We start from the raw sequence: 72,089 nt of genomic DNA on the forward strand, positions 1-72,089 counted from the left end.
TCCCCGTCATTGATTTTTCATTGCTCACGTCCCCTGATCCTACCCTACGGTGTCAAGTGATCCAAGACCTTGATAAAGCCTGCACTGAATGGGGATTTTTTCAGGTTCTTGCTATCTATCTTGAATTCAGTCGCTTAAAATATGGCTGCAGATTAATTGTTCTTAAGCTCTTTTTGATGGTTTTAAATTGTTTAGGTGATTAATCATGGCGTTCCCGAGACTTTGATGAACATGGTTATAAAAAAATCGAGTGAATTTTTTGATCTGACAGATGAAGAAAAGAAAGATTTTGAGGAAAAGGATGTTCGTGATCCAATCAGATATGGAACAAGCTTCAATACTAAGAAGGAAAAGTTTTTTTGCTGGAGAGATTTTCTGAAGCTTATTGTACACCCGGAGTTTCACTCGCCTAACAAGCCCCTGGGGTTCAGGTAACCAGTTTCATTCTTTTAAGTTCCATTGATATCCGTTCATGCTAAAACTACATATTTGTTTCTTTTCAAAAGGTTTCAGTATTCTATTGTTATTGAAGGGTGTTAATCAAATTCGCTTCCTACTCATCTTATCATGAGTGTACATGTTTGGTCAACAAAATACAATCGTGAAGATTAATCAAATTCCATTCACACGGTTCATTCAGAATAAAAAGGAGCTAGATACATATCATGTTTTAGACGGGCATCATTTATTTAAAATTTTGACTCAGTCTATTCTTTCCATTCATTTTTTCAATTGTGTCGTCATCTTCTTAAATCATTTTTGTAAATCATTTGTACAGAAAAGATTTTATCCTAACACGGGAAAAAGAAACATGGTTTTGTCATTACGCCATTACCTTTTGAGGTTAAATCATGTAATAACTTTGATATGATTCTTGTTTTGCAGTGATGTTCTATTCGAGTACACAAAAAGAACTAGAGAAGTAGCAAGGGGGTTACTTAGTGGGATATCAACGAGCCTAGGACTTGATCACACTTGCATAGAAAAAGCTTTAAAACTGGAATCGAGTTTACAGATATGTATTGTCAATCTTTACCCCCCTTGCCCACAACCCGATCTCGCAATAGGGTTGCCACCTCATTCGGATCACGGCCTCCTTACATTCCTCATAGAAAATGGCATAGGCGGACTTCAAGTTAAGCACAATGGTCAATGGGTCGATGTGAACAATACTCTTCCCGGCTCGTTTCTAGTCAATACTGCAGACCACCTTGAGGTACCTAAGTATTTTTTATTACATGTGACAAGACTGGACTCGACATAAAACCTATTTATGTCATGTCTTTTGTAACAAACGTGCCTAAGTATCTGTTGATAATGTTTTTTGGGTGTGTAGATTTTTAGTAATGGGAGGTACAAAAGTGTGGAGCATCGTGCGGTTGTAAATAATGCTTTCACAAGGATATCAGTGGCTGTAGCAAATGGGCCGTCGCCAGATACAGCAGTGAGGCCGGCTTACGAGTTGGTGGATGAAGAAAGGTGTCCGGCGACATTTGTTCCGATGAAGTACAAGGAGTATGTGGAAATGCAACAAAGCAACAAACTGTACAGGAAAACTTGTTTGGACCAGGTTCGTGTATGAAGAATTAATAAGTGTATGTGTGTCCCATGTGATGTCAACGTTAGTGAGTGGTTGATTTTTTCACGACACCCTGATTTGTATTTATGCTATTGTTTTTGTTGCATAAATTTTGTATTTTGTTTTTTGGTATGCATACGTACTAATGGCGTTTGGTTGGGGGAAAGAATTGGACGGGACTAGATTGACTTTCTATGGTTGTTCTTGATTGTAAGATCAACTATCAAGGAGATCAGTATTCACATCTTTTTATAAAGATGAAAGATCGTTAGGCTATCAGGAGTGGCACTCGGAAGACGCGTGGGAGCTGACGTGTCAGCTCCCTTCACGCGTGAACACCGCCCCACCTTCTGGTGGGGGTCTTGTTCCGTGGACGCGAAGACGGGTTGAGACGCTTGATTTGATTGGTGGCTCATTTTCGACCGTTTCTTTCTTACCGTTTGGACAAAAAAAAAAATTAATTAATTAATTAATTAATTCTTTAATTTACTTTCTCTATCTATATATACATCCACATACACAATTTTTTTTAAAACATTCATACAAATTCTTTCAAAACAAACATACAAACTCAACCAAAAAATGGATAGCGATTCTGATGATAATTTGGTTTTGCACACACTATTGTCTGCGGCACAAGACGCGATTAGTCAGAGAGGCGAAACTTCACATCGCGAGAAGAAACATAGAAAATATATCAATCGGGATCGAGAGGCGGCACATGAACTTTTGGTACGTGATTATTTTGCCCCTGATAGTCTTTATGACCTTTCGAAATTCGAAGACCATTTTCGTATTAGTAGAAACTTATTTTTACGTATAGCTTCAGATTTGGAACGTAATTATGAGTTTTTCCAATTACGTTGGGATGCTAGAGGTAAACGTGGTTTTACCACAGTACAAAAATGTACGGCCGCTCTTAGACAATTGGGATATGGTATAACCGCAGACGCATCAGATGAGTATCTGAAAATGTCGGAGAGGACGGGTCGAGATTGTACATACCTTTTCTGTGAGTATGTGATAGAGCTTTACCGTGACATATACCTGCGACATCCGACTAAAAGTGATGTCGAACAGTTATATGCCGCGCATGAAGCTAAACATGGTTTTCCAGGGATGCTTGGTAGTATTGATTGTACACATTGGGAGTGGGCAAATTGTCCCAATGCGTGGCGTGGTCAGTTCACACGAGGAGATCATGGGGTCCCGACTGTTATACTGGAGGCGGTTGTTTCAAACGACCTATGGTTTTGGCATGCATTCTTTGGCATGGCGGGGTCAAACAATGACCTGAATGTGCTCCATGCGTCTCCGATATTTAACGATATTTTGCAGGGTAAAGCACCACATATGTCATACGTTGTGAATGGAAATGAATACAAGTATGGATATTACCTAGGTGATGGGATATACCCAGAGTATGCTACATTTGTTAAGTCTTTTTCGTTTCCAGCAGATGAGAAACGAAAATTGTTCAAGTTAGCACAGGAATCTGCACGGAAGGACGTTGAAAAAGCATTTGGAGTCCTATAACAAAGATGACACATAATCAAGCATCCAGCAAGAACATGGGATAGGGCAAAACTAACGACAGTGTTGACTGCCTGTGTGATTTTACATAACATGATAATAGAAGAAGAGGGCAGAGCTATTTGTTCATATACCGACAACGATGCACTTAACCCACCTGCAGTAATACAAGTTGGCAGCCCGGCATACTTCTCTAGGGTTTTGGAAATACAAAATCGTGAAACACATCACAATCTACGACACGATTTGACCGAGCACATATGGGAGAGACAACACCAAGGGGGAAATGACGATGAAGACGAAGAGGACGAGGGCGATGATTACGACGAGAATGCAGACGGTGACGACGAGGCGGATGAGGATGAGGATGATGATGATGATGACAATGAGTAGTACTATTCTACGGTTTTTGTGTTTTACTTTTTTTTTTTTTACTTTTTTTTTTTAGTTAAGTAGTGTAGTAGTTGATTTGTTAGGTTTTATGTGTGTTTTAGTAATTTTAGGTTTTAAATTTCTATGTTTTTAATTAATGAATTTCTATGTTTTTAATTAATGAAAGTTTTTTTTTTTTTTTTTTGTATTTTCATAAAATTTATTTATCTTATAAATTATGTTTTTTATTTCATATAGTGTTACGAAAAATAAAAAAAAAATTACCTATTTTAAAAATTATGTTATTTACTTAACAAAATGTTAAAATAATAATAATAATAAAAAAGTAAATATTGTTAGTGGTGACCATTTCCATAGTGGAGTGGGTTGGTGGTGAAGATGATGTGGCGCATAGGTGGCACCACTTTTTCGGTGAGTTTGTAGTGACCACTCCATATAGCCTTAGCAAAACCCTTTATGATGGCTATACAGTTCAGTTTTTATGTGGGATAAAAATTATAACTATCGTTTTATTAGAACGTGGGGCCTACTTCGATGCCCACAAAACACCGACAAAGATTTGTACACATTTTGGATTTTAAAGAACATATTTTGGATTTTAAAGATAAGAAGGATATTCATATATAAGAGATCAAGAACAAACAAATTTCTAATCTTGTTGAACTTTTTTGTGAGAAAAAATGATAGTCGTATTGACAGTACGCCAATCCTAATCCACTTAAAAAATGGGATCTATAACCCTAAGCAATTCTTGTTCTTATGGTTTGGTTATAAAAACAAATATCAGTTGCATTTCTTGGTTAAAAAACCCAATTAGCTCTTTGTTTTTGTAATTGTTTTTTTTCCTTCTCCCTAGCTTCTTGCTAGTGTGAGTTTTCTATATATAAAAATTAATTAAGTCGTTCAAAAAATAAGATAACTTTATAACAAAGAACATGTATTTTCATTGTTAGTGACCTTTAGATGTATACGAACGCATGTGAATGAAAGTTCTATTGTTAAAAATACTGTTACAAGTGTTCAGTAAATAATAAAAATATGATTAGAGAACTCAATTAAATTTTTAATGAATTAATAAACTTAATTAGTTGAAAATAATCAATAGCCGAGATTGGACAGTTACAGTTGTTTAAAAAATAATTGTCTCCAGCAAATTGCGTTTGTTAGATAAATTTGAGCCAAAGACTATGATTAAGTTTTCTGGTTCCCTCTAAATTTGAGTTTTTTCACATTTCTTTGCTACGAAGCTTATATTATTATTCAAAGATTTCACGACGTTATCAAGTTACATTTTTTGTATTTGAATAAATTTTGCTATTTAAGTTTTTTATTAATTTTGTAGCAGTTAATTGTGGTTTTCACTTTTCAGCATCTCATATGTATAAGGTAAAGTATATTTGAATATGTATCAGCTAAACAAACAAAAACGTCAGGATGGCCGAGTGGTCTAAGGCGCCAGACTCAAGTTCTGGTCTTCGAAAGAGGGCGTGGGTTCAAATCCCACTTCTGACAATCTTTTTTTTCCAATTGTGTTGTCAAAGTCAACATTTACTTCAATACAAAAGTCAAACCGTTTTCTCCAATTGTGCCGGTGGAAATATATTTGCAGCTCTTTCCCGGTTCAAACTCGTAATCGGAAACCTATTTTACCCCTATATTTTTACTAAGATACGCATGTTTGTATGAAGTTCACTCTTTGATTTATAAGTGAAGTAATATAAGTTTAGTTTTTCATTTGCTTATTTTGGATTTTTTTTATTACGAGTTTAGTTTTCATTTAGTAGGATCCAAATCCAATATTTATGTCATCTTTTGACAATCAATCATGGCATCCGGAAGTATATCCCACCCTATAATATAATAACTAGATCAGTCATCACACTTGTACATACGAATTATAAATAAAACTGATACTTTTTTTTAATTTATCAGTCCTGAAAAAACTTGATTTGTACATCGTTATATCAACATACTATTTAACCAAAAGAATGCCTTAGAAATAATACCACGACAACACCCACTCTATGAAGTCGTTTTAAAATGAAGTTACCCCAAATCCGAATCTGATAAATTTTAAACCTAGAGTGACATGATGTTCAAAAGAAATATCACTCAAACACTCAAACAACGTACTAAGTTGAACGTAGTAGGGTTGGGTAGCACGACTTTCTCAACTATTGAATGTTCATTACAAACTCGTCACTATCAAATATAGTGAGTAGTGTTAAACTATATATATATTTGTATTATTATGTTGTATTAGTTTTAGTCATTTACTGTAGTCCATATTCTTTAGCATAGCCCATCCTGTATTTGGCCATGTAGTCGTCCGTTATTACACTTGTGTATTATTTATACTTGAGTGAATGAAAGTATTAGGTTTGGTCACGATCAAAATCTCAAACCTCCTAATGGAAAAGCTTTAGCTTCTTCTGAATCGACTCACCATGACTCCATTTTTCAAGTCATGGATTTATAGCACCCTCTCCACATCTCTTCTACGAATGGTATTAGAGAAAAAGGTGACAGACTATGGTCTTTGAAATAGCCTGGAAACATTGTTTCCTAACAACAAAGAATCCCGAGCACATCAATTGGAGACTGAACATCGCAACATCATCAAGGGGGATTCTTGGGTTTCCACGTAATGTGCTCATATCAAGAAGATTGATGATTAACCTGAGAACCTTGGAGCCTCGGTTACTGATCGAAACTTGCTATCTCATCTACTCAGTGGCTTGTCCTCCAAGTTCTCGTACATCGCCATCACCTTACTATCTCATCTACTCAGTGGCTTGTCCTCCAAGTTCTCGTACATCGCCATCACCACCTGTTACACACTGAGTCGTTTCCCTCATTCATGAAGGCTCGCTTTATGCTTGTTGTGGAAGAACAAGAACTCCAACATGATCACAACAAGAACTCTATGACTTCTCACATTGATCATTCTTCTTCTCCTCACGTTTTAGCGATAGATGGCATGGTTCAATATTCCTCGTAAGGGAAATTCATCATGTGACAACAATAGAGGTGGCCGGAATCAGAGCAGAGGATGCCGTTTCGACGATGTTCGCTTCGACAGTGGACAACCAACTTACCGGTCCCTTGCAAAACTCACATGGCCAAGCATACGGGTGGTACCGGTGTCAAAAGTGCTACCAATCAAGCCCATTATTTTTTTGGGCCACCTAATGTGACAACTCCAACCCAACAGGAGTTTCTCACTCCACAAGCAACCCAACAACAACAATTTGGGTCTGATCAACCCAATACTTTCCCCTAAATGTTCAATATAATGTCGTTTTCGGATCCGGGCAACACGGGATGGTATATGGATACTGGGGCCACCTCACACCTTCATTCAAATGTAGGTATAATTTCTACTATTTATGATATTAACATGTTTCCTAATTCTCTTGTAGTTGGAGATGACTCTTCAATTCCTGTAAATAAAGTGAGGCACACTACTGTTCTGCACACTAATTCATATCGTACCCTCACTCTAAAAAACGTCCTTATTACTCCTCAAATTATTAAAAAATTCATTTGTATTCGTCGTTTTACTTGTGAAAATTTAGTTTCTATTGAATTTGATTCTTTTGGTTTTTCTGTGAAGGAACTCAAAACCAAACAAATTCTTATGCGATGTGACAGTACTGGGGATCTCTATCCTCTCACTACACCCCACCATTCAAGTATTTGCTTCCATTACTCCCCAAGTTTGGCATCAACGTCTTGGTTAACTTAGCCACCAAGTTTTTAAGTAATTAGTTGATAGTCATTTTATTTCATGTTTCAATAATAAGTTGTCAAACTTGTGCGAATGTTGTCAAATGGGCAAACATGTCAAATTACCTTTTAGTTTATCTAATTCCATTACTTTGTCTCCTTTTGAGCTTGTCCATTCTGATGTTTGGACTTCCCCGGTCACTAGTATTAGTGGGATAAAATATTATGTCATATTTTTGGATGATTATTCACATTACCTATGGGTGTACCCTTTACGGGTCAAAGCTGAGGTCTTCTCTAAATTTGTCCATTTTCGTGCCATTGTTCTTAATCAATTTCACTTCGACATTAAAACCATACAATGCGACAATGGTGGTGAATATCGTAGCAAACAATTCCAACAACTTTGTGATACAAATGGCATTCACATGCGTTTTTCTTGTCCTCACATATACCAACAAAACGGTAATTAAATCTGAACGCATCTTACGCACCATCAACAATATTGTTCGTACCCTTCTTCTTCAAGCTCGTCTTCCTCCCAAATACCGGGTTGAAGACCTTCTAATGGTTGTACATCTCCTAAATATCCTTCCAACCACCAATATAAAAAATGACACTCCATTTTAAAAGTTATACACCAAAACTCCCACTTATCATAATTTGTGTGTTTTCGGTTGCCTTTATTTTCCTCACACTGTTGTTCCCCACTAACTTTTCCCACATTCTATTCCTTGTATTTTTCTTGGATATACCTCAAACCATAAAGGATATCGATATATAAACCTTCATACAAAACAAACTATCATTTATAGACACATGATTTTTGATGAGACTGTGTTTCCTTTTGGGACCATGGCCCCCAACAACTCTCCTTCCCACTCGTTTCTCGAGCATGTACTTCTTCCATCTCCCAACCTCCACAAAACCTCCTCCATTTCAGATACTTTTATACCCGAAAACCCTCTTGATGACTCGACTCTCGTACAGCAGACTCCTCACGAGTCACTCTCTTTCGATCCCTTTGCCTCATCGGTCAATCCCAGTACGCCCGATATCTCACCCTCTCGGTCCTCATCTGCTCTTTTAACACCTGCAGATTCGGTCTAGTTAATTTGAATATTACAAGTGTTAAAATTGACATTTTGATTGAAGATTATTTAGGATAAATAATCTTAACCAAAGTTATAGTATATGTGACAAGGACTCCGTCCATATAAAAAATGCCTAAATCTGACTTCGTGAGATGAAGTTATGCTTTTTCTAACATTTCAGCGTAGCACTATACAACTCAGAAACTGAAACTGAAATTTGTCGATTGTTAGGAAAAACAATCTAAAAGAGAGTTGAAGATCTCGTCATTACTTATTCGTTGATATAAAGACAGTCATGAATGGAGTTAAGCCTGTTAATAATAAAACAATAAAAATAAAGTCAAAGTTAGCAGACAGAGTCTAAATAAAAGTTGTAAATCACGTCGATAACTATGCGTGGATATAAAACCCTTAGAAAATGGAGTTCGCATGAAGAAGATATCAATTTTCTAAAAAACATAAATTCTTCGCATGCACCCACACGCAGAAACATCTTGCAAAATCGCACTGACACTCCACCCAGAATGCGACACATGGCACCACATAGAGAACGACACGTGTTCACGTCTGACCGTATGCATGATGTGTACTCAGATTTTAACTATATATATATATATATATATATATATATATATATATATATATATATATATATATATATATATATATATATATATATATATATATTCCTTCGATTTCAGCCTCATTTTTCACGTCCTCACCCGTAAACCTCTGGATTTCCTCTCGTATCTTTACACCCTTTTACTCTAGAAGTTTTCGACCCCTTTAGCAAAGCCTTGCGGTGTTGATAGTTGGCGAAAAGAAGCTCCCGGATCAGAGTTCTGCCCACATAATCCCTGGTTTTCATCAGAATACTCTGTAAGTTAAGCTACACTTATTTTATTCAAGTGTAACTTTTAATTGTAGTCATAGTCATTATTATGAGCCTACAATTATGATTTATCAGTGATTCCAACATCATTATATTGATTGATCTACTTACGGGGATGATGTATAGGTTGTATTTAGTGAGGTGTTTAAAGTAGGATTTCCAAATAGTATACTATGTATACCAAACGGACCCTACATCTGATATGATCCTACCTAGTTGTTCCTTAATTGATAAATCTTGATGTAGAAATTGGGATTCGTGAGGAATCTATACTATCATTAGTCACCAGACTTATAAAACTAATACTTAGTAATATGAACCAAGATCGCATCAAAAGTAAAAGCCAAGTACGGAAGCGAATCACTGCCCTACTTTTTAATCATCCACTTTAACAAGTAAGTGCATAGTTACTTTCATCTACACATAGATATGAAGTATTTAGATAATAAAATCCTATATGTGCCTACTATTTGCAATATGTGTTGATGAACTCATATGATATGATTTTACTCGATTGATTATACAAGTATTTTCATATACAATATATATATATATATATATATATATATATATATATATATATATATATGAAGTTTTTAGATAATAAAATCCTATATGTGCTTATTATTTGCAATATGTGTTGATGAACTCATATGATATGATTTTACTCGATTGATTATACAAGTATTTTCATATACATTATATATATATATATATATATATATATATATATATATATATATATATATATATATATATATATATAGTGTAGTGATAGGTGATGAGCGATGGGAAATAAGAGACGGAAAATGATTAGGAGATGCTCTGACCCTCACTTGCGATGATTACGATGTAGTCGTCTACCAGAGTATAGATGAAAACCAAAGACTAATCTAAATAGTCCAATGGAACACCGAAGGTTTACAACCTGTAGGTAATGAATTTACGAGTTCAAGCGATGTAAGAACCGTGTATTCATGTGATGTACTCTACCTAAGAATTACAAGTTCAAGTGATGTAAGAACCGTGTATTCATGCGATGTACTCTACTAACGAATTACAAGTTCATGTGATGTAAGAACCGTATATTCAATGTGATGATTAGGCAATGAACACTAGTAAAAGACATTAGCAATGAAAATATAAACTGTGATGACAAGCAACAAATATTAGGAGAAGTCTTTAACGATGGAAATATACCACTAAATGATAGGTGATGACTCCATTAAGACAGTGAGTCGTATGGAACCCCAAGTGGTTAAGATGAATGACCCTGAAATGTAGATTGAATGGAATGGATGCACTTACAAGGACTTTACGACTTTCAAATCATCAACTTTTAGTGGAAAGGAAGGTCTGATCGAGGTTATAGATTGGATTTCTGAAATTTAGTTGGCTTTCATTACTTCTGGTTGCAAAGGCAAGTTACAAACCACTTACGCGGTGCGACAATTTAGAGGCAGGGCTGTTCGCTGGTGGAATATCTTAAGAAAGGTTTTAAGCCCTAACGAGCCACTAAAACTGACATGGATAGAATTCTTAGTTCACTTCAAGTGCAAGTACTGCTTAGCCCAAAACATGCTAGAGCTGGAGAACCAGCTTCTGAGACTAAAGAAAGGCATCATGTCAATTGAGGAATACACCAACACCTTCACAAACAAAATGTACTTCGCCTTTCACCTTGCACCCAAACGAGCTTAAAAAACGGATAGGTACTCTAACGAACTACCATGGGAGTACAGTATTCCTGTTAAGTAGGCTTCTACTTTCGAAGAAGAATTCTGGGCTACAAGGTCTATGGAAAGCATGATCAAGGCAAGAGACGCCGACAAGACTGAAGTTAACGAAAAGAGGAAGAGTGAAGGAATCCTAAAGTTTGAAAAGAAAGGTATATTTTCAAATACTGGCCCAAAAAAAAAAAAACCTAGGGGAAATTTTGAAGCAAGGTGGTTCTATAAGTGCAAGAAGAAGCACCTTGGGAGATACGGTGGGGAGGTGACCTGCTACAAATGGAGAAGAGCTAGTCACTATTCCAGAGATTGTATATTCAATGAAAAGAAGTGTTACGAATGTGGAGGTAATGGGCATATCTTTAAGAACTGTACAAAGAAAAATAAATCAGTAAGGTCGAATGTGCAACTAAAGGCAAAGGCAAGAGCGTACCACATGATACTTGAGGAAGAAAAAAGAGGGCAAGAATTTGGTGTTGCTTGTCAGGAATGCTTGAAAGAAGGAGATGAATGAGTAGTATTAGGTTATGTGGCTTGATGTAATATGCATATAGTATAAATAAATCTTGTAATCATTTTCAAGAAGTAATATAATCCTTGGTTATATTACATACTCGATGTATTGAGTTGCTAAATGATTTTCTTGTTTACTGACTTGGTGAACTGCGAGACAATACTTGGGACGAGTATGAGTAGGTGTGAAAGGTAGTAGAGGCCTATACTACTTGGATTAGGAATACTCACAAGGTTACCAAAGCACTAGTAATTAAATTTGTTTTGTTCATATTCGTTGTTATCATCGTTGCGGTAATGACTAAGAAGATAAATCTTATTCTGAACCTAGTGGTTATAAAAAGTCGAGTCTGGCTATGATAAAAGCTACAATAGGAGTTACTCGGTTTAGAAAACTAATATCGATGTGGCATCCAGCTTGAGCCACAAGATTGAAGGGAAAAAAAAGACAATTGAAGCGCTTAACAGATGTATTGCAGTCGTCGTAAACACTCAAGAACATGTAGCGAGAATTGCTACCTACTATAATGTGATTATATCACATTAGAACATGAAGGAAGATATCTTCCGTGCTAGAGTCTGACTCAAAGAGACCTTCGTCTAGCCATTGCACCATACGATAAGAGGTCATTAGAACATGACACATCGGTCTGTTATGGTAGTCAAAGTAAAAACATTATCTTAGGTTAAATCAACTCTAGATGGAGAAGGAGACTCCAATGGAGATCGAATTTAGAAGGAAGGGCAAGTGCAAAATCGAGAACTGTCAACAGTCAAGAAGTCTAAGGGTTAGAAACTTAATAGAAAAGACATAAGAGTTACGATTATTACCTAGGATGGAAAGGTAACGTGTAGAGTCATTATACAAGCCATGTTTTGCTGATGATTCCGAGACATAATCATCCTAAGTGGGAGATAACTATAACACCCAGAGATTCGGTCTAGTCAATTTGAATATTATAAGCGTTAAAATTGAATTTTTGATAGAAAGTTATTTAGGATAAATAATCTTAACCAAAGTTATAGTATATGTGACAAGGATTCCCATGGATATAAAAAAAACGCATAAATCTCACTTCGTGAGAGGAAGTTATGATTTTTCTAACATTTCAGCATAGTAGTATACGGCTCAGAAACCAAAATTGAAATTGGTCGATTGTTAGGAAAAGCAATCTAAATGAGAGTTGAAGATTTCATCATTACCTATTCATCGATATAAAGACAGTCAAGAACGGATATCATATAAGTGAGTTATGAATTTTTAACAGACTTTAATAGTTTTAGCCTGTTAAAAATATAACTTTAAAAATAAATTCAAAAATAGCCGACAGAGTCTAAATGAAAGTTGTTGATCTCGTCAAAAGCTACGCGTGGACATAAAACATGTCGAAAACAGAGCTCATATTAAGAAGATGTGAATTTTATAAGAAACAGAAATTCTCCAAGTGCGCTCGCGCGTACAGACAGCTTGTACGGTGTGCACTACTCTCCACCTAGAATACGACACATCGCTCCATGCACAGAACAACACTTCATCATTTCTAACCATATGTGCGGAGGGGTCTGACATAGGGAATGGAGGACACTCAAATTTCGACTATATATATATATATATATATATATATATATATATATATATATATATATATATATATATATATATATATATATATATATATATATATCTTCGATTTCAGCCTCATTCTTCACTTCCCTGGCCCAGAAACCTCCATATTTCCTCTCGTATCTTTACACCCTTTTACTATTGAGTTCTTGAACTCTTTAGTGAAGCCTTGCGGTGTTAGATAGATGATAATTAGAAGCTCCCAAATCAAATTTATGCCTTTATAATCCCTTGTTTTCATCATAATACTATGTAGGTTAAGCTACACTTATATTATTCAAGTGTAACTTTGAATATTGTCATAGTCGTTATTATGAGCCTATAATTAAGATTTATCAGTGATTCCAATGTCATTATACTTATTGATCTACTTATGGGGATTATGTCTAGGCTGGATTTAGTGAGATGTTTAAAGTGAGATTTCTAAATAGTATACTTTGTATACCAAACGAACCCTACATCCGATATGATCCTACCTGGTTGTTCTTTACTTGATAGATCTTAATATAGAAATTGGGATTATTGAGGAATATAGACTATCATTAGTTGCCAAAAGTATAAAACTAAGACTTAGTAATCTGAACCTAGGTCGCATCAAAAGTAAAAGTCAAGTACCGAAGCTAAGTGTTGTCCAACTTTTTAATCATCCACTTTAACAAGTGAGTGCGTAGTTACTTTATCTTACACATAAATATGAAGTATTTAGATAATTAAATCATATGTGTGCCTATTATCTACAATATGTGTTGGATGAACTCATATGATATGATTTTACTTTATTTATTATACAAGTATTTTCATATACATACATACATATATATATATATATATATATATATATATATATATATATATATATATATATATATATCGAGTAGTGATAGGCGATGAGATATGGGGGATGAGAGATGGAAAATTATTAGGAGATCCCTGACCCTTATTTACTATGATTACGATGTAGTCATCTACCAGAGTATAGATGACTACCACAGACTAATCTAAACAGTCCAGTGGAACACCGACATGTTTGCAAACTGTAGGTTATTAATTTACGAATTTAGGCGATTTAAGAACCGTGTATTCATGCGATGTACTCTACCAACGAATTACAAGTTCAGGCGATGTAAGAACCGTATATTCAATGCGAAGATTAGGCGATGAACACTAGGAAAAGACCTTATCAATGAAAATATTAACTACGATGACAGGCATCGAATATTAGGATAAGCCTTTATCGATGGAAATATACCATAAAATGTTAGGTGGTGACTCCTAGGAGAGGATCTTAGAATAAATATATGTGAAAATAGGGATGGGTAATTAGGTTAACTATTTGTTTGATGATTAAACATATTAACCATATTATTGTGGTTTGAAAACCCTATACACTCACCAGGTGTCCCAAGCTGGTCACTTAGTTTATTTGAGTCGTAGGTAATTAAATAAGGATACATGGGTAATGATTTGTTGAGAGATTCAAGGAGATGTATATCATTAATATATTGAGACTTTGTAAGTCTCAATTTATGCTTATGCTTATTGTATCAATTATGTCATCCACATTTGAGACTTTGTAAGTCTCAATTTATGCTTATGCTTATTGTATCAATTATGTCATCCACATTCTTAATAAATCAATGGAAACATTTCTTCGGGAATACTTTTATGGGACCAAATTCTGCATTAATGAACAAACTCTATATTAAATAAGCATAAATAAAGAGTTTTAAAATGACAATAAAAATCAAGATGTTACAGCTCCTAAGTATTCTCCATCTTTCGTGGTCTCCACTCATTCGATGCTTACCCGTGCTAAACATGGTATTCCAAACCCCCCCCCCTCCTTAATGCTTATATCTTCACGTTGATTTCTCTTCTCCCTTGCCCCACACATATTTAAAGGCTTTCTAAGATCGTAACTGGATAAAATCAATGAAAGATGAATAGTATGCTCTTATCACAAATAACACATGGGTGCTTGTACCACGACCATCGGGTGCTAATGTTATTAACTGCATTTGACTCTTTAAGAAGAAGCTTAATGCAACTGGTTCTTTGTCACGCTATAAAGCGCATCTTGTGGCTCACGGTCAGTGCCAGAGACATGGTATTGATTATGATGAGACTTTTAGTCATGTGGTTAAACCTGCCACTATATGTACCATTCTAAGCATTGTAGTCACTCATAAGTGGCTTATTCAATAGTTAGACGTGAAGAATGCTTTCCTTCATGGTCATTTACAGGAGACGATTTATATGCATCAACCTACGGGTTTTCGGGATCCCTCCATACCATATCAAGTTTGCTTACTACAACGGTCTATTTATGGTCTCAAACATGAACCACATGCATAGTTTTAGTGGTTAACTACCTTTATTACGAGACTTTGTTTTACGAACAACAAATGTGATTCTTCTTTAGTTATGTATAGACACGGTGCTCACATTGCTTACTTATTGTTATATGTGGATGATATTATTCTTACAGGCTCGTGTCCTCAACTCTTATCCTCTATCACTATGGTTCTTGGCTCCGATTTTGCCATGTCGGACCTTGGAGATTTACACTTTATGAATTATTTTTATCAAGTGAATTATATATTTTCAATTTTACAAAGACATTTGTTGTTTTATATCTTATGTTCCAGTTTAAGAAAAAAGCATAGAATTGAGAGGGTAAAAGTTAATAAAAGAAAATTTTAATCTAATATAACGTTTTTATCATTTTTCTTAAAACAATAATTATAAATTACAAAAAATAAAAAATGGTATTTTGGTCTTATCACATAATTTAATTTTCAATTTCTTTAACAAATATGAAAACATAACATAAATCATATTTCATTCCATATCAAGCACATACCATATTCCAATCTATTAACATTAATTCCTTTGGATTCCAATTTCTTTCGCCATAGTACATTCCTTCCAAAAACATTCTACAAACCAAATGCTTGATTACTTTATGAAATCTCCAATAAAATCTTAATATTTTTAGTTTAGTTTATGAAAAAAATCTCAAACTAAGTTTTATTTACAGGAAACCATAGAATACTGACTAAAACACTTTTTTTGGCCGGTTTTACAGATTTAGCTGGTATCCCGTCTTTTTCGTTAGTCTGTTCAAAATGTTGAGATTTTTCTAAAAATTGCCCTATTTTTAACCAACAACCAAAATATTGGCCCGTTATGAAGAGTACCCTTGAATCAATCAATATTATTACGAAACATCCTAAAAATCAAGCCCAAAAATTTCATTTTTAATATAGCGATTCATAAAACAATTTATAAGAAAACATCATTAAGTGATTTATTTCATAAAAACCATAGATCACGTGTCTCAAAACCATATCATCAAATAGTAACAATGTCAGAGTACAAATCCCAAGAATCTCATGTGCGGAAAGTCATGTGTGTGATGTGTTGCTACCGTGCCGACTCCTTTCCCTTCGAAGAGGAAGGGCCTGAAACAAAAACTGAAAACTGTAAGCATAAAGCTTAGTGAGTTCTCCCATCATACCGCATAGCATATAACATAAATATTGTCTAACATATCCGGGTAATGATCTATCCCTTCGGTCTCTTTCAACCGGTAACTGCCTATCATATCAAGGTGCTGGCCTACCTCTTCGGTTCTATCGACCAGTAACTAGCCAAGAAAATCAGGGTGTTGGCATACCCCTTCGTTCCTTTCGATTGGTGCCTTACCTAACATATCAAGGTGCTGGTCTACCCCTTCGGTCCTTTTTATTGATATCGGTTACTATTTCACCCCCTACTCTACCATATAGTATCCTAGTGCATAAACATATAATCATATACTGTCAAACTTATCTGGGTGCTGGCATACCCCTTCGGCCCTATCTACCCGTACTAGGGTCTATCATAGCCCTCCTATCACATATACCATAACATCATAGCATCCTAACACGTAATCATAACAGATAGCAACATACCAGATAATTATCACAAAGACAACCATCTCTACTACAACTCTTACTAGTGGGCCGACCTTGGTGCCTTAGACCCACTTCTACTGGAAGGTAACTCACCTCAATGTCGTGAAGTAAACGAACTGTCCTCGATGTTGGGATCAATTCTCCTCAAACTCATACACATAACATCTCTTTTAATTACTCTTTCAAACTTATAACCCCTTTAAGGGTCAACTCTGGTCAATGATTTAGTCAAAGGTCAACACTTATGGTAAAAGTCAACCTTTTTGTCCAAGACAACATTATGGTTGACTCAACTCGTCGAGTTGGTCTGTCAATTCATCTAGTTCCATGATTCAGAGAATCTCGAACTCGCTATCTAACTCGTCGAGTTACCCTTTAACTCGTCAAGTTTCTCTTATGACAAAATCAGGACTTTCCGTTTGAACTCGTCAAGCCCTTCCTTCAACTCGTCGAGTTCCTCTTCATACAAATCGGGGCATTTCACTCGCAGCTCGCCGAGTTCATCCTTGAACTTGTCGAGTTCCTCTTCATAGATGCTAGGACATTTGCCAACAACTCGCCAAGTTCATCCTTAGACTCGTCGAGTTCTTTGATCTTCAAGTCCAAAAACACGTCCTACTTGCTGAGTCATCTTCTAGACTCAACAAGTTTTCTCAGTAACATAAAAGTTTGGGGAACCATGACCTAACTCGCCGAGTCGTATGAGCGACTCGTTGAGTCCCTCATATTCTCAATCCATACAGTCGATTTTAGTCGGGCTTAATGCATCCAAAACGTATATCTGGCCTCCTAGGGTCGATATAACACGTAAAGTTATGCAATTTACGTTCATGCATGGTTATCTTGCTTAAAACGCCCTAAAATGGGGTTCAAAAGTTGCATGGGACTCCCATGGCCATAAAGTTGGCATCTTTATGCCATGGAGTCCCTCAGAGGTTCCAGATCTGAAGTCAATATCCCAAGACATGCTTTTATCCATGAATGGTTCAAAAAATGGCTCCTAAAATCCCTAAACTACTCCATGAAGGGATCTAACAAATGAATAGTCAAGGTATAGACTTTATACCTCAAATGAGCTGGAAATGGAGCACAAAATCTAGATCTACTTGCTTCCTATAGAACCCCTAAGCTTACTCTTCCTTCTCAGGCTTTAAAACAACAAAAGACACACAACAATGGCTCTAGAACACTCAAAATGGGTTAAGGTTTCGAGTTAGGGTTTTTTGGACTAAGGGAGGCCAAAATGGGGTGTTAAGGTCTTTAAATAGGGTGCAAACCCTAAGAATTAGGGTTTCACTCTAGCAGTCCTACTCGTCACGTCGAGGCTCCTCGACTCTTCGAGTAGACTTCAAGTCCTACGTCCAAACTTATCCCATACCTACTCGACGAGTTTGGGGGCTCCAACTCGTCTAGTCCCCTTCCTAAAATGAATAATTCTTATTTAAAGTACATACCAGGAACTGGGCGTTACAAATCTCCTCCACTTATTTTTAACTTTGTCCTTGAAGTCTGCTGCTGCATTCGGAAAAAGCTTAGGGTAGAGCTCCCTCATCTCGTCCTTCAGTTCCCAAGTTCATTCTCAGCCCTTGCGGTTCTACCATTGCACCTTTACCAACTCGACCTTCTTTTTCCTCAGACCCTTCACCTTCCTGTCGAGGATGGCTATCGGCTGCTCGATGTATTACCAGGCACTTCATCTATACGCCACCTTGCCCACCCGGGCTGCAACTCTGAATGGACCAGTGAACCTGGGGCCCAATTTGCCCCAATTCCTGAACCGGATGACACCTTTCCAAGGTGAAACCTTCAGGAGAACCCTATCCCCGACTTGGAAATCCAAGTCCGATCGGCGTCTGTCGGCGTAGCTCTTTTGCCAACTCTAATCAGTCTGAAGACTGCTCCTGACCTGTTGTATCATCTCCTTCATCTTGAGCACCACTTCGGTACTCCCCATGACCCTCTGTCCAACCTCTCCCCGATATATTAGGCTCATGCACTTCCTACCATACAACATCTCGAAGGGAGGGTGGTCGATACTCGTGTGGTAGCTATTATTGTAGGAAAATTCTACCAATGTAAAGTACGTATCATAGCTACCACTAAAGTCTAATATGCACGCTCGCAGCATGTCCTCTAAGGTATGGATGGTCCGCTCACTCTGACCATCCTTTTGAGGGTGAAAAGTCGTGCTAAAATGCAGACGAGTACCCAACTCGTTGTGGAATTTCTTCCAGAATCTGGAAGTAAGTCGCATGTCTCACTCATAAATCACGGAAACTGGCCAGCTTCTTGTCCGAGACGCTCTCCTGGATCGGTATGAAATGGGAACTCTTGGTCAACCAATCCACGATGACCCAAATTGAATCCATCCCTCGTGCGGTCCTGGGATGCTTAGTGATGAAATCCATATTAATATCTTCCCATTTCCACATAGGGATATCCAATAGTTGTGTCTTCCCGTGAGGCCTCTGGTGCTCGGCCCTGACCTTCCTATAGGTCAGGCATCTCTCGACGTACCAGGCTACATCCTGCTTCACACAGGGCCACCAATAATTAGGAAGAAGATCTATATACATCTTCATTGCCCCGGGATGGATAGAAAACCTGGACTTTTGCGCCTCCTCCATCAAAACCTGGCACACACCTCAATGATATGGCACCCACACTCTATGATGGAGCCTAAACAACCTACGATTATCATTGTTGAAAGAGGATACTTGACCCACAATACGCTCACTCTTCTGATGTTCCTCCTTCATAGCCTCCTGTTGGGCCTCTCGGATCTGCTCCAAAAGCAGAATCACTACTGTCATCCTAAGGCAAATATATCTGATCGGGGATGCCTTGCGGCTAAGCGCATCGGCCATAACATTGGCCTTCCCCGGGTGGTAGAGGATCTCACAGTCGTAATCGCTCACCACATCTAGCCACGGACGCTGCCTCATGTTCAGATTTAGTTGATCCATAAGGCACCTCAAACTCTTGTGGTCCATGTAAATGGTACATCGGACCCCATATAGGTAATGCCGCCAAATCTTGAGGGCAAAAACAAACTCCCCCAACTCCAGATCATGCGTCGGGTCGTTTGCCTCGAGGCATAAGTGATGTAGTGCTCGCTCTGTATGAATAACACACCCAAACCCGAGATGGACGCATCACAATATACTACAAAATCTTTTACGCCCTCTGGCAGGGCTAAGATAGGCGCCTCACACAACCTCTGTCTCGGTGTCTCGAACGCTGCCTGCTGCTCCCCCCCCCCCCCAGCAAAAGACAATGACCTTCTTCGTCAGCCGGATCAAGGGTACTGCTATCTTGGAGGAGTCCTGATGAACCTCCAGTAATAGCCTGCTAACCCAAGGAAACTCTAAATCTCATATGGAGACTTCGGAACCTCCCATCTCATCACAGCCTCCAATTTAGCCAGGTCAACCAAAATCTCGTTCTAGCTAACAAGGCTCCCTAGAAATTGCACCTCGCGCAACCAGAACTCACACTTGGAGAACTTGGTGTACAAGCTCTCCCTCCTCATGGTATCTAATACCTCCCGCAAGTGCTCCTCGTGCTATCCTGTGTCTTGGAGTAAACCAAGATGTCATCTATAAAGACTATCACAGACCGATCCAACATCAGTTTGCATATGTGGTTCATGAGATCCCTGAACGCGGAAGGGGCATTGGTGAGCCCAAAGGTCATCACCACGAACTCGTAAAGGCCATAGCGAGTTCGGAAAGCAGTCTTATTTACATCCTCATCTCTGAATCGCATCTTGTGGTAGCCTGAACACAAATCTATCTTGGAAAACCAAGATACCCCCTGTAGCTGGTCGAAGAATTCAACAATCCTTGGGTGTAGGTAATGGTTGTTCACCGTTACCTTGTTCAGCTCCCGTTAGTCTATGCACATTTGATGTGACCCGTCCTTCTTCTTCATGAATAGGATTGGGGCTCCCCAAGGTGAATTGCTTGGCCTAATGAATCCCTTTATCTAGAAGCTCCTGCAACTGTGTATACAACTCCTGCATCTTGGGAGGAGCCAACCGATATGGTTCCTTGGCTATTGGAGCCGCACCAGGGACTAGGTCGATCCTGAACTCCATTTGTCTCTTTGGAGGTATCTCACGCAACTCCTCTGGGAATACGTCTAAGTACTCTCGCACCACGGGCACACCACTCACAGTCGCCTTACCCGCCTCCATGGTATCCATAACATAGGCGACTTACCCTGCGCAACCCTGTTGAAGGTAGTGCCTAACCCTCGCTTACGAACACATATCTGGTCCGCGTTGCGGTCTCTCGCCTTGAACCACTAGCTCTCCCCCACTTGGGGTCCTGATACGTACCAACTGTTGCGCACAGTCAATCACTTCCCCTATTAGGGCTCAACTAGTCCATGCCAATGATGACCTTGTTCCCATGTAACGGAATGGGACCCAAATCCACGACGTATCGCTCATCATACAACCTCAACACACAATCTCTGAAAACCTCTGATGCCTATACAGATCGGTCATCAACAAGCTTAACCTCTAGAGGATAATCCAACATCCCTAAAGACTCAGAAAACCTCTTGCTAAGTGCAAGGGAGACAAATGATCGAGTAGCCCCCAAATCGAATAACACCTGAACTGGATCAATCCTAGAACACATAACATAGCACATAAATATCATAAACGACATATAATAAGAGTTAAGGAGAAGAGAACATACCCGTCACCACATCTGGTGCGGCACGCGCCACCTCGGTGGTCAGCTAGAAGGCTCGACTCCTCACCACTGGAGCATCTGTCTTGACCTACCGACCATCTGTGATCCGCAGGGTCGCTGGAGCTGGCGCTGCCATTGGCGCTCCTGATGTCAACCTCGGGCAATTAGCCTTTTTATGGCCTTTTCGATTGCAATGGTAGCAAAATCAGGTCTGACGTCTGAAGGGTGGGGGTAGGGGCAGTACAATCCCTACCAAAATGCGCAAGCTTGTTGCACTTATAGCTCCTTGATGATCCCAATCTACAAACTCCCTCATGAGTCTTGCCGCATTTCCCACAGCGGCTCCGGCCCTGCTGGCCCTTCAACCTAGTGTCGGATACCTTGGGTTTCTTCCTCGAAACCCTAGTAACCTGCCCAGCCTCCACCTTCCTCTTCCGGATGTGCTCAATATTAATCTCCCTCTCTCTCGCCCTCGCTATAATTTCCTTCAAGGTCGGGCATGCTGAGTAGCTGACATGTTTCCGAAAGTCAGCTCTCAACATATCATAGTACCGAGTCTTCCTCATCTCCTCGTTCCCCGCGTACTGAGGTAACTGATACTTTTGTCTTTATTTCTTCTTTTCATATTTTATTTCTAGTTAAAACCATTTCATTTTAGTTAATCTTCATGCATATTTTCTCTTTTTGTTATTTTGGGAAAGAGGCCAAAGCCCTGACAAAGACTCTTTTTGTTATTTTTCTCCTTTACCGGGTGCTTTCCAGTCTATTGAGCTTATTTGCAGGATTTATCGAAGACTTTTTATTATAGGAGGAGTTGAAGGAGTGCGGAACTGTTGGAGGCTTGCAATTTTTTCATGGACTTGAAGTGGTGCAACTGGGCTTGGTGTCAACATAAACACGAAAGCGCGTCATACTTAAATTTCGGCCGGGACGACGAGAATTCGAGCTATAGAAGATTAAAGGAGCATTGGAGCATCTTGGAAGAGCTTTGGAATGGCATAATTGGGCTATCAACAACTTGCACAAATGGGCTGGAGAATAAATTAGAAGATTGGGCTGGATGGTATTTGAAATGGGCCAAAGCATGCATTCAGCGTGACCCATGCGGTCCGTGTGGATCCATACGCGGTATGCATGAAAAGTGGTGAAGTGAACCCGGGTTTTGACTTGTTGACTCTATTTGTGGAAGGTTGGTGGGTGGCTTTTCACAAATTTTTGAATCCGGAAATGAACCTCTTTTACTGGAGATTTAAAGCATTTTTGCATCATGAACCCTTGATTTAAAGCATTTTCGCCTCCCACCATTCTCTAGCTTTGTCCCTCAAACACCCTGCAACATACCGGACCTTCGACCCCTCGGAGCAGAAGCTCATCAACTGTGCAGACTCGATGTCTTAAATCCACCTCTTAGAAACAATGGGGTCCTTCACCCCATGGAAGTCTGGCACACCACATCCCATGAAGTCCTTGAAGTAGAGTATGCGTGTCCTCATCTGGCCAGATGCCATGTCGCTCCTAAACGCCCTGAGGTGCTCCTCCATCAGCTCGATAATCCCTTCCTTGATTGACTCGAAAATCACCGGGGTCGCCTCAAGGATGCCTCTCATGATCTCGGATGCAATGAACTTGCGTAGTCTCTCATCAAATGGCTCGGAACCTGCAACCGAACCTGAACCTGATCCTGGCCCTGACCCTGAACCTCCTGCTCCGTGACGTTTCACATCATTCTGAAACAAAACTACAATCTTCATGGTCATACATAACCTCGAGAGGTCTCACACATTCTACAAGTTTCCTGGTTCTATCTCAGCCCTCCTTGGCTCGAGTACAAATCCTCTGCTTTCAGTAGTACGGGCCCATACTACCTTCCACATCTATCCGTATTTTCCTCAAGGATTGCCTTGACTTCACCAAGTCCCTTCTACTACCACTACTTGTTGCACTAATCTCATCATAGGCTTTCCCTAGGGTAATCTTTGACCCACTCTCCGCCATCATCTGCATAAGAAGTTCCTACTATCTCTCCCGAACTAGCTCACGAATAACATTACATATTACTAAGACCAAATAATTCTTCGAATGAGAGGTCCTACCCTACAACGGTTAGACTCAGACGAGAGCTGCGAAATAGGGCTAGACCTAACCTTCTGAAATTATTTAGTCTGTGTAATATGTAACTTAACGTGTTCGTTTACTAGTCAATTAAAGATAACTAGAACCCCTAAAAGCACAAAGCAAGCATCATTTCGGCTTTAAGTAACCAAACCAAACTTATCCTATTCAGGCCATCATATCATTGACTAGTCAGTTCTATTATGAAGTTCAATAAGCACATAAAGCAGGCACATAAGGGATCTTCCTAAATCCATAGTCCTAATCTATCATGTATTTCTGATACACATACAATAGGCATATAAGGCATCCTTCCTAGATCCTGTACCCTAATCTAGCATGCATTTCACATAATTGTATCATATATCAAAATAAACATGTATGGGTATCTTGGGGAAAACTAAATTGAACTCGGCCGATTGCACGCATCACACACCTCATTCTTTCTCAAAACTCTTTATTTTAAATTTTAGAAAAGCTATTTTCTTGTAAAAATATTTCAAACCCTCGATTTCAGTCCAATCACCCCCAAAGGTGTGTCCGAATCCCTCAAACATATGCTCTGATACCAACTTCAAATATCCCAAAATTCAAGCCCAAAAATTTCATTTTTAATATAGTGATTCATAAAACAATTTACAAGAAAACATCATCAAGTGATTTATTTCATAAAAACCATAGATCATGTGTCTCAAAACCATCTCATCAAACAGTAACAATGTCAGAGTACAAATCCCATGAATCTCATGTGCGGAAAGTCATGTGTGTGATGCGTTGCTACCGTGCTAACTCCTTTCCCTTCGAAGAGGAAGGACCTGAAAAAAAATGAAAACTGTAAGCACAAAGCTTAGTGAGTTCCCCCATCATACCACATACCATACAACATACATATTGTATAACATATCCGGGTAATGATCTACCCTTTCGGTCTCTTTCAACTGGTAACTGCCTAGCATATCAGGGTGCTAACATACCCCTTCGGTCCTTTCGGCCGGTATCTTGCCTAGCATATCAGGGTGCTTGCCTACCCCTTCGGTCCTTTTGATAGATATCGGGGACTATTTCACCCCTACTCTACCACATAGTATCCTAGTGCATAAACATATAATCATATACTGCCAAACTTATCCGGGTGCTAGCATACCCCTTCGGCCCTATCTACCCGTACTAGGGTCTATCATACCCCTCCTATCACATATACCATAACATCATAGCATCCTAACACGTAATCATAACAGATAGCAACATATCAGATAATTATCACAAAGACAACCATCTCTACTACAACTCTTACTAGTTGGTCGACCTTGGTGCCTTAGACCCACTTCTACTGGAAGGTAACTCACCTCAATGTCGTGAAGTAACTGAACTGTCCTCGGTGTTGGGATCAACTCTCCTCAAACTCATACACATAACATCTCTTTTAATTACTCTTTCAAACTTATAACCCCTTGAAGGGTCAACTCTGGTCAATGATCTAGTCAAAGGTCAACACTTATGGTCAAAGTCAACCTTTTGGTCCAAGTCAACATTATGGTTAACTCAACTCGCCGAGTTGGTCCGTCAATTCATCTAGTTCCATGATTCAGAGAATCTCGAACTCACTATTGAACTCGTTGAGTTACCCTTTAACTCGTCAAATTTCTCTTATGACAAAATCAGGACTTTCCGTTTGAACTCGTCAAGCCCTTCCTTCAACTCGTCGAGTTCCTCTTCATACAAATCGGGGCATTTCACTCGCAGCTCGCCGAGTTCATCCTTGAACTTGTCGAGTTCCTCTTCATAGATGCTAGGACATTTGCCATCAACTCGCCAAGTTCATCCTTAGACTCGTCGAGTTCTTTGATCTTCAAGTCCAAAAACACGTCCTACTTGATGAGTCATCTTCTAGACTCAACAAGTTTTATTAGTAACATAAAAGGTTGGGGAACCATGACCTAACTCACCGAGTCGTATGGGCGACTCGTCGAGTCCCCCATATTCTCAATCCATACAGTCGATTTTAGTCGGGCTTAATGCATCCAAAACGTATATCTGGCCTCCTAGGGTCGATATAACACGTAAAGTTATGCACTTTACGTTCATGCATGGTTATCTTGCTTAAAACGCCCTAAAATGGGGTTCAAAAGTTGCATGGGACTCCCATGGCCATAAAGTTGGCATCTTTATGCCATGGAGTCCCTCAGAGGTTCCAGATCTGAAGTCAATATCCCAAGACATGCTTTCATCCATGAATGGTTCAAAAAATGGCTCCTAAAATCCCTAAACTACTCCATGAAGGGATCTAACAAATGAATAGTCAAGGTATAGACTTTATACCTCAAATGAGCTGGAAATGGAGCACAAAATCTAGATCTACTTACTTCCTATAGAACCCCTAAGCTTACTCTTCCTTCTCAGGCTTTAAAACAACAAAAGACACACAACAATGGCTCTAGAACACTCAAAATGGGTTAAGGTTTCGAGTTAGGGTTTTTTGGACTAAGGGAGGCCAAAATGGGGTGTTAAGGTCTTTAAATAGGGTGCAAACCCTAAGAATTAGGGTTTCACTCTAGCAGTCCTACTCGTCATGTCGAGGCTCCTCGACTCTTCGAGTAGACTTCAAGTCCTACGTCTAAACTTATCCCATACCTACTCGACGAGTTTGGGGGCTCCAACTCGTCTAGTCCCCTTGCTAAAATGAATAATTCTTATTTAAAGTACATACCAGGAACTGGTCGTTACAAATCTCCTCCACTTATTTTAAACTTCGTCCTTGTAGTCTGTTGTTGCATCCGGAAAAAGCTTAGGGTAGAGCTCCCTCATCTCGTCCTCTAGTTCCCAAGTTCATTCTCAGCCCTTGCGGTTCTACCATTGCACCTTTACCAACTCGACCTTCTTTTTCCTCAGACCCTTCGTCTTCCTGTCGAGGATGGCTACCAGCTGCTCGATGTATTACCAGGCACTTCATCTATACGCCACCTTGCCCACCCGGGCTGCCACTCTAAAAGGACCAGTGTACCTGGGGCCCAACTTGCCCCACTTCCTGAACCAGATGAAACCTTTCCAAGGTGACACCTTCAGGAGAACCTTATCCCCGACCTGGAAATCCAAGTCCAATCGGCGTCTGTCGGCGTAGCTCTTCTGCCAACTCTAATCAGTCTGAAGACTGCTCCTGACCTGTTGTATCCTCTCCGTCGTCTTGAGCACCACTTCGGTACTCCCCATGACCTTATGCCCAACCTCTCCCCGGTATATCGGGCTCATGCACTTCCTCCCATACAACATCTCGAAGGGAGGGTGGTCGATACTCGCATGGTAGCTATTATTGTAGGGTTTTCTGGACTAATGGAGGCGATAAGGGAGGCCAAAATGGGATGTTAAGGTCTTTTAATAGGGTACAAACCCTAAGGATTAGGGTTTCACTCTGGCAGTCCTACTCGTCGAGTTGAGGCTCCTCTACTCGTCGAATAGACTTCAAGTCCTGCATCCAAACTTATCCTATACCTACTCGACGAGTTTAAGGCCTCCAACTCGTCGAGTCCTCTTGCAAAAACAAATAATTCTTATTTAAAATACATACCTATAACTAGGCGTTACATATTATTAACAAATCATTTCTAATTTTAACACATCTTTTATTATAAACAAATAAAATCAATGTTTTCAAATTTTTAGGGATGTAAAGTTGGACTAAGTGCCCCCCTATCGTTTACTGACTACTTCAAACTATCTACGTTCCTTCTATATTGTATGTATCATGGTAAGATGTACTCTATAAGTGTTCCTATTATGTTGGTGTTCCTATCATATTCTTTAACCTAACTATCACCCAACCTCCATACCTTATCTGGTAACAACCATCAACTAACACATATCCATAGAGAATGAAAAGTGAACTTTAAATGACAGTTTAAATCGATAATCACTTTTCACAAGTTTTCCATTTATACTGCCATTCATGGTTCATTTTTTACTCTTAATGGATTTGTGTTAGCAGGTGATTGTTACCATGTAAGTTATGGAGATTGAGTGGTAGTTAAGTTAAAGAATATGTGTAACATCCCAAAACTCAAGTAAAATATTTATTTTTCAAAAACAAACAAAACCCATAAATGTTTACAAATCATAGTTTCCAAAGTGTAAATACACAAATCACAGTATCCCAAAATCAAATCTCATAAAAACTGAAGGATGTGCGCGAATAAGCCTTCTCATTCCCCGATTATCTGAAGTATCTGAAACACGAACATTAAACCGTAAGCCAAAGCTTAGTGAGTTTCCCCAATTACCACACATAACCATACACATATACATAATGCATGTTGGGTCCACAGTCTCCCTACTGGATTACCATGGCCCACAACCTCCCGGTTGGATTGCCACTTTGGCCTACAAATTCCAAATTAGATTGTCACTGCCCATAATCTCCCGATTAGATTGACACTCTGGTCCACAACCTCCCGGTTGGATTACCACCGGGTTTGTTGGCCGACAGAACAAATACGTACAACCTCAACCCAACCACATTATGTCGACATATGCAACAGATAAACATATAACCAACAAACAGATAATCATATAGATCAAATAAATCACTACAATATAGCAACATCCTATATACCAGAATACATAACTGAATAGGTCGTCATTAGTGCCTTCGACCCACGAGTACAATGATGAGACTTGCCTCATAATCTGAGAAGATAGCAGAAAATAACGCTGCTCTAAATGCCAAATCTACAGATCACCTATACGACAAACAATGACCTAAACTCAACTACAGCTCAAAATACCCAAAATGCCCCTAGGTCAAAGTTAACGATTAATGGTCAAAACTCAAAGTCAACTCGAGCTAGTCACTATATCGTGGCGATCCTTGGCCACGCCTTGGCTGCTAGTCGAAGAAACAAATGTGTCATGACCTAGTCACCACGACATGGCAACCTAAGCCACACTGTGGGGACTGGTGTGGATAACTTAAACCATTAAGTCAATTTTCCCTAACTTCAAGAGCTTCAAAGCTCAGCTATGGTCCATTCTAAGGTTCAAGTGGATAAAGTTTCCAACTTTATCCATTTAGACCCTCCAAGAGATAGAGATCTCACTTCTAGGTCTAGATAGGGCAAAAACATAACTTTGCTTAACCCATTAAGCAATTTCTCTTGAAGACTACTACATCCACACTTCCACAAACATTTCTAGCATCTTATAACCACATAAAAACCCTTACTTTCCATACATACATGTCCAATGCATGTCTTGGACCCTTATTAGGTCAAAATGAGGGTTTATGACCCAAAGATCCATGCATGGCATCAAAGCTCACTAATACTTTAGATCCAAGGCACCATACACCCTAAATGGCATGGAGATTCATAAAGTAGCAAAATTAATGAGATCTCACCACCCAATGATCAAGAACATGAAGATTAAGGGACATGTGACAATTGTCGATTTTGGATCCAACAAAAGTCAAACGAAGCAACAAGAGTCAACTAAAGTCAACAAGTCAACGACTTAGGACTCAAAACATTTGGGATTTTTGTTGGCACATGAACCAAAATCACCATGTGATCTTGGTTGGTACATGGATCGAAATCACTAGGTGATCTCGGTGGTTCTAGACCGAAATCACATATGATTTCGGTGGTGCTAAAGGGTTCTTGGTGGGAAAGAAGAGAAAATAAGTGTTGACTTTGTGACTTGATGTTTCAGCATTTCCAATATAGAACATTACCCATCATGTAGCAAAACATTTATCTAGCAAATAACAATGCAAATGTCACCTCACCTTTCCCTCCTTAACTTGCCCGAGAACACCCCAACCTCACCCCACCATTTTCGAAGTGCCCCATTTTCTCTTAAGAATCAAGTCCAAAGCTTCCAAGGGTTAATCCTCCAAGTTGATTTCTAGAATTTTGGTAAGTAGTTCTTGCTAATTTAGTGTTTTTACACATTTTCATGTTAGATTCATTTTATTTACACACATTATTATGTGTTAAACCCATAGGATAAGACCATTTTTAAGGAGATCTTCAACCACTTCAAGTGTTCTAGGCTTAAAGATCTTCACCCTCATCCCTTCAACCAACCCCAACCACACTCAAGGTGAGTTCATACCCCTATATTTTTTGAGTTTTTGATGTTTTAGGGGGGCAGGAATACAAGTAACGTTTGGTTTATCACACATATACTTGCATGTTTCTATTAGATTAGTGTCTAAGTCCATAACTATTTTGGTATGTACTTGACCCGATTATGAGCATGGTCCTTTTGGGTTGCCTTCACCATAGCAATTTGTAGGATGAATTAAGGAGAGAAAGGTTTAATTATGATTTATCAATATATTATGAGAATATTATATTAAAGGAGAAATCATATTGTTTAATTAATATTAGTCAAGAATTAATTAAGAATTAATTTTATGGCTAAAAGAGATTAATTAAACTTAGGGGACTGGATTTGTAATTATAAGATAATTGCAATTGGGCTATGGATTACCTAAATAATATAGGTTGGACGAATTCTATGGGAAGCCCATAAGGAATTCGTCGAAGGGATATGTGAAATGAGTCCATGGGCTGCTTAGGGCTTAAACAGCCAGATTAGGGTTTCCTAGTTGTAAACCGTAATAGCCTACATGTATATAAAGGCTCCTTATGCACCAAAACGTGGCTAACATTAGGATTAGGGTTTCTAGACGTTTTTGAGTGCCTCTTCTCTTCTCCTAATCATTCTTGTTGCTTAGTGGTGTTTGTGACTCCATTAGAGGTGCAACACTTGAGGCACTAAGCTTTCCAAAGCCAAGGATTAGATTGTTATTGCTATATAACAATCAAAGGTTAGATCTAAACCCTATTTTGTGTTAATATGATTAATTGTATGCTAGATCTAGGGTTTATCGATTTGGATATCCAATTGCATGTTCTTTAGACAAACTAGATCCAAAAGCTATTAGGGTTAGCATGTACACCATAGGAATGATGTATTGCTTGAAACCCATCAGTAGTATTAGAGACTAGGCTGTTTGTGTGATGGATTTGATGCTATAATGGATTATTCTTGCTTGAAAATCGAAAATTAGGGTTTCTAGGGGCTGGACTCGCCGAGTCCATGGTGTACTCGACGAGTCAGCTGGTCAGAAAGAGGTAATTTCGGGATTTTGTGCATCTTTGGCTGTAGGATAGTTACCAAAACGTTTTTTATTTATATAAATAAGATTTTTATGATATTGGATGATTATCATTGCCAAAATAAAAGATAACTTCATATTAATTAAACAATTATTTTCTTATATGATAAATTTGATTATTTGAATTATTAGGTGAATTATCTTGCAAGAAATTGGACTAGGTCGAAATTAGATAATTGCCTTATTTGAATTTTGTGATCTAGAATATTCTTGATAAAGTTTGGAAAAGTTTCAAATTAACCCTTTAGGTTTCATAGTTTAAATTTGAGCTTAATAGTTTTAGTTTTAAAATTTAAATAGTTGAACCTTAATGTTTTGAAAGGTTTCAAAACTTGCCCTCAAGTTTTGAATTTTAAAATTAATTAAAAGTCTTAATTGAAATTTTAAATTCTAAAACCCAAGTAATTTGAAAAGTTCAATTTACACCCTTATGGTTTTATTAATTAATTAAAGTATATAATTAAAAGAGATTTAATAAACCCATAAAGTTTTGGTTTACATTTAAATAAATTAAAAGTATAATTTGCTAAATTAGACCACCTAGTATTTTAAAAGTGTAAAATACACCTTATACTATATATATGTAGCATTAAAAGTCTAATATTATATATATATATATATATATATATATATATATATATATATATATATATATATATATATATATATATGAGTAAAGCATCGGTCTTACCGTTAGTAGGCCTCATTCACGAAGCTGGTCTATAAGGGGTGTTTAAGGAAATTGCCTATAAAATAGCGATTGAATGGGTATCCACTCTTACCCACCACACTCTTGACTAGTGGAGGGTCGTTAGCCGAACCGGTAGGATAGGACAGAAACCTTCCATTATAAGTATAATGAAGTACAAAGTAACTAAATGCTTTACAAATTCCCAAATCATAGTTACTTTAGGCAAAATGTGAAATTGTATGCTAATCCATGGAATTACACTTCGTACCCTTGTCAAATGTTAGTGGAGCATGTGTGGTTAACCGTCACACTAATTTGGGGATGACATTGGTAGCAAAGGGTGACTCGATGTTTGTCATAGATCAATGGAGCGTGTGTGGCTAACCGACACATTGATTAGGTGATAGTAACATTAAGTGCACCACGTGATTCGATCGTATGGTTATTCACACCTTATTTGTGATCCTCGGCATCCCAGTCACAAATAGTAGGGCATAATCAGGATTAAACATGCCATTGAAAAGTTCAATGAGTCTCAAAAGATCTAGGAGTTTCAATTCATTTAAAACTTAAACTTCCTTTTCGTTTTTCATGGTGGAAATTGGTAAATCGTCATTTACCTACCTTCAAATATTCTGCGACTAGATTACGACATCCCTTTTCTAGGTTGTAGAGTATTGTGTTGGATCCTATCCTCGATGTTTCATTTGGGTGTTACATCAAGGATTCCAATCAACTTAACTTGAATTTTCTCCCATTTTGTAGTTGTATGAATCTAACAATGGTCTTCCCAAATCCCATGGAATAAGTTTTCCAAATGAAGATGATATTCTACGATATGATCGAGGAACCAGAGATCATGCTTCACTCCCCCCACCTCCTCCTATTTTTCTCCCTGACCCACAAGTTCGAAGGCTTGAAAAGTTCAAGCTCACTCAAGCCCTATTGGCAATTAAGCATGAAGATGGAAAGTCTGTGTGTGCACACGTCTTAAAGATGAAGTCACACATTGATAGGTTAAGGATGTTGGGTGTCGATATCTCAGAGATGTTGGCTGTTGACTGGGTTCTTCAGTCATTTCCTGAATCATATAGTGAGTTCGTAAGAGAGTATTATATGATGGAACATGACGTGACCATCATTGATCTCACCTATTTGCTTACAGCTGCTGAATCAGCAATGATTTGGCGTGCTGGTCAAGCAAATTTGTCTGGTGAATCAAACTCCCAAACTTCAATGGACATTGAAAATGATGACATTGGAGATCCAGAAAAGGTAAACTCTGAGATAGTTCCTCGTGTCATTCCAAAGGAGTCGATTTGCTTTTATTGCCAAGAGAAGGGGCATTGGAGACGAAGCTACCCTATCTACCTGAGAGATCTAAGAGATGGGAGAGTCTAGTGTTATCACTCCTCTTCAGGTATGAAATCCACTATCTGACTCTTTTAAGTTCCTATTCTAGATTCTTAATTCATGATGTGATAAGATATCATTTTGATGTTTTGTAGGATCGAAGAAAAGAGAGGAGCTTAAGGGAAGAAGTGAGCTGAATCTAATCGTGAAGAAATGGATTTCGATCGCATTGCTTGAAGATTGGATTCTTGAGCTACTACTTGGAGTTAGAATAGATTTCTAAGAAATATGTAATAACATAGTTTTTCAATTGAATTGCATTGTAAGGACAAATTTTTCCACAATAAAATAAATTTTGATTTTATCTTATTTATTTATCCTTGCAACGGCGTGTATGAAAAATTGATGTTTGAAGGTTTCTATTATTAGCAATAATGAATTTAATTCTTAATTATGTTATTTGTGGAAATGTCGAGAATTTACCAAATAGGGAGAGTTTCTCATCGCCCAAGTTTCAATTGGACAGAAACTTGGAATCATACAACTTGGTTGTGTGATGAATGAAAAATTTCATATTTGGAAATGAGACTAATTTTTTGACAGAGTGTCAAGTGAAGGACTAGGAGATCGAGTATACAAGATTCTACATTGATCAAGTCCACCACAAGAGTGATAAAGATATTCGTCATGATTTACTAAAGTTTAGTAAATATGATTATACTTATAAGATTAAGTGTAATTTTGAGTTGATTGAAAAAGTTTCAATGAATAGCAGAACGAATAAGAAGAATCTAGTAGGCAAAAAGATAAAAGTTCTCCATTCTAAGAAGAAGGGAGAGTACCTTTTATTGTGTTTTATGATAAAGTCTTAATGATTAAGAACCATATCTGAATTGGTCCTCTAAGTCAGTCTTAGTACATTTGTATGTCTAAGAAGAGGAATCGAGAATTGTGGATATGGTTAAATCAAGAAGTCAATCATACTTCGTTCCAATATCGAATCTTAGAGTCATACTCCAAGATTGCAAATTGAGTGAAAAGTCTTTAGTAGGTTTATAACACTCAAAAAATGTGGAATTTGGAAAACTTTTCTTATTCTTGCACATTTGAAATTGGTATGTAGTGTTGTCTTGAATAAGACAAAGACCAACAAGGACCAATTATGTGAAGTTTTTTGTCTTGATAAGAACTACACTAACTCTTGAATATTTGTTTTGTCTAGGAAAGTTTCCTGACAAGAGAATCATATATGTCAAGAGGTTAGTGGGAGTTTTAATGATCTTGAAAAAGATTTCAAGAACAAATCAATAATAAACCTTGTCGATCATCACTAGCACACGACTTGAGGTTTACAACCTATCGTGTTGACATTATTTTGTTTCTGTGCCATTCCAATTGAGTAAATTATGTATCTGAGTTCTATGAGTTCTCATTTGAATGCATAAAGACAAAGAACGTTGATTGATGGAAAGTACATTGATATGTAAGGATAAGTTGCTAAGCTACTTGGAAGACATGCTGGGCACTCGTGTTACCATAAGGCAAGAAATCAAGATTAAGAAAGTTCAGTCCATATGAGATTGTATTTGTCGCAAACTTTGGTTTTGGAAAATTCACATGGATAGGAACTCACACATCATAAAATCTAAGTGTCATAAGATTCCCTCCTTCGTGAAAATGACTATGAGGAAATGCTTTCACTAAGAGAGATTTTAAGAAGATACAAATTGTGAGAATTGTATTCTCAGATTCGATTATGGTTACGACATCCCTTTCCATAGTTCAAATTGTGAGATTTGGCAATTAGTCTAACATTTGGGACTTATTGATATAAGTTCTGAATTGTTTAGACACACATATGAGCCGTCTAAGGCAAGGGTGTATAAGTTTAAGAAGCTTAGATAAAGGCTTATCGAAGCATCTGGTATTAGAAATATGAACTTCAGAAATTCAATAGGCATTGTTTTCTGGAAGTTCAACTGTTTTATGAATACATGTCAAAGCTAGTGGGAGCATAAGTGTTATGCTTATATATATGATAATAATCATCATGATAGTGGGAGCATAAGTGTTATGCTTGTATGATTATTATGGAAAGTATTGCAAGTTAGCAATATTAATTATAGAAAAACAAAGATTAAATTTGCAAAGTTGCATGGGTTGAAAAGTTGTTTTGCTATAATTAAGGGAGAGAATATTATACTTCGTTTCAAAATCTAAAGCTTAGATTGAGAAATTTTAATAAATATAGTCAAATGATACATAGTGTGTTCTCAAATTTCGATTATGATTACGGCATCCCTCTTCATAGTTCGAATTGTGAAAACGTAACACATAAAATATTATGGCAGAAGATTGATAAAGTATCATATCTTTATGTAAGACATTATGCATTGTGTCCCATACGCTTTGGATATAGGATCGATTGCAAATGCTATAATATTTGACCATTCTAAAATTTTCCAAATGTCTAGCGCATTAAGAGGGAAAAAGGACTAGAATCGGTTTTGACTAAAATAATTAAACAACTATCAAAGGACGACCCTAATTTCGCTGAGGATTGGTCGCTTGTGAGTAGTTGGAAGTATGGTATTGGATGGACCATATCGACATTATTACGAATAGATAAGATTCTATTAAGAATAAGTTGTCGTATCGAAAATATGGAAATGTTTCCATATTGGGAGTTGGATATTGAGAGTCTAGATTAGAAAATTTTATGCAAGAAGGATGTTCAAAGGAATGTACTTTGAATGTGAGACTTCACGTCTATGGAATTGTCTTGTAACAATTTCCGATAGAGTACTTTGTAATTTCATTGGCCAAGTCTTGGTGACTTTTGTGCTATGACTTTGCAAAAGGATTGTTGCATAAAATGTTAGAATCTAGCATATTCTAGTAGTGACAAGAACCTTGTGTTCTAACGCTAATGATAAGGATTGAGAATTGTGAAATGAGCATCATTGGAAAATTATTTAAATTGATCTATTTCACAAAGTAAGGACCATAGGAAACATAGTGTGCATGCTTGTGCATGGGATGGCTATTGTTGTAATTTGAGTAATAAGTTGATTTTCTGAAGCAGTAAACGATGAATAATGAGTAATCAATATGGTGTTTAAACAAAAGTGTTTTATTTACTCCCACAAGTTTTGGGCCATATAGGATTAAGTATTATAGTTGTGTTTCAGTTTGCATGTTTTGACTTCCAGAATAACTGGGTTATTCGAACCTCCACACTCGGTCATACGTTGGAAGTAGGTATGAAGGAAGACTATCATGAAGAGTCTGTAGATTGTCTGAAGAGTTTTAAACATAGCACAAGTTTGCTGCAGGGTTCATGAGTGCTTTGATAAGATTAAAGGATTGGATTAAACCCAAGCTCACAAGAATCACTTCATGGATTTTATCACGAGTGATTGTGAGTCGATAATATTGTATATTCTTGATACCGAGACGTGTGAGTTGTTATTTGCTGGTCGGTTACACATTATAATAAGTAAACGCACCAGTAACTTGGTGTTATAAAACTTATTGTTGTGTGTTCAATTCCTTTTACCCAAAGTGGGATAAAAGTGATATCTGTGGGCCCCTCGATGATTTAGTGATGACACTTAAGCGCTTGGCCAAGCCGAGACTAAGTTGATGTGTTTAATTGTAGTTTGTTGTCAGTCGTCATAAATCGGAAGTCGGGAAACAGTATAGAGAGAATGATTAAAATTCATGTCTTATGTCTATACGATATCTTGAGAATGGAGGAATATATGATACCTAATCTAAAGGACACGCGTATCTGATAATATCAGAGTTGACAACGGCTTTTGAAAGCTATGATTGCTGATCAGGTTCTGAAGTCATACAAAAAATAGCTATTAGACTTATCCAAGTGGGAGACTGTTGGATTAGTGTCTAAGTCCATAACTATTTTGGTATGTACTTGACCCGATTATGAGCATGGTCCTTTTGGGTTGCCTTCACCATAGCAATTTGTAGGATAAGTTAAGGAGAGAAAGGTTTAATTATGATTTATCAATATATTATGAGAAATCATATGGGAAAATCTTAGAAAAACCCAACATATTTTCACCAAATGCTTAAAAAAACCACTATATTATTTTTCTTAAATTCTTATTTAAGGTTTTCTGAGTTTAGAAAAACCTACTTTATTTTCATGAAAGGATTAAAAAAACCATTACATTATTTTTTTTAGTGCATTTAAACCCTCATATTTTTAATTTTTTTTTTTAATCTAATGAATTGTAACAATAGAAACGTTAAGAATCGAGTACCTAACATTTTTGGTTATCTAGGATTTACCGAGCTTAACGCCTTAAATGATACATTTTAAAAAATATAAGGGTTTTAACGTACAAAAAAAAATAATATAGTGGTTTTTTAAGACTTTGACGAAAATATGTTGGGTTTTTATAAGATTATCCCAAATCATATTGTAATATATTAAAGGAGAAACCATATTGTTTAATTAATATTAGTCAAGAATTAATTAAGAATTAATTTTGTGGCTAAAAGAGATTAATTAAACTTAGGGGACTGGATTTGATATTATTAGATAATTGCGATTGGGCTATGGATTACCTAAATAATACAGGTTGGACGAATTCTATGGGAAGCCCATAAGGAATTCGTCCAAGGGATATGTGAAAGGAGTCCATGGGTTGCTTAGGGCTTAAGCAGCCAGATTAGGGTTTCCTAGTTGTAAACCCTAATAGCCTACATGTATATAAAGGCTCCCTATGCACCAAAAACGTGGCTAACACTAGGATTAGGGTTTCCAGATGTTTTTGAGCGCCTCTTCTCTTCTCCTAATCATTCTTGTTGCTTAGTGGTGTTTGTGACTCCATTAGAGGTGCAACACTTGAGGCACTAAACTTTCTAAAGCCAAGGATTAGATTGTTATTGCTACATAACAATCAAAGGTTAGATCTAAACCCTATTTTCTGTTAATATGATTAATTGTATGCTAGATCTAGGGTTTATAGCTTTGGATATCCAATTGCATGTTCATTAGACAAATTAGATCCAAAAGCTATTAGGGTTTGCATGTACACCATAGGAATGATGTATTGCTCGAAACCCATCAGTTTCATCTCTATGTTAAATATAAAACATTATTTGCATGAAATATGGTTATCACTAGCTTTTAGACAAATATTTGTGATTTTATTAGTTTTGAGATGCAAAACTAACAAAAACAGAATATAGACTATGTTATATAATCATAAGAAAAGTTATGATTACAAAACTACAATGATCTTTTTATCAATATATGGTTTTTCCAACAAAAATAGCTATATTTTAGTTATTTCACCATTTTTGTGGGATACAACCCAAAATATGTTGTTTTGACCATACATTTTGAAGCTAGACCAAAAACACTGTTAAAAATGGGGCAAAAGTTCGAAATGGAATTTTTCATACTTATGTTAGATGTAAGTTTTATGACATAATCTTTTACAAACATCTAGACAAGATAACTACTAATAATTTATATAAATGATTATATAAATAGTCTTAACAAACAAACATAATAAACTATAATTGGTATAGTTTGGGAGTCACAAACACTACATTATCATTTTGGAAGAAACAAATAATTATTTAAAGGCATAATTATTTTTATCCTATGTGACCACTATGGAAGAGTAATGCATTCATTTACAAGAAAAAAGGGTTTTCAGTACACTATACGTAAACCGGTGAATACAATTTTGTGAGACATTTGGCTTCACCGTACCCACCAGAGTACACACTAAGTCCTGAATTATAACCATCGTCTTTTATAGGGAGAGTGTGACAGTTGTGTATAAATCTATACCGGATTGACAATCTTGCACCTAAGCTGTCAGCTACAGTTAGACCGGCCAGTCTAGGGTGACAAATGTCTACAATTTCGACGCCTGAAGAACGTCATAGCATGCCAACTAGTCATTAGCATGGTTATGATAACTCACATGGGGGTATTAACAATACATTTGGTTTACGGGGTTAACATACATTCAAGTAGTTTTATATAAAGATAAAACTTCATAATACTATTTTCCAGTACATCACTACTCACATTTTCAAGTCTTGGGTTAAGACTTACAACTCTTTTTTAAAGAAAGTATTGGATTTTCTAAAAGCACATTCTATCATTTTACAAGGAAAAGCTACCGATTTTTCTCTCATACAAAACGCTTATGAACTCACCAACTTAATTGTTGACACTTTTCAAAATCACTTGTATTCTCAGGAAATCAGTGAACAGGTAACCAAAAAGGTTTTTGAAGATGGAGCATATCAGCGTCACGTAATATATTATTGTCATTTGTATTTGGCATCAAACAAACAACGATTTGAATACAATGTAAAATTATTTTTTATCAATATGATGGTTGTAATGCTTTGATCACTACTATTCATTTGTTATGATACTGTACATGAAAGTCATCCACCCCTAGACGTTTCCGCCGTTCTAGTTTGGGGATGTGACAGGACAAGATAGCTAGATCTAGTCACTTAAAGCATAAATGTTCTATTTTTGAGGACTTACAAGAATCTAGGAGGTTGCTACAGCGAGGATGAGAGCTTGCTTGCAGATTCAAAGCTTACTTCTTCTTCTTCCTTTCTTTAATGGCTTCAAAAATACCAAAATAATGTTCAAACAAAGGAGGAAATGATTAGGGTTTTTAAAATATCAAAGAGGTTGATGGAGGCTGAGGGTGGGCAAACCCTAGCCTTATCATTCCTTTAAATATGGAGCAAAACACAGAAATAAGGTTTGTCATTTGCCAGCTGCCACACCATGGCCATATAATGTCACACTGTGGCGACCTTAAATGATCCCATGATTTTTCTTGAAGCACCATGTCGTGGCGCCTTCCCCCTACACTATGGCGACCTTAAATGCTTAAATGATTTAATTACCTCGGGATCTGGGTGTTACAATATAACAGGAACACTGAATCATAGAGAGTTAAATAATAAAAGAGTATTTAGTATGTTAGTATATCCCACATCAGTACGCCATGATCTTATAATCGGCCATATATGTTGGAGTTACCCTTCTCTCCGTAAAGGCTCTTTTAGAGAGACAATCTTGGGCTCCACATATATTTACATGGTATCAGAGTCGATGTCCTATACCACGTGGTTTCAACACATCCATATTTACATGATACCATGTAAATATATGCGGAGCCCCAAGACTGTCTCTCCAAAAGAGCCCTTGTGGAGAGAAGGGAAACTCCAACATATATATCCACTTATAAGATTGTGTCCCACCGATGTGGTATACACTAATACACCCCCTTAAAGTCAGAGATTCGATGAGGATAAACAGGGATGTGTTGAGCCACGAAGGTGCGAGACGCCGACTCTGATACCATGTAAATATATGTGGAGGCTACATTAGTGCAACACAGTCTTATAAGTAGTTATATATGTTGGAGTTTCCCTTATCTCCATAAGGGCTCTTTTGGAGAGACAATCTTAGGGCTCCATGTTGGTGATTTTAGTGTCACAATGTCATTTTATGTAATTGGAACTAACATGTGAGCTAAGGGGCTTCGTGATTTGTACCCTAATATATGTCGGGGTTTGTGCAGAGTGCACACTTGTATAAGATCAAATTAGAAGCCAGTTCGACGACAAGTCGGGGTCGGGGGTAGCGCCCTTAGCAGGGTCCAAGGGGCAGAGCCCCTGGCTAGGGTCCCGCTGACGGCCAACCCAAATTTTACATATAGAAACATAGTGGTAAAATGAAATTCTTGAGGGTGATTATGGCAAAACTAACGAAATTCGTTAGTTTTGGAAACCTTAAATCCTCATTAAATTCCGGATTTCCTGGCTTGCTTCCAAAGCATCCCATGACGACTAACCCTAAGAGGTAAACCCTAATCTCGTTTATTATATAAACGAGTCTTCTATTTGATAAGATACACACAATTATTAGCTCTCTTTTTCTTTTGACGAACATAGAATCCTTCTAGAAATTTGACTTACGATTTTTGTGCCGAGATTCGTAAGTGTCCTCTTGGATTATCCTAGACTGAATTTCTTGCAACCTAGGCATCTAGTAGAATTATCAGTTCGGAAAGTGTTCACACGATCCGAAGAATATCCAAATCTCCAACATAAACACTAATTCCTCCAACACTCCACATATATTTACATGGTATTAGAGTTAGTGTCTTGCACCCCCGTGGTTCAGCATATCCCTATTTATCCTTATCTAGCCTCCGACTCTGAGAGAAGTGTTAGTGAATCCCACATTGGTACAACATAGTCTTATAAGTTATATATGTTTGAGTTCCCTTGTCTCCATAATGACTCTTTTGGAGAGACAATATTGGGCTCCACATATATTTACATGGTATCAGAGTTTGCGTCCTGCACCCCCTTGGTTCAACACATCCCGTTTTATCTTTATTGAGTCTCCGACTCTTAAAGAAAATGTCAGTGTATTTCACATCGGTGCAACACGGTCTTATAAGTGACTATATATTTTGGAGTTCCTCTTTTCTCCACAAAAGCTCTTTTAAAGAGACAATCTTATGGATCCACATATATTTACATTACATAGTCCATATTTTCTTTCCAAAAAATTAACAAGTATTTCCTTTATTTCTTTCCCATATCATATTCATCTCCGAAGAGCAACCATGAGTCGATGAGGACTATATTTCGGATCCTATATGCATCGTATTTAAAAATACATAATTAGTTACCATCTTTTATATTTTACTTATAAAACCTGTTCTTTTATTATATATTTAGTCAACTAAAAGAGCTATTAACGAACAAAAAGAATATTTAATTTATAGAGATTTGGAGCCTTTTTAATTAGCTTGCTTCAACTTAAAAAAGAATCCTAAAATTGCGAGAGTTCTTGCATATACGTTATGCCAACCCTTCACAAGTAATTTACAACCCTCACTTATAATTAATGCATGCACAGAATTTGGATTTTATTCTCAAAATATTCATATAAGAGTGAAAAATCTTTGCAATATATGATATACTTTTTAGATTTAATATATATATATATATATATATATATATATATATATATATATATATATATATATATATATATATATATATATATATATATATATATATATATATATATATATATATACTAGTTTATAACCCGTAGGAACCACAGTTATAAAGTTAAATAAATTTTTATGCTAAAAATGCTAAATTATTAATCAATTATTTTAAATAAATTATTAATTAAGAGATTTTTTTGGTTATATAAAATTATTATCATTGATTTAAATAAATATGTGAAATTATAGTACTTTATAAATTATATTAATTTTATTTTAATGCTATTAATTTAATGTATATAAAGTGAGAAATTTAAAATTCATAATTTATAATTAATAGGTTGACAATTGACAAATAATAATTATAAGACATAACAGGATGACAAATGATAAAAGAAAAATAAAATATACATTCATTAAAAGATCTAATACATGTCAAAAATAATAAAATTATTCTTTTATTAGAATAAAAAGAAGATGCAATAAATCAAATCCATGAAGTCTCTGTTTCCAACTATACTTTTGTATCTCAAACAATGTTATAACTAATTTTATTTTAGTACTAGATTTTTGTTTTGATTTAAAATATAAAACTTATTATTTTTATTTTTTAACGGCATAAAAAAAAAAGCATTATAATATATTAATTTAAATATATCTATAGAAATCAACATATATTAGTTAACCATTCGAATCATTGTACGTAAAGCGGTAAAGGTGTGGAAATTATGATGATGGCTTGATATGGTAATGGAATTGTACCTTTTCCCACATTTTGTTATATATTTTTATTTCTTGTATCATGCTTTCATGCCTGAAAACCCAACAACTTGTTGGTCAAAAACTACTCAAAAACCACAATGAACACGATTATTAAAGAAATTAAAAAAGTAAATAATATTTCAAAACATTTGTTAACAATAAATTATAAATATAAAAATGATTTTTTTAACAAGTTGATAGCATTAAAACACTTCTATTTCTCTTCTTTATATACAAATACACTTCTTTTGCAATCCATTGTGAATGAAATTATTTTATTAATATTTTTCACTTGCCTTAAATTCTAATTGCAAACTCATACTCAATCTCCTTACAATGACCGCAGTGCCCTCTCCCCACCAAAATTCCACCACCCCAAATTTAGAAATGCCATACCACCACAAACAGTCACCACGCGCCACCGCCGTCGTCACCAACCGCTCATCTTTCTTCTCGCCAAAACTCTCCGTCTACCTTTGCTCAATCTGCGTTACCCTTTTCGTCGTCTTCCACATTCAAATCCTCCAAACTCCATTACCATCTTCACCTAATACCCTCTCCTTCCTCCATAACTGGCAAGAAAAACTGACAACCAACGACGACTCTCCTTCATCATGCGCTCCAGATCTCGAATCCATGGGCGATAAGCTTCGAGAATCCGTTACTTTCCTTCCATTGAAAGACCTCAGGTTCTCAAACGCCGCCCTCGTGGGCCACACATGGTTCATGAGCTCGCTCTACGACACACATGAAGAAGGTGAGGTTCAATACCAACAATTCCCTTCAAAGTCATCCGATGGCCGGATTCTCTGCATCAAGGGTCACGACAATCACGACGGATCATGGAACTACTATGCTCTAGCGTACCCTGGATTCCTACCCAAAAACGCCACCCTGGTCACCGGCCGGACGTTCGTATCCTACAACCACTACGATTTCAGTAACATCTGGCACGGATTATCATCCCTTTTCCCGTTCGTTGCGTGGCATTTAAAACACCAGTGCGCACTGCCCACTCGGTGGATTTTATACCACTGGGGTGAGGTTCGGACTGGAATGAGCCCGTGGTTGAATTCGCTTATGGAGGCGACGTTCGGTGGGGAAATGAACATTGAGAAGTTCGATGACGGCGGTGATGAGCAGTCGACGTTTTGTTATGAGGAGGCGGTGGTGATGAGGCATAACGAAGGTGGGATGTCGAGGGAGAGGAGGATGGAGGTTTATGATCTGATTCGATGTAAGGCGAGGTTGATGTGTGGTGCTGAAGTGGATCGTACCGACGGCGAGATTGGGTTGACGTTGTTGATGAGAACGGGGCCGAGATCGTTTAGAAATGAGACGGCGGTGGTGGAGATTTTTGAAAAGGAGTGTGAGAAGGTGGAGAACTGCCGTTTGAGGGTGGCGTATTCCAGTAATCTTACCATCTGTGAACAGGTTAGTATAAAATGTCTATTTTAACCTCCGAAAAATTGATTATCGATTGCATGAATATTTGTTGGCGAAAAATACAATTCGAAATTTTTAAACAAAAAGCACATCGGCAGAAATATATGACATGTCAACGTCATCCATCTTAGTGTAAAGTTATAACTTACAAGACCTGAAGCCTTAAGGTGTGTTCACAAAGAATCCCTCATTTTTTTGCTCCACGTCAGTTTTTCTCATAATTTTTGTTCACTCACTAAACGTCTAAACCGTATACCTGAGGTGTGTATGGAAATGATTTCATTTTTTTTTTATAAATATATATTTCATACAAATATTATATTAATTTTGTAGGATTTAAAAATCATGAATTTTAATATTCTTTTATAATTTTTTAATAAATATATAATTTAATAAATATTAAAAAACTAAAAAAAAAAACCTAACCAATCAAAACAGAAAAGAGAATGCGGGGTCTCTATCCCCCACTCCATTCCCGTATCTCCTTTCCCACAAGGACGGTGTGGTGTTCCAATGTACGGGAACACCTTCCACATTCCCTTCCCGCGACGCTTCGTTCGACCTAAGGTGTACAACCATAGTAGCGGAGTTACAAAGAATATTAAGGGTTGCTTAGAATTTTTTTAATCGTTTCACCATTACAAATAAATATTATCTTCGACGATAGGTTTTGTAATCCTTTGCCAAATAGATTTCGCTGACCGAATTACATTAGATTTATATTTATTAGGACTTACAACGGATTTTCAATACACCTGTGAGTGATTTTCGATACACCTGTGAGTGATTTTCGACGGATTTTAAGGAAATAAAGATTTGCACCTATAAAACTTGAGGAATTGTTTTCCCACATCGGGACACCTAGTTTGTTCGTCCCTATATATAACACCTTCACACAAAAGAGTTTGACATCTTAGGATTACATGATTATATTATCACCGTTTCAAACAATTTACTCTATAAAATACCTACCACTCTAATATTTTACCATCCAAAATACTCTTAATTTTTTTTAATTTAAAAATAATATTAATATAGAGAAAGGTAGAGAGAAAAAAAACTAAACAATGAAAGAGAATACTTTGAGGTTCTTTAGTCACTGCAGAGTCTATATGACTAATGTCATAAAAACCCTTACGTTTTCAGGGTTTTGCCCAAAGTTGAATTTTATGTCCGTTTTTATCCTAACATTTTCCAAAAAAAGTTCGGTTTTACCTTTTTACCGGTGATAATAGGTTACCATTATATTAACTTTGCAAAAAAACCCTTAAGTTTATAGGTTTTTTTTTTTTTTTTTTTTTTTTTTTTTTTTTTTTTTTTTGCGTTTTTACCCTTAAGTTTATAATTATTTAACACTTTTACCGTATGTATTTTTTTTTTCATATTATACGTATTCAATCAGAAAAATCATATTTATAAACGAAAAAAATTTAATTAAATACTATATTTACATTTTTTAATGTTAATTATATATATATATATATATATATATATATATATATATATATATATATATATATATATATATATATATATATATATATATATATATATATATATGTGTGTGTGTGTGTGTGTGTGTGTGTGTGAGTTTTTTTTCTTGGATAAACCATTTAAGATGTAAAAAAACAAATTAATATGTTTTTAGAACTACAAATACGTATTTTTATGTATTTAAAAATATACATATCAATAAAAAAAACTTGTTCATTTATAAACATATTTATACAAGTATATACATATATTTTTAGAAGTGTAAATATGTATTTTGATATATGTTTTTTTTAAAGTATAAATATATTTTTAGAAGTATAGATACATATTAATATATAAAAATATAAAAATATATATTTATACTTCTAAAAACTATATCTATAAAACAGATATTCATAATTCTAAAAATATTATTTATCTTTTTAAATGGTATAACCTTACAAAAACACAAATACATACAATCAAACAAATATATATATATATATATATATATATATATATATATATATATATATATATATATATATATATAACATTAAAAAATATAAATACAATATTTAATTAAATATTTTTTCATACATAAATACAATTTTTCTGCATTAATATTTATATTATGAAAAAAAATATACTTAGGGTAAAAGTGTAAAAAAAAATTATAAAGTTAAGGGTAAAAACACAAAAAAAATGGTAAACTTAAGGGGTTTTTTTTGCGAATTTAATATAATGGTAATCTGGAAAACCTGTCATCACCGGTAAAAGGGTAAAAGCGAACATTTTTTCGAAAATGTTTGGGTAAAAACGAACATAAATTTCAACTTTGGGCAAAACCGACAAAACCCTAAAAACTTAAGGGTTTTTATGACATTAAGCCAGTATATACTTAACATAAGGTGGGAATGATGTTCATAAGTTATAACACACTCCACGTTAGGATAACTCATGGTGTGTTAGCACCACATTACATAACATAATATTTTAGGTATAGCACGTTAGTTTTTTGAAATTATCCCACATCAACTTTGGCAATTGTGGCTCGTATTATTAAAATAACAATATTCTTATAATCCATTGACACATAAACAACTAATTTATAATTGTTAACGAATATTATAATTGTAATATATATATAAATATATATATATATATATATATATATATATATATATATATATATATATATATATATATATATATATATATATATATATATATATATATATATATATATATATATATAGATATATATATTCACTTAAATAATTTATATGTTTGGTAGAATCGCATACTTTCCTTTTGTTTCAAAAAATAATAGTATTAGTTCTTAGCAAGGTTCCAAATAAGGATAGACATGATTTGACGGTAATGTCAAACCTCAAGTTTTTACAAGCCATGATGCATCATGTCGTTTGTAAGGCGTGACTTAATACGAGAATTTTGTATATAATTAATATATATATATATATATATATATATATATATATATATATATATATATATATATATATATAAATTATAGTAGAATATAAAAGTAAATTATAGTAGAATATATATATATATATATATATATATATATATATATATATATATATATATATATATATATATATATAGACGATAGACGATATTTTGTTAAAACATGGAGACATATACAAGCCTTTGAACCATAATATGCCACTACGAAACCACGACGAGCTTTTTAGAACCTTAGTTTTTAGTCGATATAAGAAAACTACTTTACCATTTGTTATATATATATATATATATATATATATATATATATATATATATATATATATATATATATATATATATATATATATATATATATATATATATATATATATATATATATTATCTAATTTTACAAGTTTAAATAATATAAAACTAACAAAGGGACCATCTCATCCTACACACCCTGCAAAAGACTATTGGATTTAGGTGTTCGATGATGTGTGTGTTGGAGAGGAAATAGATGGAGGGAGACGGTGATATGAATCATGGCACTAATAGGAACACAGAGTGAAAAGGACACCTATTTGGACATACAAATGATAGGTTAAGTCGGATGTGTTAGAATTTCTTACGTTTCTACTATCCATTTGAAATGATGACAAGTGTCTAAAAATATAATTAATTTTATTAAGATTTAACACTTGTTATTTTTTCACATGAGTATTAAGATAAGTAGAACAAAAGGCGAAGGATATTTAATTTCTCTTTTAAAATAAATCTAAAACCAAAACCATAACGTTTTGTACAAAAGGTTTTGTAGCCTAGCTCATGTCATCTGTGATAATTGTTCATCTCCAAGTTGTTAAAAGTTCAAGTTACATTCCGAACAAAATGAATAAATTTAAGAGTAAGTGGTGGTATATATGTGTAAACACTTCAATTTTGTTTTTCCTATTTGTCTTGATAAAAGTTTTAATATTTAAATAAAAAATATTGATTAAAATACTCCTAAGTGCATTGGGTATGGGTCGAATGTTATAACACCAAAAATTGATACATTACATGACAACACAACAATAATTAGAAGTGGGGATGATGTGCATTCGTTATAACTTGTTAAGAGATAGAGAGAAAAGAAGAGAATAAAAGATTTAATTGGATGAATTTTCCGTTGCAGACTTTCAGCTTGTTGTCGTTATCACGAGAATTGCCTTAACAAGATTTGGGGGTGGTATTTTTGATGTTATCACAACGTTATGGGCATGCCACATCAGTCTTAACGGCGTTGTGGTGCTCCATACCACTTTCCCTAACATTCACACACATATATATATATATATATATATATATATATATATATATATATATATATATATATATATATATATATATATATATTAAAGATGAGCAACATTTTGAATAGTGAACCTGGGTCTTTTTTGGCGGAAATGGTCCTCTGTGTATATATATGTTTAAATTTCGTCTTTAGGGTTGTTTTCTGTGGACACGTGTTGCTTTTGCCTTCGCTCTTTCTTCTTTACCTTATCTCTATCGGTCTCCAGATCTTTCCATTTCTCCTCTAAGGTCTGCTTCTATCTCTTTTCTTCACCCGCCTTTCTCCCAAATCTAGGAACCATCGACACTCCATCGGCAAAAATTATCAATCACATTCACCTCCACGTTCACCCCCAAAAGCTGAACCATCGGCGATCTCCGACGTGATCCCACCTGTCGCTGTCGATTCCATCTGCGCTCCGGACTCCAATGTATAGCCACGTCATCGGTTCTTCACTTCTCGGTCTTGAATCAGTGATTTATCGCATTATAATGATATGTGATTATATTTTAGAAACAACATAATTGAGTAAAAGTAAAAAAATGATATATAAGATTATACGTGAGGTTCGCGATTTATAGATATTTTTGCTTATTTGTTTTTGAACGGCAAAAAACTATATATAAAAATCCAACACGCAAATGTTGGTTTTTATATAAATAATTAAAATATATAATTAATAATGTAAAATAAATATTCTAAATGTACCTTTGATTGTATTTGAAGGAATAATAGAATTTACCAGTCGTTATTTTAATTTTAAAAGATTAACCTTACTTCAAAAGGGTTCATCAATGAAGACCCATCATTTTCAAAAACCCCAATTTTTTATTCTAAATTGTTACAAATTTCAACGCTTCTCATAGATAACTTTATCATGAAGCACTTTGACAAGTATTTATTACTCATAAATATCGGGATAAATACAAATTTAACAAAATGATTTTTAAAAATTAGCGTAAACAGTGGCAGACGCAGACTATTTTAGTAGGGGTGTCCCTCATACTTCAAGCAGGTGCACCTAATAGAAAAAATTAATTTTTTTTTTTTTTTTTTACATTACGAGCCGGAAATTGAGTAGTGGTCTGGGACCCCAAATTCTCCACATAGGTCAGCCACTGAGCGTAAATGATCTCACATTTTTGTATTTATCAAAATAAAATAACCATAAATTCAAATCTGAAATATGTATGTTTAGATTTTAGAAATAGAAAAATTGGATAATTGCATTATATTCTCGAAGTTAAATGGTTGTTTTATAATCATCTCTATATATTTTGTAAAATTATGTATAAAATATCTAATGTTTGGTTCTGAACGAATAATACAGGTAAAGTTGATGGGATTAACAGACATATTAGTTTCACCACACGGCGCACAACTGACTAATATCTTCTTAATGGATAGAAACAGTAGTGTGATGGAGCTTTACCCAAAGGGTTGGCTCAAATTAGCCGGTGTCGGTCAATTTGTCTACAAATGGATAGCTAGTTGGTCTGGGATGAAATATGAAGGGTCATGGCGAGACACAGATGGCGAAAAGTGTCCCTTCCCTGATGATGATCGTCGTTGTATGTCCATCTATAAGAATGGTAGAATTGGATACAACTCGACTTATTTTCGTGAATGGACATCCAAGGTTCTTAATGAAGTTAAAATCAGAAAATTTGAAGAGGCCTCAAAAGGAATCATAATTCCTACCAAGTGTGCTTGTAGCTAATATGTACAATTTTCAATACATAAATTATAAGTTCTTTTAACATCATTGTTTTGAATTTGAGCATTCATGCTTTGAGGAAAGTGTATACTATTTTTCAAAAAACTTAGTGGTATGCTTTTAATGGCGCAGGAAGATTTGGTTAGTAAACAAAGTATCGTATCACATGATTTCATATATTAATTTCAAAACAATTAAAATTATGTAGCTTAAATGACTGAAATATTTATGGAATGATTACATATGGAAAAGAGTTTATGTTGTGCAAAGTTGTTCTATGAATTGATTCGTAGCATGCGTTTGTTGTGAAAGTGAATTGCAATAAAAGATTCACAAGCTATGGGGTACTCTATGCAAGAGTGCGAGTCCAACATTTACGAAATTATTATGAAACATGGAGGTTGTGGATGTCAATGAATTTTTTTTCATTGAATATTCATGTACACAAACTGGATAAAAGGACTTGGGTGAGAAAGTTATGTATGATAATTGTATTACCTTTCTTTCAATTCAGGAAACCAACTTATAGCCTCTTGATGTGGTTTCTATTAGATACATGTCGGGAAATGTTTATTATGATTTTGCTAGTAGTTCTTCGCGAGTTCGCTCCGGTAGATTTCAGTTATATACTTATTAGGTTTAAACTCATGTATTACACGGTTGCTAAATTATAAAAACATATTCTATTTTTTAAAATCATAGTTTTGTACGGTGCTGCTTTGACAACAAATATTGAAATAACATACAAGTTAAAACTTATTACTCAATAAACTTGGGGGTTGTTTGTTTGCCTCTTAATTGGCTCTAAAAAATGCAGATTCAGTCCATTTGTTAGTATCTTATTTTCTGCCTCTTAATATTTCAAAAGCCTCTTAATATTTCGGACATGAGATTGTATTTGAAAAAGAAAAAAGGCGTGTATTCTTATTTTGCCCTAAGCGACTTCCCTCTTCTCTTTTCTATTTCATACGACCGACCCCTCTTCCCTCCCAACACACTACGATTACCTGTAATCTTTTGCCGCCATACGCTCCACCTCCGTCAGCCGCTACCATCGCTGCCCTTCGGAACTCCGGCGCCACCCTCCCATACCTTCGGTGCCAGCCTCCCACGCATACGGCGCCACTGTCGCACATCAGAGGTCGGCTTCATGTATGTATCGTTTTTTATTTTTTCCTTTTTCTCTCCCCAAATACGATGAAATCCACGATTTCTGGGAGAAATCAATGTTTTCTTGCTGAAATCGATAATGAATCTGTAATTCTTGCTGGCATCTGGTATTTTTTTGCTGAAATCACCATTGTCAAATGTGTCGTTCACACAAATTGCTCCAATGTTCTGTTTTACTTAAATTGTTTTCAGGAAGTATGTTTTTATTTAAAGTGACACTAAATTGACATAAAGATTGATGCTTTTAATTTGGAATTGAGGAATTTTGATTACATATCCTTTGAGCAGAGATGGCAAATGCAATACCATGGCTGTTTTGGTCATTTTTTCCCGAAATAACTTTTCTTGATGTATTAATGTTGAAATCTGATGTGGTAATGTATGGGCACGAAAATCTGATCTGATGCTTATTATTATTATTATTTTTTTTCAAAATCACAACTCATATCATATGTGCTGATGTGCTTGTAGGGTTTAATTGGATTTCAATATAATTTTTAGGATTTGAAAATATTTATGTTTTATTTGGATTTGTGTTCATTTTGATGTATGTTCAATTTGGATTTTATATGATGTTTAGGTTTTTTTGAATAATTATTTAAGAAATTGTTTGGGTTTTATATAAACAAACATTTGAATTCACTAAAAAATAATACAGAAGGTTAATTTGGTTGGTTAATATTGTAGTTTATACAAGTGATAACAATTGGAGATTTTGATAAATGATCGATTCTAGTAACATACTTTGAAAAGTTGGTGATGGATTTGATATGCAGTTTCTATATATATGTTTAAAGTGTTTATTTGTTTCCTTGTTGAATTTGGATTTGTAGGTTGCAACATACTTTGAAAAGTCGGTTGCAAGTTTGTTATCATTTATATCTCAACATTCAATGTCAAATATTTTGTTTTTTAACTTTGAAAACCTTAAGATGTAAAAAATGATGTTATTTTTGTAAATATATATCTCAAAAAGATCATTATAAACTATTGAAGATAAATTTTAATTTATGTTAATTTGGATTTTATATGGTGTTATATATATATATATATATATATATATATATATATATATATATATATATATATATATTCAGCAAAAAATAATAAAAAAGGGTATAATGGTCATTTTGATAATTCAACACAACAATTCAAAGGTTCCAACCAATCAACATTTTAAAAATTCAGATCTTAAAAATTCAGATCCTGCCAAACAGCCACTTAGTTGTGTCTTTGTCTTTATCCAATGGTGCTTGAATTAAAAACCATTTGCAAAAGTCTATAAGCAATTAAGATTGAAATGACACTTTATGTGATACGCACTATACTTGGTTACATATACAATAAATTAACCCTTATCCTATTTCATAACTCGAAAACCAGGACCGACCTTCTTTTATGATATGTACACAAATTAATCAGATGAAGGTTGAAAGTCTAAAATCTATGTCAAACATAGATTGATATATTAGACATTAAATCTATTATGCCTTTTACCGAAAACATACATGAACCAAAAAACTGACAAACTTCATTTCTTTTGCAAACTTGATTTAGCCAAAATATCCATCTCATTATCTTCTCCAATTTGCCTATTTTGCCACTGAGATGTGGCAGAAGAAAAGTTTACCCCCAACAAATATACAAACATGTAGTTTAGCTCCACCAACACTACTAATTACACCAAAAACATTGCAAATTCAGCTTCAAGATATGAAGAGGGGCAAAAATGTCCTTTGGCTCCACTACCTAAGGGTAAGCCCATCTTGTAAAAGTTGACAACAAAAAATACAAGTAAAATATGATGTGCAAATGTAAGATAACGTGTCTTTTTTGTTATGTAGATTCAAAGTCTCTCCAACCTATGTTGGAACATGCTCTACACATGATCAAACATGCACTAATATTCACAGTAAAAGAAAGAACATGCAATCGGAAGATAGGACAACTTTCTATGTATTGCTCTGCTCATTCATGTGATAGTTACTTAACCTTTAAATGCAAAATAAAATAAAATAAAATATAGTGAAATTTAGTAAAAGATGACAATTTCCCATCTTTTGGTGACGGAAATAAGAATGAAAGAAAGTAGTTGAAGTAACACTTAAAAAGTAAAATTTCCTATGCATAACCTATTGTATTGTCTGAGAAGTTGTTAGGTAGTCAACATGGACTACTTCTTCAAAAACATTGTAAAATTCTAACTAATTTTATATTGGGCTAATGTCATAAAAACCCTCAAGTTTTTAGGGTTTTGTCGGTTTTGCCCAAAGTTGAATTTTATGTTTGTTTTTATCCTAACATTTTCCAAAAAGTGTTCGGTTTTACCCTTTTACCGGTGATAACAGGTTACCATTATATTAACTTCGCAAAAAACAAAAACCCTTAAGTTTACAGTTTTTTTACGTTTTTGCCCTTAAGTTTATAATTTTTTTTACACTTTTACCCTATGTATTTTTTTTTATATTATACGTATTCAAGCAGAAAAATCATATGAATATGTATATTATGCAAAAAATATACTTAGGGTAAAAGTGTAAAAAAAATTATAAACTTAAGGGTAAAAATGCAAAAAATGGTAAACTTAAGGGTTTTTTTTTGCGAATTTAGTATAATGGTAACCTAGAAAACCTGTTATCACTGGCAAAAGGGTAAAAACGAACATTTTTCGAAAATGTTTGGGTAAAAACGAACATAAAGTTCAACTTTGGGCAAAACCGACAAAATCTTGAAAACTTGATGGTTTTTATGACATTAACCCTTTTTTATTTACATATATTAAATATTTTAAAAATCTCTTAGGTATATTTTACTATTAAAACAAAATAATATGATATTTCTGATAAAAAAAACATTATCATTAAGATTTAAATAAGTAAAAATAGGGTTAATGTCGATATCAATAATTGACCTATTATATTTGGAGAAAATTATAAAAATAGCCAATTTTCTCCATTACTTTGTAGAAAATAGCCAAAACAACCAACATTAAAAAAATAACCATCTAAATCACAGATGGATTAAGCTCGTCTACGATTTCGCCCATTGATCTGCGAATATACAAGTTGGTAAAGTACGGATGCGCATTATGAGTTGTACGTTCACAAATAATTTTATTATTTTTTTTAGTTTTTTTTCCCGGTAAAAATACCCTCACGCCTTACTAAAATCACAGATGAAATTAGTTTATTTGTGATTTTCTCTGAAGTTCATATGTGATTTTGTGCAATTTTATTTATTTATTATTTTGATTACGAAATTGATAGGGTTTGACTATGAAACAACCTTATTATATATAATGTCTTGAAAAAAAGTATCACTTTAGTTGTTATTTCTTTGGAAAATTTGTTTAAAACCTCTCTAATAAAATGAATGAATATTTTGTTTGCGTTGTAACCGGTGGGAGGTGGAAAGTTGTGGAAACAAATCTTGAATATGTATGTTCACAGGGAGGTATTTCTGAATTCGTTTTGATATTTTTTTTAGTATATTAGTTATAATGATTTTATATCTTTGGTGAAAATGAAAACCGGTTTGTTAGACAAATATAAAATTAGTCTTCATTTCCATCATCCTGAATTGAATCATTTTATAGCTATGTTGATGACATTGGTGTTAGAATGTTGATCAACGTAATCAAATTAGTTGGAGGAAGGTATGTGAAAGTGTTTTGTGGTGGTGATGAAGGTGATGCGGTTACGGAGGATGGCGAGAGAGGAAGTAAGCTGGTTGCTAACTTATGCAGCGATAAATGGAGCAACAGCCCAATAGATACTTTCATGACTCCTAGTGTACCTCAGTTTCATCGTGTTGCTGAAAATGTTAATGTGAGGTGTTCACCTATTCACTATGTGGATGCTAAAAATTACAAGTACATTGGTGATGATGATGTTGATACATATCTTAACAACGTGGGCGGTTGTTATGTTGACGTTCCCCAACTAGAAGTTAAAGTTACGAATAGGGGTGGAATAGATAATAGTAAAAAGAAAAAAGTTATGATTCAGAAAGATGAAAATCTACATGGTTACGGGGATTTTGTTGATGTTGTTGATGTAGCTTTAGATATAACTGACTTAGAAAGCAATTTTGATGGAGATGAGTTGGGTGATGAATGTAAAGCTAAGTTTCCCGATAACATATTTTACGATATGTCCCCTTTACTAACATGTCCAGTTGATGTTAATAAAGATATCCCATCACAGATGGTAGACCTCAATCAAAAGATTGAATGTATTCGTATATTTAATAACAAAGACCTTCTAAAATGGACGATTGGGAAAAAATGTCTTCAAGAAGGTTTTTAGACGAAGACAAGTAGACCGACCAAATCAAAGTATGAGGTTGTATGTGTTAGGAAAATTTGTTCTTGGTTACTAAGAGCAAAAGGAATTAAAATTTTGGCGGACTTTTCCAAGTAAATAAATTTGTTGACGTACACACATGTTCTTCAACAATGTTGCAACCTAATCATCGACAAGCAAGCAAACATGTTTTGGCTGAATATCTTGTTGATGTTTTGGCTGAAGATTATAGTAAAGTATATCAGGGACAAGATATTATTAACGATATGAATGCTCAGTTGAAAATCAGTATCTCATACCATCAGTCTTGGTGTGCGAAGCAATATGCACTGTTGTTGTTAAGGGGTACGAAAGAGGATTCTTTTACCAAACTTTCGGCTTATTTCCGCAATTTGGTCAAACATAATCCCGACATGGTGACACATATTCAAACATATGGTGATGATCGATCACAGGGAACTATAGGGGTTGAAAATGTTTCTAGTGAGGAGTCAAAATGGTATGAGTCTGTAAGGAGTCAAAATCCAAATGATTTCGACTCTCTATGTATTTGTAAGGCACTGTTTGTATTCGAAGCTAGAATGTTTAGTCCTTGTATTTTTTGTTGAGTCTATTGTACCTTATAAATAGGGTAAGTACTAGAGTAGAGGGTAACTTTTGTGTTCTTCCGATTGTAAAACAATCTCGATATCAGACTTAATACAAGCCAACTAGATTATATTTACATCATGTGTTCTTAAGTGTTCTTCTTGAATTGATTGTGTTTGTAATCAAACCTAGCACACATCAATTGGTATCAGAGCAGGATTTATCCAATCTATTGAAGTTTTCTCTGTTTTTTCATTTTTTTTTGTATCATTTGTTCTGATTCAAAATATTCCACAATTTGAATCAGAAAACTTGTTTCAATTGATTGTTTTGTTTTGATTTTGCACTCTTTGTGTTAGATCTATTGATTATTGATCAATATTTGTTTGATTATCCTTTCATATATCTCTTTTTGAATCTAAAATCTCATTCATCTGTACAATAATGGCGAACTTTAACTTGAACACTATGTCGAGTTTCTCACACTTGCTCGGATCATCAACTATGATTCCAATGCTTATTCCAAAATACTACGAACAGTGGACCGACAGAATGGATGACTATCTGAATGGAATAGATGAAGATATTTGGAGATCAGTCAAAAGTGGTAATTTTCGTACCGACATGCTTGAAAATGTTGGAACCATTGGTTCTTCTGCTGATATGATTTTGCAAAGGGACAAAATGGAGGCGAATGACAAGAAATGTCTACATGAACTACTCTTCCACCAACAGTTTACAATTACGTCCGAAGTTGTAAAACTGCAAAGGAGATTTAGGACACCTTGAAAGAAAAATATCAAGGCAATGAGAAGACGAAGAAAAGTTTTGTGAAGCAGTGTTTGTTGGAACTGGCTGAGTCCAAACAAAAGGACAATGAATCAATTGAGTCTTTCTATGATCGTTTGAACGAACTGATATTCAAATGTCTCAATACGGTGTTACTCGTTCGTCTTTGGAGTTCAATCTTACTTTTCTGATGGGATTGAAAAAAGAGTGGAGAAACATTACCCTCATGAACAAAACTCAAGAAAGTTTCGATGGTTATTCGTTGGCGAGTCTGTATAATGTTTTGAAAGCTCATGAAAATGAGATAAATGAAATTGCTAAAGAAGGAAAGTTAAGTTTGGGAGGACCATTGGCACTGATGTCGAAAGTGACTACCAAGGAATCTGAAGTCGAATCTGCTGAAGATACTAATCTTGAGGAAGAAGGTTTTCTGTTTAATTCTGATGATGAAGCTGTGGCTTATCACTCAAACAAAAAAGTGAAGAAATTCTTCAAGAAGCCTTTCAATATGATGTTCAAGAATAATAATGAGTTTTAGGGGAACAGTTTGACTGGAAAGAATACGAAGGTTGAGTCGAAAGAGGAAAAGAAAGAAATAAAGAACTTGGTTGGGAAGAAGGAGCTGAAGCTAAAAGGCGAATCTGGTTACAATTGTAACTATTGCAATGGGTCAAACCATCTAGCAAAGGACCGTATGCTTAGAAAGAAGGAGAAAGTCAAAGATGAAGCATACTATGCTAAAAAAATAGAAGAAATTTGTGCTCGAACAAAGAAAAATTTCTTGATGGCTAGAGGAGGAGATAAGGAAGAGGGCATTTATCAGATATTGTCATCTGGTTCAGATGATGAAGAGATGTGAAATCCTACGCACGGAGCTATGTATGCACAATATAAAAAAGGTGATTATAATGAGGAAAAGATCTCAGGAAGATGTTTCATCACAAAAAGTGCTGACAAATCTCCTATGACAGCGAAGGTACGTGATCTTCTTGTATTTCTTAATATTCGTTCGAATACTTATCATGCAGTTTTTTTAACAGAATTTGATGATACTTTTTCTTATCTTAATATATGTTGATTTCCACGAGTAAAGAAGTTGAAAAATTGAAATCATTGCTATATGATGTTCGAAACAAATTGGAAGTAAAGAAGAGTGTCATTGAGATTTTAGAGCTTAAAATTAGAATTGTTACAGTAGATAGAGATTTTGTTAGGACATATAACATGTTGTCAGTCAAACAGAGGAATATTTACTATAATTCAGCTAAACGCTTATATGCAAAATTGATTGAGTGGCATCATTCGTCTAACATATGCAAAGAACCGCATCCAAAGTTGCTTCTTTTTTGGCTTATAATAGAGAAAAGATAGATGAAACTTCTTATGATTGTCAAAAGAAGATATCTGAATATGATAAAATGCCTAATGATTAATATGCATATGGAATAGTTAAGATTGATGATTACTTGAATGTTGATGATCTTATGCATATTGTTAATGAAACTTTAACTAAAAATGAACAAGTCAAGATTTTGAACATGATTGAGAAGTTGACATTTGATTCTTAACCATATTTTGTTAATATCGAAGATTATTCTGATAATATCAGTGAAATTGAGGCTGAGGAGAGTGTAGGTTGCTCACAATTGTCTGTTATTTATGTCAATTTGATGGCTAAAGGAAAGAAAAATGTCATGATTCAATGTCGAAAGTAAACAATGATCGATCTTCCACATCCAAAGTCTATGATCCTCTTGATCATGTTGTGGTTGAAGACTATATGAGTGATGAGGATAATGTTTCGAATGATAAACCTATTCCTAGAGTTGTAGTTGAACAAGTCTTCGAGGAAACAAAGGAGTACATAAAGGTGTTGAAAGATAAAGGAAAACATTATCTGGAATCAAATTCGGTGGTATATCCAAGGTTTAAGGATACATATGAAGTTTTTTTTTTCTAAGCAAATCTTTGTCACCTCAGGAAATGGTGATAAGGTGGATCTTGAATTGAACAAAAACTCAACACATTTTCAAAAACAAAAACCAAAATGTTTTTGGGCAGTGAAGATTGAAAAGTCTGTTGTGAAAAATAAAAATAAAGAAAAAGATGTCAACTCTTTACCTAATGATTCAGAACATCAGAAGGTGAAAACACAAACTTTTTAAAGGAAATTTAGTAAAAGTGTCTTGTGAGGAAGGTGTTTCGAAATCAAAAACACGAAACAAAGCCTATTGGAAAAATGTAAAAGCTTTTCATAAACAAAAGGTTTTTAAGAAAAAATCTTCTGAAAATGTTCAGACACTTTCTCAAAATAAAACGACATTTCAAAACAAACAGTCTCAAAAGCAAAGTGGTTTTTAAAAGAGTCGAACCAATGTTCAAAATCAATTTCGACCCCATAATTTTCAAAATCTTGGAAATGCAATCTATGTTCAAAACCATAATCAAAGAAATTTTGGTCAAAAATATGGAGATGGACGTTTTGTTCAAAACAATGAACAAAGGAATTTTGTTCAAAATAATGGATGAAGGAATTTTAGTCCAACTCATGATCAAAGAAGTTTTGATCAAAATCAAAAACCTTTCAACAAAATGGTGTTGGTTATCATAATCAATACCAAAATCGTTTTCAAAATCAACCCAAAAGGTCATTTCCAAAACGAGAATTTGAAAAATTGGAAGTTAAAGGAAAGCAATGTGAACCTCTCAAACCTAAAAATCCACATTTTCCAAATCCTGATTCGAAACAGAAAATGAAAGCATCATTTTCAAAAGGAAGAAGTGATGTAAGGAACATCAATTACTGGATTGAGGGAAAATGAAAACAATACCAGCCAGGAAAGTATTCTCAATAGCAAATTCAATCTACTTATGAGAAGTATTTGGATGATTCGATGTGTGGAAGTACTTCGTCTCAAGAATATACTCCTGTAGTGCAAAAGTGGAAAGAAATTTAAAAGAAGAAAGTTGAGGGACTTCAGAAAAAGGATGAAAGAGTGAAAGTTAATGGTGAACCTTTCCCATTAAATGATTACATTTTGATGCCTAAAGCCGATGAAATTAACTTAATTTACAGTTTCAAATCGAAAGTTCGTAGTTGGGTTATAGGTCTGTAGTTGCATAATGTGTTTCAAACTAATGTCCAAGGACCTAAAAGGTCTTGGGGACCTAAATTCTTCTAAATGATTGCATGTTTTTTTTATGATGAGCAACATGACGAAAACTGGTATATTGATAGTGGATACTCACGTCACATGACTGGGAGGAAGGGGAATTTGCATGACTCTCGAAAGTTGGACAGTGCTGGAGTTGTAAAGTTTGGAAACAACAAGTGTAAAGTCAAAGGATACAAAAAATTAATGAATGGGAAATTCACGGTGAATCGAGTAACATATGTTGAAGGCTTAAAGCATAATCTGATTAGTGTTTCACAACTGGTTGTTGCCATTGGAAATCAGGTTATATTTGATTAGGAAGGAAGTATTATTTCAAACAAGCAAATGAAGGAAATTATACTAAAGTCAAAACAAAAGGGAGATATATTCACTCTCGACTTGAAACCAATTGTGGGTGTACCTTCTGTGTGTTTGCTTTCGAAAGCATCCTCTGATGTCAGCTGACTATGGCATCGACGTCTTTCCCATATTAATTTAAAAATATTAACAAACCTGTTTTAAATGATCTTTTTCAAGGTTTACCTATCTTAAAATTTTATAATGATTCGTTGTGTGCGGCATTTGAACATGGAAAGCAACATCGACAAGGTCATCCAATCGTAATAGATTCAAAAATCATTGAAGCTTTGAAACTTCTCCACGTTGACTTATGTGGACCTTCGACTGTTTAAACTATCAATAAGAAGTACATATGGGTCATTGTTGATGATTTTTCAAAGTTTTACTTGGTTTTTTTCGACAGAAGTTTGAAACTGCACAAGTGATTATTGACATTATCAAGAACATACATTTGAGTATAATAAAGAAAGTTCGGAGAATAAAGAATGATAATGGATCAACATTCAAGAATCGAATTCTAGATTCAGTCTTAACTAAGTTGGGAATATCACACAACTTTTCGTCTCCTTACACATCGCAAAAAATGGCATTGCCGAAAGGAGAAATCGTTCTTTATTTGAAGCTGCAAGAAAAATGCTTACTTATGTGAACTTGCCTCAATATCTTTTGGTAGAAGCTGTTTCAACTGCTTGTTTCACACAAAATTGTTCTTTTATTCGTCGTTGTTTTAATATTACACCTTATGAAATAATAAACAAGAGGAACCTTAACGTTAAATTCTTTCATTTTTTTGGTGCAGATGCTTCATCATGAATCTCAAGGATAATCTTTCTAAATTTTAGTTGAAAGCTGATGAAGGAATTTTCTTGGGATATTCACACAACTTTGTTGCCTACAGGGTGTTGAACAAACGAATGAGAACGACTGAAGAAACTTTCAATCTTACATTCGATGACTATTACGTCAAAAGTGTCGAACAATCTTTCGTTTAAAAGCCTATACTGGCTGAAACAAATGTTGAATCTGAAATCATGAATTCAATGATATTGATCTTGATTTGATTTTTGGAATTCCTGATAGGGCCATTGATGCTGAAAACCATGTGTAACATCTATAAAATTCATAACAATTTAAAACTTTTTCAAACATCCAAAAACCATTATTTATTAAAAAATGTTTTCAAAAGAATTTCATATCAGAGAATCCCAGAAATCAAAATCATAAAATGTGAGTAGGTGCATGATCATGCCTTCGCCTTCCCACGATCATCCGAAGTACCTGAAACAAAATCCAAAATTATAAGCGCACAGCTTAGTGAGTTCCCCCAAAATACCAACGCCATACAAACCAAAACAATATCATAACGAACAACATGCATATAGAGTCTTCAGCATGACTGGACCGCCTCACCGACGTTTAACCTATCTGTAACGCCCGCAGATCCGGGTTAGTCAATTTAGAGGCAATAGGGGTCGTAAACGAATTTTCGACAAAATATTAATTAGAATAAATAATTTGAACTAAGTTGTAGTAGATGTCACAAGGTTTCCGTGCATATAAAGAACGCTAAAATCCGAGTTATAACGAAGAAGTTATGACCCGTCGAAGTTTCGCGTCGGAACCGGCACGACACCGGGAAGCGTAAATAGTGAATTTACGATAGAGTGAGTTTTAGCCTTAGCGCTCTAAACGAAAGTCGTAGAATATGTTAAACTAAGAGCATCGATAAAAAGAACGTCCAAATCTGACTTCGTATGAAGAAGTTATGATTTTTCGAAGTTTCGGATTAGCACTGTACAGCCCGAAATTCGAATAATAGAACGAGTGATTTTTAGCCGACATGACCTAAACGAGAATCGAAGATCTCGTTAAAAGTAGCGTAACAAGAAAAAGATGGGCGAAAACGGACGTTGGATGAAGAAGTTATGAGAATTTAACGGAACAATCCTGTCCCGACCTGTTAATAATATAAATTTTAAAATAAGGTCAAAATTAGCCAACGTAGTCTAAACAAAAGTTGTAGAGTACCTTCCCACCTTCGCGTGTATATAAAGAACGTAAAAAACGGAGCTCGTACGCGAAAGTTACGAATTTTTAAAGTTGAAGCATGAACTTGCGAAGTTGATGCATGAAATTATGACGTGGCTCAATCAGGTCCGTTGCTTGTTGATCACGGTCTAGTCTTCAGATTCGGACACCTATACTTCAGACGCCCAACGTAGCCAAGAAGCGCCTCGCGTACAAGGAGGGAGCGTTGTGCGTACGCCAAGCCTTCTGCGGTCCGAAAAGCAGCCACGATGCACCATCAACGAAGCGACACATCTCAAGAAGAACGCGCCGCGTCCGAGGCTACGCCCCACGTAGTCTGAGGACCTCTGGCCTATAAATTGAATGCGAGATTTCCCGAAATTTCACACCTTTTTCACTTCTCTCTCTAACTTCTTTCTCTCTCTAACCCATTCCAACCCCTCTAAATCCTAGATAAAAACCCCTAGCACCCTAAGGAAGCCTCGAGGCTCCCGGAGTCCCGAGAAAAAGAGTCTTTCGGTTTCGAAAAGTTGCTCGAAATAAAGCCCGGTTTTCTCTAAAATCCGCTATAAGTGAGCTACGCTTACGCAACTTTTAATATAGCTTTCAAATAATTATAGGGATGTTATTAGGTCCTTAAAATAATTATTTGGGCTATTATTATGAGTTATATTGAGTGTTATCAACGCTTATATAATAATAATAATCAGACTATTAATTTGTCGCGGTTATCGTTAGACTAAACCCTAGTGGTATTGGTACTAGGTTTTATCGAAGGAAAATTGTTTTGAGAGTATCGAAGCGCTGTCCGAGTGCTGAGTCACCACCTTTCAAGTTAGTGCATAGTCCCTTTCATCTTACACATAGATATGAAGTATTTTATTGAAACAACCCAAAAATACGACCCGAAAATTTCATTTTTAATATAACCAAAAATCATAAAACAGAGTATATCATCATAAAATCATGTGATGCAAATCTCAAAACCATACTAAAATACAAATGAGAAAGCGGTGTCACGACTGTATCAAAACATATCTAAGATAGATGATCAACTCCCAGGATAAAAACTATAGCTGTGGTGTGTGCGATGCCATCATCCCGAACTCTTCCCTTTGCTTGCGGAAGTACCTGAAACCAAAACTGAAACTGTAAGCACGAAGCTTAGTGAGCTCCCCCAAACTACCACATACCACACAATAAGATAAGCACATACTGGGCCTTGCCCACTGCATCGGATCGAAGTCCGGCTAACCGGGGCCTTGCCCCCTACATCGGACCGAAGTCCGAAGCTGACTGGAACATCGGGCCGAAGTCCGAAGCTGACTGGGACCTTCGTCCCCTACATGGAACCGAGTCCGAAGCTGACTAGGACATCGGACTAAAGTCCGAAGCTGACTGAGACATCGAACCGAAGTCCGAAGCTGACTGGAACCTACGTCCCCTACATCGGATCGGAGTCCGAAGCTGACATCGGACCAAATTCCGAAGCTGACTGGGACCTTGTCCCCTACATCGGATCGAAGTCCGAAGCTGACTGAACATAGCATAAACATATCATCTAGCATAAACACATCATCTAACATAAACACATAACCCTGTCTGAACCACGAAGGCATCAAACATACTAACTACTACATCGGACCGAGGTCCGAAGCTGACTGCTAGCTAAACGAGCCGACATTGTGGCCTTAGACCCGTTACTACTGGAAGGAAACTCACCTCGTGAACTGGCTGCTGTGTGTATGGTTCTGGAAGCTAACTGCTGCTGCTCCGATATCTCCCCGGCTACAAGGCCATAAACACACTCAATCAAATACTAAACACTGCACTGGGGTAAAATGACTCTTTTACCCTTGGTCAAAGTCAACTCTCCCGGTCAAAGTCAACCCTCTCGGTCAAAGTCAACCCACAGTTGACCTGACTTGCCGAGTTGGGCTGCCAACTCGCCGAGTCTCTAGTTCTCATTTCACAATCCCACTCGTGGCTACTCGTCGAGTATGGCATCGACTCGGCGAGTACTCTCTCGATCCAAAAACTCAGACAATCTGTATCCGACTAGCCGAGTCATATGAACAACTCGACGAGCTGTTCTTGAGCTTAAGGAGATTGCCTTGGACTCGCCGAGTTGTATGAACAACTCGTCGAGTCCCTCCATTACTAAGTTTGCTCTCCAACTCACTGAGTCCACTCTACTACTCACGGCTTCCACTCGACAATACTCAAAAAGGGGAAAAACGGGACTCACGACTTGACTCGCTGAGTCGTTCTTCCGACTCGCCGAGTCACATCCATGCATCTACTCTAAACTCGATTCTGCTTGAAACCATTGCATACAAATGATAGATCTGAGTCCAATAAGCTGATTCACCACGTAAAGTTTCCAACTTTACGTGTACATACACATGAAAAAGGAGATAAAGGCTAAAAAGGCACTTAAAAGGGTAGATCTAGGGTTATCATGCAAAATAGCTCCATAAAGACAATAGATCTGGGCTCTACAACTCCTAAATGAACAGATCTAAGGATATCTCGACATAATAGGGTATCTATACAATCATAAGGCTTGAGAAAAGCATCAAACTAGATCTAGAAGAGTTCTAATGGAGGTTTAAAGCATAAAACAGGAGGGAATCCGAAGAATACCTCAAAGAAATCTGATTTGCCCTTGAATCCTTGCTCTACACCTCTTCTCCTTGCTCCTTTCTTCTTCTCCTTCTTCAAGCCTTCAAAATTTAACACAAGAACACTTAGATTACTCAAGGATGGATTAGGGTTTTCTCACAGCTTTCTGAGGGTGAAGGAGGCGAGAATGGGGGCTATAAGGTGGATTAAATAGTGAGCAACCCGGGGATTTAGGGTTTCTTCCAGGCAGGCAGACTCGCCGAGTCCCGAATATGGACTCGCCGAGTCGCCGACTAACACGTGCTCGAAATCCCGTCCCTACTTGGCGAGTCAGGCTATGAACTCGCCGAGTCCCTCTTGCAAACTTCTAATTAAATACTATGGAATCATCATACCGGCGATGGGTCGTTACAATTCTCCCCCACTTGGCTCAGACTTCGTCCTCGAAGTCTGCTACGGCTGAATCTGCAAATATCTCCGGATAGTGCTCTCTCATCTCCTCCTCAGCCTCCCACGTCCACTCAGACCCTTCCGGTGCTGCCACTGCACCTTCACTAACTGAATTTCCTTGTTCCTCAAGGTCTTTGTCTTCCGATCCAGAATCGCGACCGGCCTCTCAATATAATTCAGGCTGCTATCAACCTGAATATCCTCTAGGGGAACGACTGCTGACTCATCCACCAAACACTTCCTCAATTGAGACACATGGAAAGCTTTGTGGATTTGACTAAGCTCCTTAGGAAGATCTAACCAATAAGCAACCCGACCCACCCGAGCCAAAACCCTGAAAGGACCAATAAACCTGGGACCCAACTTACCCCTCTTCCAGAACCTGATAACACCCTTCCAAGGTGAGACCTTCAGAAGGACCATATCACCCACCCGGAACTCCAAGTCTGAACGCCTCCTATCGGCGTAACTCTTCTGCCGACTCTGCGTAGTCTGCAGTCTACTACGGACCTGCTGGATCAACTCGGTCGTCTTGAGCACCACCTCTGTGCTTCCAATGACTCGCTGACCTACCTCGCCCCAACAAATCGGGGTCCTGCACTTCCTCCCATAAAGCATCTCAAAGGGAGGTCGATCAATGCTCGCATGATAACTGTTGTTATACGAAAATTCCGCTAACAGAAGGTACTTATCCCAACTGCCACTGAAGTCTAGAACACATGCCCTGAGCATGTCCTCGAGAGTCTGAATCGTCCTCTCACTCTGCCCGTCCGTCTGAGGGTGGAAAGCGGTGCTGAAATGAAGACGAGTACCCATCTCGTCGTGAAACCGCTTCCAAAATCTGGATGTAAAACGGACATCTCGGTCTGACACCACCGATACCGGCACTCCATGACGTGCCACGATCTCACGCACATAGATATCAGCCAACTTTTCTGCCGATATACTCTCCTGGATCGGGATAAAATAAGCACTCTTCGTCAACCGATCCACTACTACCCATATCGAATCCACTCCTCGAGCGGTTCTGGGAAGCTTGGTGATAAAATCCATGGTGATGTCCTCCCATTTCCACACAGGAATGTCTAACGGCTGCATCTTGCCGTGAGGCCTCTGGTGCTCCGCCTTGAGCTTCCTGCAGGTCAGGCACCTCTCAACATACCAAGCGACATCCCGCTTCATGCAGGGCCACCAATAATCTGGTCGAAGATCTCCATACATCTTCGTCGCCCCTGGGTGAATGGAAAATCGAGACTTATGAGCCTCGTCCATCAACACCTGCCGTACTCCTCCCCAGTACGGTACCCACACTCTCCCATGAAGTGTCAGCAATCCCCGACTGTCATAATCAAACGAAGATGCTCGGCCCACTATCCTCTCACACTTCTGCCTCTCCTCCTTGAGGCCCTCAACTTGAGCCTCCCTGATCCGTTCCAACAACGGAGTAATCACTGGATGGTAAATGATCTCACAATCATAATCCTTCAGCACATCCAACCACCTCCTCTGTCTCATGTTCAGACTCGACTGATCCATAAGGTATCTCAAACTCTTGTGATCCGTGTAGATAGTACAACGGACCCCATAAAGATAATGCCTCCAAATCTTGAGGGCAAACACAACCGCCCCCAGCTCTAAATCATGGGTAGGATAGTTAGCCTCGTGAGGCTTCAACTGTCTCGAGGCGTAAGCTATCACATGGCCTCGCTGCATCAACACTGCTCCCATACCTGTGATTGAGGCATCACAGTAGACTACGAAGTCCTCTACTCCCTCTGGCAAGGTAAGGATCGGAGCCTTGCACAATCTCTGTCTGAGGGTCTCGAACGCTGCCTGCTGCTCAGGCCCCCAACGAAATATCACCGACTTCTTGGTCAGTCGGGTGAGCGGCACTGCTATCTTGGAGAAATCCCGAATGAATCTCCGGTAATACCCTGCCAGTCCTAGGAAGCTCTGAATCTCAAATGGAGACTTCGGGACCTTCCACTGCATCACGACCTCTATCTTGGCCGGATCCACCAAAATACCCTTATGGTTGACGAGGTGACCAAGGAACTGCACCTCGCGCAACCAGAACTCACACTTGGAGAACTTTGCGAAAAGTCTCTCCCTCCTCAAAACTTCCAGCACCTCCTTCAGGTGCTCCTCGTGCTGCTCCTGCGTCTTGGAATATACCAAGATATCATCTATGAATACTATCACTGACCGATCCATCATCGGCCTGCACACGCGATTCATGAGATCCATGAACGCGGCTGGGGCATTGGTGAGCCCAAATGGCATCACCACAAACTCATAATGACCATACCTGGTCCTGAAAGCAATCTTCTGCACATCCTCATCCCTAACCCGCATCTGATGATACCCGAAGCGTAGATCGATCTTGGAGAACCAAGACGCTCCCTGAAGCTGGTCAAACAAATCATCTATCCTCGGAAGTGGGTAACGGTTCTTCACCGTCACCTTATTCAACTCCCGATAATCTATACACATACGATGCGACCCATCCTTCTTCCTCACAAACAGGATCGGCGCTCCCCAAGGCGAACTGCTCGGCCGAATGAAACCCTTGTCTAGCAGCTCCTGCAGCTGCGTAGACAACTCCTGCATCTCAGGGGGAGCTAGGCGATACGGTGCCTTGGCTATCGGAGCCGCACCAGGAATCAGGTCGATCCTAAACTCAACCTGCCTCTCAGGAGGTATCCCCGGTAAATCCTCGGGAAATACATCCGGAAAGTCTCACACTATCGGAACATCGTTCACTGTCGTCTTACCCTTTTCCCGGGCATCCAAGACATAAGCTACATAACCAACGCAACCCTGCTGAAAATATCGCCTCGCCCTTGCGGCGGAACAAAAGGTCGGTCCGCGCTGTGGCCTCTCTCCCTGAATCACTAACTCTCCCCCACTGGGAGTGCGGACCCTCACTAGCTGAAGCTCACAATCAATCACCGCCCCATTGGGGCTTAGCCAATCCATGCCCACAATAACCTTATTCCCTCGCAGGGGAATAAGAACTAGGTCCACCGAAAACTGCTCATCAAACAACTGAAGAGAACACCCTCTATGCACTTTGCCGAACCTCACGGTCCTGTCATCTGCTATCTCAACCTCTAATGGACAATCCAGCTCCCCTGGAGCTTTGCTAAATCTCTTGCTAAGCGCAAGCGATACGAATGATCGGGTAGCCCCCGAATCGAATAATACCATAGCAGAAATGTCGTTCACAGAGAACGACCCTATATAAAACATGCAATCATAAGCAATAATCAATCAATAAAATAAAGAGATGAAGGGAAGATACATACCCGTCACCACATCAGGAGTCGCTCGCGCCTCCTTTGCTGTCATCTGAAACGCTCTACTCTTTGCCACTGGCGCCTCAGCTCAGCCCTGCTGGCCATCTATAATCCTCAAGGTAGCAGGGGCAGGTGCAACCACCTTCCCTACTGCAGCTAAACTCGGACACTGGGACTTTTTATGTCCCCTCTGATTGCACTGAAAGCAAATCAGATCTGATGCTGCAACAGCAGTAGCAGGGGCCGTACAATCCCTGCTCAAATGCCCAGTCCGACCGCACTTGAAACAGCCGGAACTCCCTGCCTTGCACACCCCATCGTGCATCTTCCCACACCTGCCACATCGACTGTGGCTCGGCTGGGACCTGGACTTGTGATCAGAAACCTTGGGCTTTTTGCCCGAACTGCCTGAACCCGAAACCGCCTCCGGTTTCCTCTTCTTCTCCATCTCGAGATCAATCTCCCTCTCCCGAGCCCTAGCAATCATGTCATCCAGCGTTTTACAGCTGGACCGGCTCACAAACTGGCGGATATTGCTTCGCAACATCTCATGATAATGGGCCTTCTTCATTTCCTCATCGACCGCATACTGAGGAACAAGAAGAGCCCTCTCCCTGAACTTGGCGGTGATCTCCGCCACGGTCTCTGTAGTCTGGGTGAGGTCCTGAAACTCTCTGGCTAGCTGCTGCACCTCAATAACTAGTGCAAACTCCGCCCTGAACCTGGTAGAGAAATCAGCCCAGGTCATGGCATCCAATGCTGCATCATCTCCCATAGTATGTCCGACCTCCTCCCACCAATCCCGTGCCCTGTCCTTCAGAAGACAGGACGCCAATCTGACCTTGTCCCCCTCGGGACACCTGCTAGTGCGGAATGCGTTGGCCACATCTGCCAACCATCTAGTACTCGCTATGGGGTCTCGCGCCCCATGATAGTCTAGAGCTCCACATGCCCTGAACTCCCTAAAGGTAAGTGTGCGCGACCCCATCATGGCCGCCACCTCGGCACGGAAGGTGCCCAATCTCTCATCCATCAGCTCTAGGATACCCTCCTTGATCGAACCGAAGATCATAGGAGTCTGCTCTAAAATGATACGAGTAATCTTTGAAGAAAGAAACTCTTTGGTCTGCTCATCCATGTGCTCGTTCCCCGAGCCTGATCCTGATCCCTCCCCGGCACCTCCACTGCCGGCTGCTCTCCTCGGATGCAAAACCACCATTCTGGAACACATCATAGCAATATCAGAAAACTGAAATATCTCAAGGGATCATTGATACTACTACTAGCTTCCCGGTCTTGTCTCGACCTTCCTTGATTCGAGTACGGATCTTCTTCTTTCAGTAGTACGGGCCCATACTAGCTTCCACATGTATCCGTACTTTCCTCAAGAACTGCCTTGACTCTACCAAGTCACTTCTACTACTACTGATCTCTGCTACTCTCATCCTAGGCTTGCCCTAGGGAAATCGCTGACTCCATTCATACCAGTCCTCAGCTGCCGAAGGCCTCCTTGTAATGCTGATTAGCCACCACCTGAATACCATCACATGCAATGAGGCTTGGATAATCCTTCGAGTAAAAGACTCGTCCCTACAACGGTTGGACTCAGACAAGAGCTGCGCAATAGGGCCAAATCCAGCACTATGAGATTATTCAACCCTGATCACATGTGATGTGACGTATTCACCTAATGGCTAACTCCCACCACTCAGAGTCCCACAAAGCACAAAGAAAGCAGCATTCGGATAAGGGAAACATACTCTGGCAAAACTATTCTCATAACGAGAAGCTACTCCAACATACAATGCTAAGCTCGCGCTACCAGGTGTAACCTAAACAGGCTATCCTACTGCTGTCTACTCAATACTAGCATGCAATTCTCATAAAGCTGTAACACATATAGCAGGCACATAAGGCATCCTCCTAGATCCTTAGTCCTATACTAGCATGCTGTTCTACTGAAACTGGAACAATTAATCACAGTAATAAAACTTGTATTGGTAATTTGGGAGTACTTACTTGAGCTCGGCTGATCGCATGCACCACACCCTTATCTTGTTTAAAAATTCTTTTCTTTCTAAGTGCTTTTCAAAATCTCATTCGAAAACATTTTTCTTTTTGAAAATCTTTTTATCTTTCCCTTAGTTTGAGTTCAGATGCACCCGGAGGTGTATCCGAATCCCTCAAACCAGGGCTCTGATACCAACTTGAAACGACCCAAAAATACGACCCGAAAATTTCATTTTTAATATAACCAAAAATCATAAAACAGAGTATATCATCATAAAATCATGTGTTGCAAATCTCAAAACCATACTAAAATACAAATGAGAAAGCGGTGTCACGACTGTATCAAAACATATCTAAGATAACTGATCAACTCCCAGGATAAAAACTGTAGCTGTGGTGTGTGCGATGCCATCATCCCGAACTCTTCCCTTTGCTTGCGGAAGTACCTGAAACCAAAACTGAAACTGTAAGCACGAAGCTTAGTGAGCTCCCCCAAACTACCACATACCACACAATAAGATAAGCACATACTGGGCCTTGCCCACTGCATCGGATCGAAGTCCGGCTAACCGGGGCCTTGCCCCCTACATCGGACCGAAGTCCGAAGCTGACTGGAACATCGGGCCGAAGTCCGAAGCTGACTGGGACCTTCGTCCCCTACATGGAACCGAGTCCGAAGCTGACTAGGACATCGGACTAAAGTCCGAAGCTGACTGAGACATCGAACCGAAGTCCGAAGCTGACTGGAACCTACGTCCCCTACATCGGATCGGAGTCCGAAGCTGACATCGGACCAAATTCCGAAGCTGACTGGGACCTTGTCCCCTACATCGGATCGAAGTCCGAAGCTGACTGAACATAGCATAAACATATCATCTAGCATAAACACATCATCTAACATAAACACATAACCCTGTCTGAACCACGAAGGCATCAAACATACTAACTACTACATCGGACCGAGGT

At 37.0% G+C, this 72,089-nt stretch overlaps 3 protein-coding genes and 1 non-coding gene across 4 annotated transcripts in view; all 4 read left to right on the plus strand.

Annotated features, from left to right (window-relative positions):
* The window catches only part of LOC111913258 (2-oxoglutarate-dependent dioxygenase 19), a 2,078-nt gene extending 306 nt beyond the window's left edge, over positions 1 to 1,772 (plus strand). Inside the window, exons 1-4 of the mRNA XM_023908975.3 lie at positions 1 to 104; positions 196 to 431; positions 886 to 1,216; positions 1,337 to 1,772. The exon at positions 1 to 104 is cut by the window's left edge and continues 306 nt beyond it. Of these exons, the coding sequence (XP_023764743.1) occupies positions 1 to 104; positions 196 to 431; positions 886 to 1,216; positions 1,337 to 1,582 (917 nt within the window). The 3' untranslated portion in view covers positions 1,583 to 1,772. The remainder of the gene's footprint in view (positions 105 to 195; positions 432 to 885; positions 1,217 to 1,336) is intronic.
* A 389-nt stretch (positions 1,773 to 2,161) lies between these two features.
* LOC111913293 (uncharacterized) lies at positions 2,162 to 3,115 on the plus strand. The gene has a single exon (XM_023909017.2). It carries the CDS (start codon positions 2,162 to 2,164, stop codon positions 3,113 to 3,115), a length of 954 nt encoding a protein of 317 aa, XP_023764785.2.
* A 1,818-nt stretch (positions 3,116 to 4,933) lies between these two features.
* TRNAL-CAA (transfer RNA leucine (anticodon CAA)) lies at positions 4,934 to 5,017 on the plus strand. Its single transcript has one exon. It is a non-coding gene; the product is annotated as a tRNA-Leu (tRNA).
* A 38,083-nt stretch (positions 5,018 to 43,100) lies between these two features.
* LOC111913259 (uncharacterized) lies at positions 43,101 to 50,559 on the plus strand. Its single transcript, XM_023908976.3, has 2 exons — positions 43,101 to 44,334; positions 49,959 to 50,559. Exons 1-2 carry the CDS (start codon positions 43,237 to 43,239, stop codon positions 50,346 to 50,348), a joined length of 1,488 nt encoding a protein of 495 aa, XP_023764744.1. The 5' UTR covers positions 43,101 to 43,236; the 3' UTR covers positions 50,349 to 50,559.
* Positions 50,560 to 72,089: the final 21,530 nt, after the last annotated feature.

Source organism: Lactuca sativa, chromosome 5 (assembly GCF_002870075.4).
Source record: "Lactuca sativa cultivar Salinas chromosome 5, Lsat_Salinas_v11, whole genome shotgun sequence".
Taxonomy (NCBI): Eukaryota; Viridiplantae; Streptophyta; class Magnoliopsida; order Asterales; family Asteraceae; genus Lactuca; species Lactuca sativa.

Bases quoted from the DNA above. Each gene is read 5' to 3' on its own strand.
- LOC111913293 (XM_023909017.2), top strand. From the start codon at position 2,162: ATGGATAGCGATTCTGATGATAATTTGGTTTTGCACACACTATTGTCT.
- LOC111913259 (XM_023908976.3), top strand. From the start codon at position 43,237: ATGACCGCAGTGCCCTCTCCCCACCAAAATTCCACCACCCCAAATTTA. The intron at 44,335-49,958 runs GTTAGTATAAAA...CGAATAATACAG, and splicing joins ATCTTACCATCTGTGAACAG to GTAAAGTTGATGGGATTAAC.